The sequence below is a fragment of the Pipistrellus hanaki genome (assembly GCF_964339955.1).
Source record: "Pipistrellus hanaki genome assembly, chromosome: 1".
NCBI classification, from domain to species: domain Eukaryota; kingdom Metazoa; phylum Chordata; class Mammalia; order Chiroptera; family Vespertilionidae; genus Pipistrellus; species Pipistrellus hanaki.
Genome location: NC_140503.1, coordinates 20,758,714 through 20,829,582, shown reverse-complemented (window position 1 = coordinate 20,829,582; position 70,869 = coordinate 20,758,714). Strand labels below are relative to the sequence as shown.

General features: G+C 49.3%; 1 protein-coding gene across 2 annotated transcripts; it reads left to right on the top strand.

Annotated features, from left to right (window-relative positions):
• Positions 1-23,514: 23,514 nt before the first annotated feature.
• JDP2 (Jun dimerization protein 2) lies at positions 23,515-68,282 on the top strand. 2 transcript variants are annotated; one of them, XM_084893621.1, is made up of 5 exons: positions 23,515-24,840; positions 34,419-34,639; positions 50,374-50,484; positions 58,313-58,417; positions 67,116-68,282. In XM_084893621.1, the coding sequence occupies exons 1-5, from the start codon at positions 24,489-24,491 to the stop codon at positions 67,299-67,301; spliced, it is 975 nt and encodes a 324-aa protein (XP_084749747.1). In that variant the 5' UTR covers positions 23,515-24,488; the 3' UTR covers positions 67,302-68,282. The 2 variants fall into 2 exon arrangements, with proteins under 2 accessions (XP_084749747.1, XP_084749748.1); XM_084893622.1 differs by lacking the exon at positions 50,374-50,484 and having other exon boundaries at positions 23,538-24,840.
• The last annotated feature ends 2,587 nt before the right edge of the window (positions 68,283-70,869 follow it).

Here is a 70,869-nt window from a genome sequence, read left to right as displayed (position 1 = left end):
GGCTGCTTGGAGCTCGGGCAGTGGACAGACCTGGAGGTGTAGGAACATGCAGGTGAGTGGGAACAGGGTGCCAGGCCCCGACCTGGGACCACCTGTCCCTGTGCTGCCACATTCTGGCCCGAGGAGTCTGAGACTCTCAAGTCACGTGTGGCCTTTCAGACTGTTATGAAGGTACATTTGTGAGGGCAGGAGGCTAAGACATGTTTTATTTTTAGCAACTTGTTGGCTTGACTAATAGCTTTTAAATATTTAGATGCATGGAAGGTGGGTCTTTATTTGACTCCAGCCCTGTTCCTACAAACCTGTGAGAAGACTAAGGTTTGCCTGGCTCCGATGCCTCTGTCTCCAGTGGTGTCTCCAAATCTTTTCTTTGTTAAGTGGGGCTTTTCCAATGCTCTTGTTTCTGAAGATTCTACTGGTAGGGAGAGATTTAGTGGGGTTTTTTGTTTGTTTGTTTTGTTTTTGTTTTAATATTTGATGTCTCATCACAGGGATTTAAGCCATCTGTTGGCTGAAGCTATGGTATTTCGGGAGGATACAAGCAGCCACAATTAAGTAGGAATTTAATTAAATTTAACATAAAGTTAAATTAGAAGTATAGGCAAAGGGCAGTAGCACTTCACTTATCCAGAGGCGAGCTACACAGCAGCCTCGGTTATTTGGAACAAGGTCAGGAACCAGAAAGGAGCAAAAATAAACCCAAACCAAAAACAAATGAGGAAACAAACAACCATCTCAAAACAAAACAAGACTGTTCACAGCCAAGGTCAGTGCCACAGAATTCATCCCTTACACTTGATGTTTACTGATAGGCAAGTGCCACCTTAGGACCTTTCCTCAGAGCCAATTAACTATTTATTTATTTATTTATTTATTTATTTATTTATTTATTTGCTGGTGCAAAAGGAAAGAGGTTTATTCAGGTGCTGCATGACCTGGGAGAATGGTGGACTGAAAACTGTGGGCATCACCAAAAGTTAAGAAAAATTTAAAAGTGGGAAGTATCTAGTGTTGGTGAACCTGTGGAGCAATGGGGATTTCCCCACTGCTGCTGGGAGAATAATCACACAGGCAGCACCTTGTACAGCTGAGCATGTGCAGAATCCTGGACCCAGCAGTTCTGTTTCTAAGGATATGTAGAGAGAGCCCTTCCTTGCACATGGTCATGGGAGACAGGGGCCTGAAAACTCATGGCAGCACTGTTTGTGATAATATTTAAATTTCTCAAACGTCCATCAGACAGTAGAACGAATAAATGCATGATGGTATGCTGGAATTGGTTCCCGGTTTCTCATGGTGAAGAAGAAGACTTTAAATTAGCATATTGGGAGAATTGGCATCCATATTGGATTGCCACGTGTTTCCCTTCCTCCCACATCCTGCTTGCTTTGGGAGATTTCAGTAACAGATCTGGCCGCATATCTTTTCATGTTCAGTAGATAAAGACAGATCTTAAATGTTTCCCTTTTTCGAATTCCGAAGTAATTACTAGCACTTAAGCTTATCTTTGCTAAAATTTGCATTTCCCAGCAAGTTCTTCTATAATTTTTTTTTTCTTCTATAATTTTTAAATAAAACTTTAAGTAATCTCATTGCAGGAGAGCAGGTAGCTCTGCCCTCTCCTGCCACCTTTGAATTTCTCTGTACTAAAGGCAATTTCAGCAGCTGGGTTTCATTTCTTATTACAGATTTTAGATTCCAAATATAAATTAAGATTTTAATTTGAACAAGAAACCATATTAAAGATGACCACAGTACTCTTTTTCCAGCCTGATTTTAAAAAGTACCTTTTGATATACTAATTTCTTTATAATTTTGCCTTTTGACCAAATTTTCCCCCATAATAATCTGATGTAAACACAAAGAATCACTCACACACTTGCGGATCCAAGGGGTTCTGAAGCTGACATGGGCTCTACGCACAGTGAACTTGACCATCCGCTCAGGTGAATCCTTCTTTCTCCAGAAGCATTCCACTGATGGTGCTATAAGGGTTCAGGTCCAGTCTCTGTTTGGGCACCATAATTGTTGGTGTCCTCGTTAAGGGGTCATAATGCCAGGGTTCTTTTCCTAGCCTTACAAAGGGTTCAGTATTCTGGAGAAAGGGGCTCCGCATAGATTATTAAGAAGGAGTCCAAGGACGAAAGATATTTTTGAAAAGCACTGGGGATCAGAGGAGCTTCAGCTAAAGGAAACTGAAGACTCCCTCCTTGACTAAGACCTGTGCTTTTATTCTAACACAATTTTTCCCAAGGCAAGGTGGAAATATACGCTTCAAAGGGTAAGGTATCAAAGGGTAGAGTACAGAAGCATTATCAGTTTGGGGAATAGCCTACAGCTGTTCAGGTGTTTGATCAACAGGAGGCAATAAAATGCCCTGAGCTGTCTGGCAGTTAACAATCCTATTCAGGTTTGGGGGAAGTGCTGTTTAGCTGTTTCCAACAGGTAAACTACACGTGAGGCTCACCCTTGTTGAGCCTCCCAACCTTTTGATGGAACTCTTGTAATTATTACATGCTAGAATTGGTTCCCAGCAATGGTATATAGTCTACGATGGATATTATACAGCAGAGAACAGAACAAACTATTGCCACACAATGGCAGCATGGATGAACCTAAAAACCACAATATTCGCCAAAACCGGTAGAGCATCGGTCTGCGGACTGAAAGGTCCCAGGTTCAATTCCGGTCAAGGGCATGTACCTGGGTTGCGGGCACATCCCCAGTAGGGGGTGTGCAAGAGGCAGCTGGTCGATGTTTCTCTCTCATCGACATTTCTAGCTCTCTCTCTCTCTCCCTTCCTCTCTGTAAAAAATCAATAAAAAAAACAAAACAAAAACACAATATTCAACAAAAGGAACTAGTCACAACAAAACACATAGTAGGATTCAATGTATTTAAAGTCCAGGAACAGGAAAAACTGCTTATATTGTTTGGAGCTACAGTCAAATATAGTAAAACAATTAAGAAAAGCAAAGACAGGATTACCATATAAATTGGTGCATAGGTTACCTCTGGCAGGAAAGAGGGATTCTTATGGTACCATCGTAATATTTTTTCTCCTTATCTGGGTGATGGTTCTGTTGGTATTTACTTGATTTATAGCCTTTAAGCTGTGCATGGATGTTTTATTTATATACGTATTTCACCAACAATATTTTTAAAAGAAGGGAGAAAAAAAGCAAGAGCCAAGTTTGGTCTAATTTACTCTGTTTAAGAAAGCAAGACAGTGTTTAATAACATTAATTTGAAACATTTCCACCAATAGCCATGAAAAGAAAAACAGTTTTGGGCACGTGGAGGGCTCACTTTCAGTGATCCGGAAAGTTTTCATTTGTATGTGACAGTTGCTCAGCTCTTTCCCAGCTACTACGGCAATGACCCGAGTCCAGCCGCTTTACAAATGAATTTCTGAATTGGTTGAGAAAGAGAAGCCTTAGGGGGAGCTCCTTGGAGGCACAGAGCACCTTGGCCAACCTTTTGGCCTCCCTCCCTCTGGCTGCCTTCCCCTGGGCATCCGCTGGAGCCCATTACAAATGCAGAATCTCAGGCCCCACCCCAGACCTACTGAGTCCGACTCTGCACATTAGCAAGGTCCTCAGGGGCTCCCATGGTCCATAGAAGTGTGAGACGTATTGCTCAAGTCCAGACCAGGACCAGGACCAAATACTCAACTCTTTATCGTTTCAGGGAAAAGCTGCCTTTGAACAGGCCCAAGGTGAACCCTCCTTGTACTGAACTTTATGCGGCAGTGAGTCGTGCTCAGAAAAACTCAAATTCACTCATTCATTCATTCATTCAATATTCGGACGACTCACATTCTATGTTTGATATGGTCTAGCTCTTAATATTTATCGAGCTTTTATTACATGCCAGGCACAATGCAAGATTTAGGGCAAAACCAGCCTTGGCTGCTGCCCCATAGAGCACAAGTCTACCAGGAGAGATGGTCATATATTTTTAATTCACACAAATAGATATCAAATCACTACTGTGGTAATAGCGACAAGGTGGAAATCCCTGGTGCATGGACTGTCCTTGAGTTGACATATTTCAGGGTGAGTGTTGGTCAGAGGAGGCATTCCTGAGGAAGTGTGGCTGGAACTACATTTCCAAGGGTGAGGATGAGAATTCCAGGCAGGTGCCAAGCTCTCCTGTAAAGGATTCCATGGAAGGCGGAGACCTCCCTGACTGCAGGGCCCAGCCGGCCAGGTCTAGAGTCTCTCCTCTCCCCAATGACCTTGCCAGCAGGGCAGCTGAGCTTGCTCAAAGCAGCTCCCCAGTTTTCTACTCCCCCGATAGCACTGTGTTCAAAAAGGCTGCCCATGCCGAAACTGGTTTGGCTCAGTGGATAGAGCGTTGGCCTTCGGACTCAAGGGTCCCAGGTTTGATTCCGGTCAAGGGCCTGTATCTTGGTTGCGGGCACATCCCCAGTAGGGAGTGTGTAAGAGGCAGCTGATCGATAATTCTCTCTCATCGATGTTTCTGGCTCTCTATCCCTCTCTCTTCCTCTCTGTAAAAAATCAATAAAATATATATATATTTTTTTAAAAAATAAAAAGGCTGCCAGTGCCTTCTCTTTCCCCTGGGAAGGGACTGGCAGACAACTGTTCTGTGGTACTGCTCGTCCAATGTACTCACTTCACATCTCTGTGCTCTGCTTTCGATCTTTCTTGTCTGAATAATGCTGGCCTTGGGGAACTTGTTTCAGTTCCCTGAATGCCTGTGCTGATCTCTTGTTGCTAATCTGTGCATGCTGTTCCCTCTGCCTGGAACACCACATGGGCAGCCTGCTCACCTCCCTCCACTCCGAATACCTGGCTTCTCCTGGTCATTGTCAGCACCTACCCAGGAAGTCTTTGTTAACTCCTCCCCACAAACTCTGCTGTTGCTCCCAATAGACATGCCAAGCACTCATCGCCCCCTAGCATCAATCCTCCCCAACATTCAGCTCAAGGCATCGGAGGTGCTCAATATTCCTTTGTTTCATGTATTCATTCAACGTGAAGCACAGCAGTGGGCCGCACTGTGGTTTGGCTTACTCAGCTGCCGTTTCCTCTTTCTTTCTTCTTTGCCTTCATTCTGGAGGCTGGTTTGGTTTCCTAGCCTCTTGAGTACATAAAAGTGACACAGTCATGCCAAAGAGATGTCTGCTGTGGGAGTTTCTGGGGGATTTTTTCCCCTTTTTTATACAAGGAGACCTCACAGCCCTAACCGTTTGGCTGAGTGGATAGAGCGTCGGCCTGTGGACTGAAAGGTCCCGGGTTCGATTCCAGTCAAGGGCATGTACCTTGGTTGCGGGCACATCCCCAGTAGGGGGTGTGCAGGAGGCAGCTGATCTATGTTTCTGTCTCATCGATGTTTCTAACTCTCTATCCCTCTCCCTTCCTCTCTGTAAAAATAAATAAATAAATAAATAAATAAATAAATAAAATATATATAAACAAACAAACAACAAACAACAACAAGGAGACCTCACAGTTGGTTCTGCTCCTTTCTCTTCTTCTTCCTGCCTGGAATTGAGCTGTGATGCTTGGAGCTGCAGTAGCCACATTTTTGTTTGTTTGTTGTTGTTGTTGTTTTGTTTGTTTTTTTAAGGCCACCAAAAATTTTGGTTGTCTCCCCCCCAAAAAAAATTGGGAGAGAGATAGTAGCCACGTTTTAACCATGAGGGAAAGACCAACAGAATCAAGGAGACAATAGTCCTACCATTGCTGAGCCACAGAACTAGAGTCAATGGCTTCTTATCTCTTATCCTTCTCAGTTGAGGAAATGAAAGCCTGTTTAGTTCATTGATAGATGGTTTTCTATTACTTGTAGTAGATGGCATGCCAGCAGGGGTGTAGGGTGAAGGGGAAAATAGTGGGGAGAGACTACTTGGTTTGCCAAAGAAGGAAGTTAACATTTGTTGAGCACCTATATGTTCCTGGTTGTTGCTTTATATTCATGACATTTAACTCACAATCTATCTAAGTAGAGTTATTTGGTCTTTATACAGACTTTAAGCATTATGACCCCATATTACAGACATGGAAACTGAGGCTTCAGAGGTGCTCAATATTCAAGGTCAAGCAGGAAGGACTCAAACCCAAATCTGGTGGACTTTAAGCCTGAATTATAGTTTTGGGTGTTTCTCACCTGACCCCTCAAATATTTTCCTCCCAGCCCCCCAAACCCCCAAGGAGCCCAAATATTCCCTATTAAGAGATTTATTCTTTGAGACGGAAAGCATTTTGATTTTTAAGAGTCTCCATTAAAATGCAAACGCCTCTGGGAAGTATTAATCTCCTAAACCTTTATCTTATAGCCTAAGAGTAGGGGGTGTAGAGGGTGGGGTTAATGGAGCAGTCCTGTGGGAGGGCCAGAAGGAGGGCCTCAGGGCAGGGAGGAGAGGGGCAGATTGAAAGTGTTTAATTGGCCCACTGCCTCTTTCCCTGGGGCCTTGATCAGTCCAAGGTTAGCTCCCTACCTGATTTCCCAGGGGCCCTAAGGCTGATCATTTCCAGCAGCTACTCTGGGAGGGCAATTATCCTCAGAGCATCTTCATCCACCACTCTCCTCCCAAATACAGACTCTTAAGGCTGCAGTGCTGAGTGGGGAGGCAGAGAGGCAGGGCCACATGCTCTCTCTTAATCACCAGACACAACTTCTGAGGCTTAGAGAGCCCGGTCCTTCCAAGGCGGATCTGACCTGTGGTGTGTGCACATGTGGGGCGGTGGTGGGTGGGGAGAGGGTTCAAGTCCTTGGCCCTGGGTTGTCAGGGCAACCCCTCCTTGAGCCAATCTCACGGTGATCTGGGTGTTTCTGAAGGCAGGCTGATAACTTCCTGGCTGACAGCCTCCATTTAAGCTGAACTCGGAGACCCTCTAGAATTAGGGCCGTTGCATTTCTGGCTTTGACACCTTAGGCTTCCTGCACTCAACCTCAAGAATCAATATTTTTATTTCTGTCTCAGGGCGGAAGTCTCTTTGCTGACCTGCAGGAATGAATCGGCCCCTTGACGCTCTGAGTCGGGGCCTGAAGTCAGGTGACAATGTCCCCTGAATATAGAAGGAGTATTCCATGGGCTGCCCTTCACCGTCTCCCTTCCCCCACTTCGGTCCTGGATCCGCAGTGACTGCTCTCGTTCCTGTATGTTTCCCAGGACGGGGGATGCAGGTTTTGGGACAGGGACTGAGGAGTAGGTCATCAGCATGCCAGCCGTTGTGATAAGCATGTTCCACTCCCCATTTTCCCTCCATGCAGCCACATCAGGCACAGAGGAGGGCTTTGAGAGCCTGGGCGGGTCAGTGGCTTGCCCAGGGTCACGGAGCCGGCTGTGGCAGAACTGGGTTTGAGCCCAGTTATCTGAGTGTGGGGCTGGCACCGCTAGCGCTCTGCCTCTCGGCCTGGGTCCTGTGAGCAGACCGCGGGGAAGCAGGGTACAGAATGAGTTGTAGAAACATAGCTGAAAGATGAAACAGAGGGGCCGGAGTCAGGGATGCCAGAACACAGGCTTTATTGGAGGAGAATACCGCTGCCGGCTGCCTTCCAGAGGGGAGAGAGCAGGAGGGCCGGGGTGCAGGCACCTTTTAAGGGGAGGAAAGAGAAGGGACGGGGCTTAGGCCAATCAGCACACGCTGATTGGTGGTTTCATGTAAGGCAGATGATTAGGGACCCAGGGACTTAGGAATTGGGGGCTTAGGGTATTTGGCAGGTGCTGATTGGTGGTTCAATGTACAGTCCATGTAAGGTGCCTGGTTAGGTGCTCAGGAATGTCCGGCTGCAGGTGGAGTTTACGTCTTCTCCGTCCACCAGTTGGAGGAAGGGAGGATCTATCAGTAGCCAGAGGACATACAGCCAGGAGAGAGGCCCCCGACCCTGCCATGCTGAGTGGCATGCCCTGAGCAAGAAGCACGCTTGTCAGGATTTAATTATCTGGAATAAATATCAGCCTCTCCCTAAAAAGTTCAAATTTGGCTTAGAATAGCAACACAGTGATTTCCGGTCTTTTTGGATTTGCAATTCTCTGTTTTTGGTGGTGGTTGTTTCTTTTGTCTTTGTAAATATCCCTTTTGTAAAAGGATATGTATCTGTGATATGAAATTCAACTAAAACATGTTACCTGAAATCAGTGGAGCAGGTGACCAGATGCGTCCACTGTGAACACACGTCCAGCTGAACACTGGGGTTGTGTGCACTCTTATGTTTGCATGTCGCTGTTCAGCAAAAATCCCCTGAAGTATTAGAAAAGTAAAGGAGTGAGCGCTGTCTGAGCAGTGTGCATGTGAGAACGAGGGTTCGTGGTCCCCGTGTTTGTTTTTTGGTGGAGCTGATGGGCTCTAGTTCGCAACCTCACAGATAGCTCTCGTACCCCTGTGAGCAGCTTTCTCATGGCAGCTTCTGGGGGTCTTGTGTATGTGCCCTTTAGCTTTCAGAGGCTCACCATGTAGGGGTCGCACAAGTGGAGTGTGAAGACCTCAGTGTCTGTGGGCACGCTCACCTGTGAGGGACAGAGGCTGGCCGACAATTCTGTTTTTTTTTTTTTTTTAATTTGCACGCAGCTCCAACACGTGCTAGCTGTGTGACCCTGGGTGAGTCCTTTAATCCTTCTGATCCATGGTTTCCTCATTCACAGGCGGGGAATGTCAATACGGTCCATGTCATAAATTTGCATAAGGAAGGATTACATAGGATAATGTGTGAATGGCTTCTCCCAGGATTTAGTACACAGTAAACACCAATGCAATGTATGGAATCAGAATGTCTGGGGATGGGGCTTAGGCATACAATTTAAAAAATATATATTTTTTATTGGTTTCAGAGAGGAAGGAAAAGGGAGAGAAAGATAGAGACATCCATGATGAGAGAGAATCATTGATTGGCTACCTCCTGCAAATCCCTAAAGGGATCGAGCCCACAACCCCGGCATGTGCCCTTGACCAGAATCAAACCTGGGATCTTTCAGTTCGCAGGCTGATGCTCTATCCACTGAGCCAAACTGGCTAAGGCTAGGCATCCAATTTTTAACAAGCTCCATAGGGGATGTTGACAAGGTTAAGAATTACACCCTGATCTGGCCTCTGCCCCCACTATTGCACCGTAGAATATCTAGAATGTTCTTCTCTCCCTCCCTCACAGATTAGAGAAGTCAGAGGGGTCTTCCTTTGGAAAGGGTGCCTGGAGGCCAGAGGACAGTCATTCCTCCCTCCCTCCCTCTTTCCTTCCCTCCCACACGCATTTGCTAAATGTGTGCCAGGATGGTGTGGGGGAGGGGCAGACAGGTGGCCAGGTGTGACTCCTGTCCCTGGGGAGTTAACTGCTCTCAAAGGAAATTGCCCCATGGAATGCACTCGGTGAAGGAGTGCTGAACTCTTAAAGAACACTGTATTGTAAAACTGAGCAATAAGAAAAGGAACAACCCTATTAAAAAATAGGCAAAAGAGCTGAACAGACACCTCACCAAAGAGGATATGCAGATGACGAATAAGCATAGGAAAAGGTGCCCCATATCCTATGTCATCAGGAAATTGCAAATTAAAGCCACAATGAGATCCCACTATACACCTATTAGAAGGGCCCGAATCCAGAACACTGGTGGCAGCAAATGCTGAGGAGGACACCGGGAACAGGAACTCACTCACTGCTGGTGGGAATTGCAAGTAGTATAGTTGACCTTGGCCAAAAAGGGGTCTCTGAGCCACTTTGGAAGACAGTGGGCTGGTTTCTTACAAGGTAAACATAGTCTTACCATACGACACAGCAATTGTGCTCCCTGGCATTTACCCAAATGAGTCGAAAACTTATGACCACGCAAGAGCCTGCATGAGAATGTTTGTAGCAGCTTTATTCCAAAAACTTGGACGTACCCGAGACATCCTTCAGTAGGTGAATGGGTAAATAAACTGTGGTACATCCAGACAACGGGATATTATTCAATGTTACATACCATATGATTTCAACCCTATGATATTCTTGAAAAGGCAAAATTATGGAGGGAGTAAAAAGAACAGTGGTTACCAGGGATGAGGAGGGGAGAGTCTGTGGAGCACAGAGAAGTTGTAGGGCAGTGAAACTATTCTGTTCTGTGCGATACTACAATGGGGATACATGCTCTTATACATTTGTCCAAACCCATAGGATGTACAACACAAGAAGTAAACCCTAAGAAAACTGGACTCTGCATGATAATGATGTATTAATGTAGATTCATCAGCTGTCACAATATGTTCCACCTTGGTGGGGATGTTGATAGTAGAGAAAGCTGTGTGTGGGGGGTGGGGATATATAGGAAATCTTTGTACCTTCTCCTCAATTTTGCTGTGAATCTAAAACTGTTTTGTTTTTTAAAATTAAGTTTATTAAAAAAAAACCACACAAAACAAGCCAAAACCGGTTTGGCTCAGTGGATAGAGCATCGGCCTGCAGACTGAAAGGTCCCAGGTTCGATTCCAGTCAAGGGCATGTACCTTGGTTGCAGGCACATACCCAGAAGGGGATGTGCAAGAGGCAGCTGATGGATGTTTCTCTCATCATTGATGTTTCTAACTCTCTATCCCTCTGTCTTTCTCTCTGTGAAAACTCAATAAAATATATATTTAAATAAAATAAAATAAAATAAAATAAAATAAAAAACAACACACAGCCAAAACCGGTTTGGCTCGGTAGATAGAGCGTCTGTCTGCGGACTGAGGGGTCCCAGGTTTGATTCCGGTCAAGGGCATGTACATTGGTTGCGGGCACATCCCTGGTGGGGGTTGTGTAGGAGGCAGCTGGTCAAGGTTTCTCTCTCATCGATGTTTCTAGCTCTCTATCCCTCTCCATTCCTCTCTGTGGAAAATAAAAAAATATATTAAAAAAAACACACAAAAAAACAACACACAAATAAAATGCCTCAGTTTCCTCATCTATAAAATGCGGATAATAATAATGCCTGCTTCATGGGGTTTTGTGAGGATTAAGTTAATTAATAAATACAAAGCATTTAGCACAGTGCTTGGCATATAGTAAGCACTCAATCAGTATTAGCTATTCAAAGAGTAAACCTTTTAAAAATTGATTGGCTGTCACTACCCTTTGGCCACAGCGATCCCTTGCACTCGGATAGACAATCAGATGCCTGATGGGATGACTTCCTTTCTCTCTGCGTTGGGGTAGATCTTTGCAGAGCCAGAGCTTTCAAGCCCACACACGTTCCAAGGCCTAGAGGAAGTGCCTCTTAAGGGACCATGCCAATGGATCAGGCAGGGAAAACAGAGCTCAATCCATGTCTCATTTTCCTGAGTGACTTGGCAGATCCGCCAGTCCCCATTCTTTCCTTCACCAGCATTGTTTGTTTCCGATGTCACTCTGGCGAAGAAAGCTCTGTGCTGGATTAAACTAAGGTTGGTGCTCAAGGGTAAGGTGATCTAAACATCTTTTGATCCTAGCAACCAGCCTTGAACATCATGGCCTCTGAGAGATTAGTTGAGAACCACTGATAAACTTCGACACTTTTTTTTTTTGTACTTAAATGCATTTAATACTTATTGGAGTTCTTCCAAATAGATCTAATGGCATAGTTGTGTTTGGAATGTATACATATACATATTAATTCAAGTAGTTTACATTGCAATTTAGGATTTTTTTTTTTAAAAAGATACATACTTTTTTAGGTCCTAAGACTCTAATAAAAGACCCTTTTATTAGGACTTAGTTTTGGTGTTATACATTCTGCTGTATATATTGTTTTCAGATGAAGAATTATTAACATAGCCCTAACTGGTTTGGCTCAATGGATAGAGCATTGGCATTTGGAATGAAGGGGTCCCGGGTTCGATTTTGGTCAAGGGCATGTACCTTGGTTGCCAGCTCCATCCCCAGAAGGGGGCATGTGGGAGGCAGCAGATTGATGTTTCTCTCTCACTGATGTTTCTAACTCTATCCCTCTCCCTTCTTCTCTGTGAAATCAATAAAAAATATTTTTAAAAAAGAATTATTATTTTTTTTTAAAATATATTTTATTGATTTTGTACAGAGAGGAAGGGAGAGAGATAGAGAGTTAGAAACATCAATGAGAGAGAGTCATCGATCAGCTGCCTCTTGCACACCCCCCACTGGGGATCTGCCCGCAACCAAGGTACATGCCCTTGACCGGAATCGAACCCGGGTCCCTTGAGTCCCCAAGCCGACGCTCTATCCACTGAGCCAAACCGGTCCTGGCATAAAAAAGAATTATTAACATAAGAACAAGTACTACAGTGGACCTTGGCCAAAAAAGGGTCACTGAGCCACAGCCTGTAAAGACCAAGGAGTGAGTGCCTCCAATAGGCAATGGCAGACACTTTCCCTTCCCTACAAGATCTATGTGTGTCGCCCCACTTTCATTGCTAATGACAACTGTGAGAGAGAGGACGTCCTATAGTGTGGGAGGTGAAAGTCCGCTCAGGCTTGCATGAACATTAAGTTACCTCACCTGACCCGCCGCAGCCTTGTTACATCAATCTGAGGCTCTCAGAGGCCAAAGTCCCCCTCAAGGCTTTTCAGTTGGTAAGAGGCATAACTTGGACTCAGCTCTTTCGCTTCAAAGCCATATTCAATCCTTTACATTTTAACACTTTCTCCTGTGGCGGTGACCTGGCTGCTGGAGTAAGTTATCTATCACTGCTTGCACATCTCACAGTCCACCTCCTCTTTCCCTGCAGACAGAGTCTTAATTCATTTAGTTCAGGTACCTCTGTGGATTCTAAGCAACTAATCTAATCACAATCCTCTGAGCACCCTGGCCAGGGATTGGCTTGGAGATGGACACGTGACTACGTCTGGCCAATGACATGCCAGGGGAGATCTAAGGAAGAGGTTTCTTTGACCTTAAAAAGTGAAAATGGGCTGAGACTGATTTGGCTCAGTAGATAGAGCATCAGCCTGTGGGCTGAAAGGTTCTGGTCAAGTTGGTTGCAGGCACATCCCCGGTAGGGGGTGTGCAGGAGGCAGCTGATCGATGTTTCTCTCTCATCAATGTTTCTACTCTCTCTCTCTCTCTGTAAAAAAATCAATTATATATATTTTAAAGTGAATATGGAAGAAACTGTCTTCACTAGGGCAGAGCTCAGGTCCTGGAATAGCTTTTCATTCAACATCATTTTACCACATTGTTGATGAGATGCCACAGGAACTTACTTACCTCTTGTTTACATTGATCGGTGTATGGTAAAATTGGTTTTGTTAGTCATGATTTCCCTTAAAGTTGCAGAACCTCCCCACGTTAAGTGAGGACTTAACTGTATTTCTATCAGACTCATTTTATTTTGATTCTTACTTTATTGCTCCTGGTCCTCTTTTAAAGAGCACCTGGCTAGCGGCCTTTGACTCTGGGCCTGTGAGCTTTGGCTCATCTTTGAGGCACCGAGGCTGGGTCTGCAGTTTGATGGCATTTGGCTGCCCTTCCACACAGCAGGGAGCATTGCTCATGGAGAGGGAGCAGCTGCCCCACTGGTTATGCCCGAGTGGCTGACCCAATGGTAATGTTTGTGGACTCAGGCCCCGCAGTTGCTCTCGGAGAAGGATGAAAGCCAAGCCCCAGACCGCATGCTCCATTACTAGCAGTGAGCTTTCTTCATGAGACCATGGTTACCAAGTCCTCTTTGAGAGACCCAATCCCTAATGAGAAACCTCTAAGAACCAGAAAGTAAGTTTCACACATGGATATTGACCCCTAAATTCTTAGGACCCTGGCCAGCTCCCCAAAAGGATTCAGTAAATCTTAATGGGAAGGGTAATGATTACAGAACATTTCTACATTCAGAGTGAATCTTATATTGCTTTGCTGTACTCTTTTGTCAACTCAGTGAAGAAGGTAAGAAAGGGATAGTCATGTGACACTGGATGAGGTGCATCATATGTGGTGTCATTTAGTCCTCATCATGACCTATGCAGTAGGAATTCCTATTTTCATTAAAAACATTTTTTCCCCATTGATTTCAGAGAGGAAGGGAGAGAGAGAGAGAGAGAGAGAGAGAGAGAGAGAGAGAGAGAGAGAGAGAGAGAGAGAGAGAAGCATCAATGATGAGAGAGAGTCATTGATCAGATGCCTCCTGCATGCCCCACACCAGGGATTGAGCCTACAATCCAGGCATGTGCCCTGATTGGGAATCTATAACTATGACCTCCAAACCATGATCTCCTGGTTCATAGGTCAATGCTCAACCGCTGAGCCACACCAGCCGGGCCCTATCTTCACTTTTCTAAGAGTGTAATGTATCTCAGAGAAGAGACTAAGTTGTGGGGCTGGGATTTGAATCTAGCCCCTGTGCCCACATCACATGATATTTCTGGGTCTCAATTTCCTTAGGTGGAAAATAAAAGGGTTGCAAAATGGACTCTCTGAGGTCAATTGTAGTTCAAACGCAATGACTCTATGAATAATATCCTCTGCCATTAAAAGATGGGATTGAAGCATGGAAATGATCATGGTCTGGGGCCACAGAAGAGATGAGAGGTAGGTGAGCCCTGCTCAAAGCCAGGCCTCTGGGCTCCCTTCTCATTGCCCGAGCAGTGGACAGTTGGAATGGCTCCCGCATTAGGGAACTGAGATCAACATGTTGCACAGCCAGTTGGCTTCAGCGCCCTTGTCTAGTTAGCTCCGGGCAGTCTTCAGTGCTGCCAGTACCTTGTCTCTTTTTAAAAGTTCCAGCCTCTCCTCCCAGGCAAGCAGCAGCCTGAGACGCTGACCCAGGCTGGGTTCCAGGAGCCACGGCTGGACACCTTGTCGGGGGCAAATCCAAACTCTAGCGCCAAACAGCTCCCTCCCCACGCCCTTACTCATGCTAAGCGTGGCTCTCAGTGCTTTTCAGGCAGTAACTGCTTGTATATCTGTGTATTTACATGGTTAGAATATCCCTCTGGGTTGGGTAGTATCATACCCTCTCCATTTTAATGACGGTGAAATGGAGCCTAGAGAGGTTAAGTAACTTGCCCAAGGCCACACAGCTAGTATGCATCAGAAACAGGATGTAAACAGGGAACATCTGGTTCCAGAGTCCACACTCTTTATTGCTAGGCTCAATTGCCCGGCTTGATGTGTTCACCTTAGAAGACCAGACAACTAGATGGAAGCTGTGTATAGGATGACGGATGACCACCTGAGACCCCCCCACATGGAGAACAGGTCTGGGAGAGTTAGGGCTGGACAGTGGAGTCTGAGGAGACCCCCTGCCACACTGGAACTTGGCCTGATGGACGGAAGGAGCATGTAAGTCTCAGAAAAGCTTTATGAAGGACACCTGCCCCTGTGCCCGTGAGTAGGTCAGGTCTTGGACGCCAGGCTGACTTGAATACGGTTCCTGACAAGTTGACAAAGGTTGGTTCTGACGGTTTCCCTCCCTGCCTCATAACACCCTTTCCTTCTCCATTGCACCCTTGTAATTGTTTAGTCACCAAAGCTCCGGGCCAGCCTGGTCAGGATTGTATCGCCGCGGCCCTGCACATATAGTTAAGCAAATATTTGTTGAATGAACGTATGAGTGAAAGTCCGGCCCTGAGGTCTAAAGTAGACTTTCCGCCAGAGCTCTTGGGGAGGGCTCTTGGAGGGGAGGGCCCACAAATAACAAGTTGGCATTTGAGGAAGTATTTGAAAGGAAGGGCAGGCATTAAAAAGGAGGAAGGAGAGGATTAGGGAGGTGTATTTAAGAGATAGAGAAACACTGGTGGGGAGGCAAGGGGAGGGGAAATGTGGGCATAAAACCTGAAAGGGAGCCTGTGCGACGGGCCAGACTTCCAAAGAAGCCCTTGTTCGAGCCGGGCAGGGCACGGCCTTCCTAGAGTTCCCGAGGCTCCCCAAGATGCCTTCTAATTGTAAGCATTTTATTCTCATTGCCCAAGGACAGCAGGTTCTGAGAGTAGGAAACTTCCCTGGCCCCTGGCGGGAGTGTCTGTGGGCTGGGCCCGGGGCTCCCCTAGCCCAGGTACTGAACTGGGACTGTGGGACCCTCTGGAAGGCACGGAGGAGCCAACCTAAGGCAGAGTGCTTACAAAAGCAGGTGTCAAAACCTGGCCCAGACTGCCCGGGCCTGGAAGAGCTTCCCTTAGAAGTGAACATTCCAGCCCTCCCCCACCCACCCAGGCTACACAACAGCCCAGTCATAGGGCCCCCTGGCTGCTTCCCACACCTCTCTCTACCACACCACCAAGATTGCTGAGTGCAAAAGGAAACGGCCACCTCCCGCAGAAAACCTGAGGGACTTTTCCCCTCCCTTCAATAAACATTGGCTGAAATAACTTTTTTATTGGCGGTTGTTTTAAAACACGTCGCCTAAAGAGAGCCCTGAGAATTAATCCCATCATAACTTTTGTTCGGCTCGATCTGTGTCATCAATGTGGGATTCAATTTCCTCATCTATAAAACACGGCCCCTCTCTGATGTTAGCATTCCACCGGCGTGCGCTGCACAATGGGTGCCTGAGCATTGCCTTCTGCTCAGCATCTGTTCAACCAATATTCTTTACGTGCCAAGAGCCCAGACTGTTTTTGACATTATTGGAGATTAAAAATAAAAATAAAAAAATTCCTGGCCCCTGACCATCGTTTATTTAAGTACCCGTTGAGAGCCAACCATAAGCTCAGTACCTGGTAGGTGCGGTAGGAGTTTTGAAAACTTACGACATTGTCCCTCATCTTTCAGGTAATCCCAAGCACCACAGAATGACATATGTGAATAAACAGGACAGTTTAAAATAGCATACAATTCTTGTTAGGTGGGCAGGGAAGTGCTACGTAAGGTGTGAAGAGGAAGAGATCACTGAGGGTTTGACAGATCTAAGAAGGGCCACGTGACAGTAGGGCTTGAGTTGGATGAAATGTAATGTTGATGGTGATGATGAATACAGCCCAATTTATTGAACTCTTTAAAAAAAAATATGTATATATATATATGTTTTATTGAATTTTTACAGAGAGGAAGGGAGAGGGACAGAGAGCTAGAAATATTGATGAGAGAGAAACATTGACCAGCTGCCTCCTGCACACCCCCCACCGAGGACGTGCCCGCAACCAATGTACATGCCTCTGACTAGAATCGAACTTGGGACCGTTGAGTCTGCAGGCCAACGCTCTATCCACTGAGCCAAACCTTACCATGTGGTAGGTATTCATATGGTGCTTTATAAGTATCACATTTAATTATAACTTTTTATTTATTGATTTGAGGGGGGGAAAGAGAGTGAAAGAGAGAGAGAAAGAGAAAGAGAAAGAGAGAGAGAACATTGATTTGTTGCTCCACTTATTTATGCATTCATTGGTTGATTCTTGTGTATGCCCTTACTTGTGATGGATCCCACAACCGTGGCATATGGAGATGATGCTCTAACCAAATGAGTTACCCGGTTACCTGGCCAGGGCCTCTAAGTTTCCCATTCAATCCTCACATCAACTCTCTAATGTAGGCACTATTAATATTATTCCCATTTAACAGAAGAGGAAACTGAGGTCCAAATGTTTTATCTAAGTATCTGACCATTCCATCATAACACCTTCTGGGAGTGAAGGGACAGGGATTAAGAAGAAAGGAAAGAGTGGAAAGGATCTTTAATCCCTCCAGAATCAACATTGTGGAGGTGCTAGATGGAATCATCTTTGTAGCACAATTTCTATGTTTTCAGGTTAAGTTCCCTCTTTTAATATAGTCAGGCCTCTTGCATATACACCCCTAAGGTTACAATGTACCTTCCAGATCAGAATAAATAAACATCTTTGTAGCATAATGTCTACATTTTCAGATTAATTCCTTCTTTTTTTAATTTTTTTAATCCTCATCCCAGGATATTTGTCCATTGATTTTTAGAGAGAGTGGAAGGGAGAGAGACAGAGAGAAACATCGATGTATGAGAGACACATTGATTGGTTGCCTCTTACATGCACTCCAACCAGGGCTGGGAAACCTGCAACCACGGTACCTGCCTTGATTGGCATTGAACCTGGGACCATTCACTCCATGGACCGATGCTCTATCCACTGAGCCAACCTGGCTAGGGCTAAATTTCCTCTTTTGATAATAATCTCAAGCCTCTCAAATATACATCCCTAAAGTTACACTGTACCTTCTAGATCTGAATAAATGCAATGAACTCATCTCAGATCTTACTTCCCTGTTATATTTGACCATATTGACAACTTATTTTGGCTTCCATGGCGGTGGGCAAGCTCACTCCCTTGTTCAGGGCAATCGGATTTGAGGAGCCTTGATGTTCTCCAAGTCCATGTCTGTGCCTACCTTTCTTCTATCTTGTCTTCTCTGATTTCTCCAGCTTACTCATTGTCAGCATCTCCTAAGACTGAGTCCTGCCGGGACCGGTTTGGCTCAGTGGATAGAGCGTCGGCCTGCGGACTGAGAGGTCCCGGGTTCGATTCCGGGCAAGGGCATGTACCTTGGTTGCGGGCACATCCCCAGTAGGGGGTGTGCAAGCGGCAGCTGATCGATGATTCTCTCTCATAGATGTTTCTAACTTTCTATCCCTCTCTCTTCATCTCTGTGAAAAATCAATAAAATATATTAAAAAAAAAAAAAAAAAAAGACTGAGTCCTAAACCAGCTTCTGATCACTCATTCATTAACTCAACATTTATTTGTTAATTATGAAATATTTGAAATTTAACACACCTAAGAATCATCTTCGATCTGAAGGAGTTTGGCGATTCTATCTGCACTCCTGGTGTCAGCTTCAGGGAGCACCTGCGTGTGGATGGCTTACCCAGTGACACCCCCAACGTGGGGCTTTCCTCTCCTCCCCAGGTGTTTTTAGGACTAATTTTGACACATAATATTCTGGAAGCAGAATGCATTAGGCTTTCCCTTGATCACTCAAGTCCTCCTTTCCCCATTTTTATGAATATCATCCGTCTTCCCGGGCCTCTTGTCTGTCACCCTTTATGGGCAGGGATAATAACTTTTTTGCTTTGCCTTCTCAAATGAGGGGCGGGGGGCACGCACATGGTCCGTGACTCATAGAAAACATTTAAACAAGGCTGTCTGACTAAATTATTCAAACAACTGAACCTTGAGCTTCGAGAAGGCAGCTCACTGCAGTCCTGTATTTAGTTTCAGATGGTTGAGTGGCACTTGATGGATGAGGCAAGAATAGCAAGCAGATAAAATTCTACGGTGTCAGTTCAGCAGTCCTGTACAAGATTGACTTCGGGCCATTTCATTCATGTGTTCTTTGACCTTCTTTTGGTGGCAAGTGTCAGAAAACGTAACCCATCTTAGCGGAGAGAGAAAGGGGATGTATTGACTCCATCACTGTGAAGTCCAAAGGCCAATTCAACATGTGCATTAGGTCCAGAAACTCAGATGATTATCTCATGGCTGATTCTCTCTTTACGTGTCTTAGATCTCTATTCCTCTGTGTATTAGTTACATTCTCAGTCAGATGACAGGAAAAAGGGCGGTGGACAGACACAAACTATATTCTAGAAAAGGTGTTTTAAAATATATTTTATTGATTTTGTACAGAGAGGAAGGGAGAGAGATAGAGAGTTAGAAACATCGATGAAAGAGAGAGAGTCATCGATCAGCTGCCTCTTGCACACCCCCTACTGGGGATATGCCCGCAACCAAGGTACATGCCCGGGACCCTTCAGTCCCCAAGCCAACGCTCTACCCATTGAGCCAAACCGGTCTTGGCTAGAAAAGGTGTTTTAAAGGTAGATTGCTACCCAGCCTGTGTGGCTCAGTGTTTGAGCATAGACCAGGAGGTCACGGTTCGATTCCTGGTCAGGCCATATGCCCAGGTTGCAGGCTTAATCCCTAGTGTGGGGTGTGGAGGAGGCAGCTAATCAATGATACTCTCTCATCATTGATGTTTCTATCTCTCCCTCACTCTCTCTGAAATAAATTAAAAAATATATTTTTTAAAAAGGAAGATTGCTCCCCTCTTTCTTAATATTCACATATCAAATCTTAAGGAAGACTGTGATTGGCTCTGTTTGGGTCATGAGTCAATCCTTGAACCAATCACTGTAGCTTTGGAAATGGACTAACTACTCTAATTGGCCAGTTTAGGCCATACACCCACACTTGGTTGGGGATGATGGGACACCAGGATTGGCACCTCTCCAGAGCCACAGGGAGAAGGTGAGTAATGGTTCTTCAAAGAAAGAAATACTAAAAGATCCCACAAAAAACAAAACCCAAAATAAAAACAAAAATAAACAAACAGCAATAACAACAACAACAACAACAAAAACCCAAAAAGAAATACTGAGAAGAACATACATCTACCACACTCCTCCTTTCCTTGGCCCAGCATTTTGACCAGAGAGTGGACTATCTCTTCACCTTCCCAAGACTTACTGTGTTAGGAGATTAAAGATACTGGGCTTTCCTCAGCGATGGCTGCATTTCTATGGGTGCTGACTTACTACTAAACCTTTAGACATGTTGCCTGTTGTTTAATAAAATTCTCATTGGTGGTTATTGAAAGAGATGTCCTCTCATTCCCAACTTACATATTTTCTTCTCAAATAGTTCAGCCATATATATGTTAAGCTTTAAACTAGACGCCCCCATCCCTCATCCCCCCAATCACTACCATGCCACTTCTCTTCTCATGTAGCCTGGCTTTGATTTTTTTCCAAGAGGCTCATTTACCCTGATCTCTCCTGGTAGGTGTTTGATCGAGCAAGGGAAGAGCAGGAGGAAAAAAACCATTGTAAGCAGGTCTGTGCCATTTGCAGGAATTGTAACAGCTAGCCTCAACGTTTTGTTGGCTCTTATGATACCATCTGCCTTTCACCTATGAATTCTCTAAAGTATTATTATTTTAAAGTTAGCAAATCAAAGCAAATGTTTTAACTCAGTGGAAGACTGATAACGACATTGACTTTATCTGTATCAGAGGCTGTAAAATCAGATGCCTCTAAGGGCTAGGCAGGCCATGGAAATGTCCTGGCAGGCCTGGTGGAGACTGGGTCAAACTGGAGGTCAATTTCCATCTCAAGAGAGCAGATTCCAGTGGGCTGTAGCTCATTGTTGCCATCAGCTAGTATGTGCTGTGTCAGATATTAATTGTTCACGAATACATGGTTCCCTTCTCCTGCATGGAACACCAGAGGACTGTCTTTGCCTCTTTGAAATGAAGGATAGCCATGTGACTTGCTTTGGCCAATGAAATGTAAGCTAAAGTGACATGTATCACTCCTGGAGGCAACATTTAACTGCTGGTGCCTGGCCCTCTGTACTTCTCCCTGTTTCTCCTCCATTGTGACCATGGCTACATAGGGTGGTATGGAGGTGTAATACTGAGCCATCACCTGCAGGGCAGCCATCCTGGACATCAATCACTTTGATCCAAGGTTGTCTCATGTTAAGCCCCTGAGTTTTGAGGACACTTGCAACTTCAGCATAACCTATCCTAACTTGACTATGGCATGTTGCCTGACTGATTGTTTTCAAGAGAAATTAGAAATTTAGATTTCTGTGAGAAATCTTTGAAAAAAAAAAAAATATATATATATATATATGAATTTCAGGTTGAACTGCCAATGCCAAATTCAGCCTGCCAACTACTAGTCTGCAGTTTTGGGTCTGCCCAGTTTGAGTAGAGAAGGGATCAATTAATGAATGATTTTTCTCTGTGCAGCAATCCTACCTAGACTGCTACAGTTTTTATAGTCGATGTCACATACTAGCTCTTAGTTACTCCTTGTCTTGCTCTTCATTAGTGTTCAGGCCATTCTTTCTAACGAGGCAAGAGGTGGGGACCAGTGAGGGATCATGTCTTAAACTTATGTACCTCACAGGCACATAAAAGCGCTCTAAAAAATTAGTATAAAGACTGGTTAATTACTCAGAACTATCATTTCCTCCTTTGATAATGGAGGAACACACCTCTAGGGAATTAATTATTTTATCTTGCCGGTGCATATTTTCCTGTTTGCAAAGAGCTTGGGATTCATCAATGTCTATTAAGCTTCAAAATGTAATTGTCGCCGTAGCTGCTTTGGCTCAGTAGGTAGAATGTTGGCCTGCGGGAAGGGTCCCGTTTTTGATTCTGGTCAAGGGTATGTACCTGGGTTGCAGGCTCCTCCCCAGCCCAGGCCCTGGTTGGGGTGCTTGCAGGAGGCAACCAATAGATGTGTCTCTCTAACATTAATGTTTCTGTCTTTCCCTCTCTCTCTTCTACTCTCTCTAAATATCAATGGAAAAATATCTTTGGGTGAGGATAAAAAAAAATAATAATAAAGGTTCAACTTTAAAAAAATGTAATTGTCTAAATAAGTCAGAAATGCAAAGTCCAATGTATTAACCAGGTCTTCTCTAGTTGCAAGTAATAGGAGAGCTAAATTCACATTGCCTTAGGTAAGATCTAGTTTACTGGTTCCTAGAACTAAACCCTCCAGAGGTGCGGAGAGTGCAGGCACAGGTTCAGGAGCTCAGACAATGCTATCTGTACTGGAGCCCTCTTTCCCTCATTGCCTGGCTCTCCTCTTCTTTGCATGAGCGTCAGCCTCAGTGGACTCCCTCCATGTGGTAGCTTCTGGCAATTTCAGGTCTAGTTTCTGGCTGCTTCTCTTCCTGGCAGATCCACAAAATTCCTAGTCTCCCTGGACTAATTTGGGATACTTGGCAATCTCTGACCAGACCACTGGCCAGGGCTGGGTGTATTAATCAGGGCTTTTCTAGTTGCAAAGGGATAGGAAACCTAAGTTCAAACAGCCCGAGGCTGGGTCACTTGTCTATCCCTACGAGCCAGTGGTAGAGGAGCTCCATCCAAGCAAAGCAGGGAGACGCAGGCCAATGTCTCCATAAATGGGCCCACTTATGGCCTCGCCCTCCAGCCACTTCCAGGGGCAATGGCCATGGAGAGGGGCCGGGTGGGGGCAATGTGGTAGAAGCTATGTTTATATAGCGTTTATATTCCTTAACTGGAATCAAAACTGAAAACCATCCGCATCAAATAATGGAGGAGACGGGATGGATAAAACAGGGAAATGGAGGGGGCTAGTGACCCCCAAGTCACCCCTTGGTGCCATCCCTGTAGCATATTTAATTTGTGGGGGAAGCAAGGCCTAGGCGGACTACCAGTGGCCCAGCTACATGCAAAACAATCCCTGGAAAGGACTTGCTCTAACCACATAGACTAATTATTAGTCCCCACACATAGATCAGGTCAAAGATGCATAAGGGAACACTGTCCCTATTCAGTGTTTTCTTCCATATAAATGTCCATTCCTCCGTCTCATGGGGGAAACATCATGAGGCAGTTTCATAGGACCCAGCTTCCATCTTCGTGCTGCAGCAGAGGGGTAGTTGGCCTTTCAGATGCTGAGAGCCATGTTCGTCCACAAAGCTATCACATGACTACTCATTTTGCATGGTAGATTCTTTCAGGGCCTTTCTTTCTTTCTTTCTTTCTTTCTTTTTTTTTTTTTTTTTTTTTTAAAGAAGTTTATTTTTAAAAATATTTTTTATTGACTTTTTTTACAAAGAGGAAGGGAGAGGGATAGAGAGTTAGAAACATCGATGACCAGCCTGCAACAAAATACATGCCGCTGACAGGAATCAAACCGGAGACCCTTTAGTCCACAGCCCAACGCTCTATCCACTGAGTCAAACTGGTCAGGGCCCTTACTTTTTCTTACTTACTAACTTCAATGCTTTGAGTGAAGGTGAAAACGGCCAGGCAATGTCATGGGGATGTGATCTGCCTTCCCAGTCCTCTTCCCCCCCTGAAGGATTTCCCTGCACGGGGGAGAGAAGGAAAAGAACGCCTTGCTGTACTTGCATTGCAGAGACATGCTCACTTGGTTTTGCTTACTGCTCCCATCTGTCTCAAGCACTGTTGTTTCTTTCACTCTGAACATCTGCGCTCCAAGAAGGCATGAACTTTTTCTTTCACTTCCTTTCTTCTTCGGGTGATGACCTGACCTCACTCTTTTGAGAAGGAGGCCGGCAATCACTGTGTATAAACAGTCACCCCTATCTGGCTTCCACAGAAAGGTGGGGGCTGGCGGAGCCCCCAGGGCGTCTGGAGGTAGGAGATGCCAACCATGGTGCCAAGGTCTCAGGTGCCACACGTGTGCTTGAGGTCTCCGGGCTTTATACCCTGGAGGGCATCATGGGACACACATGTCCTCTGGAGTCTCCCTGAACCGTCTACCACTCTGGGAAGATGCAAGGTGGGCGTCGAGTTGGCCATGGAAGTTGTCATGGGGAAGAAGGCCGTCTGCAGAGGGAGGAGGGCTGGGTGTGCTCTCTGCCCCTGAGAGGAAAGGAGAAGCTGATGGAGCGGGACAAAAAGCCCAGGTCAAGCAGCGCTGGCCACCCAGAAAGAGAAAGCAGCGGAGGGCAGGCCTCCTGCAGCCAACTACCGCGGGCTTAGGGCACGTATGGTGGCCAGGTGGGCTGGTGGGTGGGGTCGAGGCGCCCACATGCCTTCATCTCCTGCTCATCCTGCTCCCTGGGAAGAGAAAGCCGGCTTGCGAGATCACTTCCTCCCTCAGTCGCGAAGCGTCCGAGGATGAGAATGTGCTGAAGAAATGCTCTCTCTCGGGCTGGCCAAGAGCGCTGAGGATCCAGGAAGATGGTTCACCCGGACTGCGAACGCTTCAGGGGGCTTTCGGCTGGTCCTGCTGCCGCCGCCGCCTCCTTTCTCCGTCTTGGGTCCCGGGTGGCCCCCGGCGCTGCGCGCGGGGCGGGCGTGGGGGATGCTCTTACATAACCGCCCGCCGCGTCCCGCTTCCTCGCGCGCTCCGGAGCCGCGGGGAGGGAGCGCCCGGGACGGCGATGGAGCCGCAGCCGGTGCCGCGGGGCCGAGGCCGCCCCGGCGGGGAGAGCGGCCCGAGCAGCCGCGGGAGGAGGGCGCGCGAGGCGGCGGCGGGGGAGGTGAAGGTCAGTGGGTGTGAAGCGCCGGATCCACACCCCCTCCTCCCTCCCCTGTCCCCTCCTTCCCTTCCTCTCCGTCCCCCTCTGACGTCTGGAGCTGGCAGCTCGGCGGGTTCCGCATTCCCGACCCCTCCCCGCCGCCCCGGGGCCGCTATATAGCCGGGGCTGATGCAACCCGTCCCGCCGCCCGCCACAGCCCGCGGGAGGGACGCTCGGCGGCCGCGACGGGAGGCGCTGGCGGCGGCGGACGCTGCAGCGGCGGCGGCGGCGGGGCTGGCGCCGCGGCGGCTCCCGGGCCGGGACGGGCCTGGGCACCGGGCGGAGCTCGGCGGCCGGGCGGCAGCGGCGCTGAGCGGGCACGGCGCCTGCAGCCGGGCCCCGGCCCCGGGGACGCCGCCTCCGCCCGCGGCTTCTGCACGGTGGGTGCGCGCGCGAGCGCGGGGGGCGCCCGGGCCGGCGGGGCGGGCGGGTGGGGCGCGCCGGGCACCTGGGACGCCCGCCCCCGCGCGGGCGGAGCGCGCCGAGCTCCGGAACCCGGCGCCCCGCGCGCGGGGAGGCTCCCGCAGCCCCGGCGGAGGTCGCTGCAGCCCGGGAAGCCGTTCCCGAGAAGCCGCCTGGAAGCCGTGGGCGTCCCCTTTGGTTCCCGCCCCGGGACGGGAGGCTCAGTCCGCTCCCAGGCAGCCGGGCTCTCTCTCCGCCTCCCTCCAGCGCCCTTCTCCCCCGTGCGTTTGCCCACAGGCGCTCGCCTCGGGCGGCCGGCGGGGAAGGCGGGTGAGTGGGGAGAACACTGCCTGAGGGAGACGGGCCTGGGGGTGCAGATGGGAGGGGGAAAGGCCAGGGACTTGCAGGGTTCTTGGGGGGTGTGCGGGGGAAGGATGACAGGGACCGGCTGGCAAGTGTGCCGCCCCCACCCCCTGGGAGGGTGGAAGCGTGCCTCCCTGAGGACTGGAGAAGGCCCGGGCCTCTCTCCATCCAATGAGGAGTGCTTCTCTGGGGGCATTGCTCCCGGGTCCTGGGATGGGAGGAGGCTTAGGGGGCGGCCCGGGTCCCTTCTGCGCTCCCTGGGAGGGCTCCTCAGCCAGGTTACATAAGGAGGTAAGCCCGCTCCCTCTCCCCCTTCTCTCCTGACCAGCCCGGTGTAGAAGGCTCTCTGAGCTCCTCCCCTCTAAAGGAGGCTGAGGGATTGGGTCTGAAGGCCAGGACCCCAGACCCTAGGAGGCCCGGGAACGGGGAGGTCTTGGTTCTTGTGCTGGGATGGATGGGCCATGCATGCGGCTGGAAATGCAAAGGCTGGTGGAAGGAAATTAACTCACCCTTTGGGCCAGCTCCACTTGCAAGGTTGCCTGATCCTGGCCCGGTGTGCAGTCCTCCCTGCTGGCATCGAGGGCATTGGGCATGGGGCTGCGTCCTGACCACATGAGCTTAATGCAGATGAACCCAGGCCTGTCACTCAAAAAAGGGCGTGCAGACCCAGGGTGCGTGCAGCCAAGTGGGTGGGCTCTCCTCAGGTTTGGGAGCATCAGAGATAGAAGCTTTGAGCCACGACTGGTGCCTGCTTGGTCCTGTAAGGCCTTGCTACGAATTGTGTTCACATATCATCTCCCCAGTCTCCCGTTCCTAAAGGTTTTTTTTTTTTTTTAAACAGACCTCCCCTTGCTTTCATCTTTCCAGCAAATCTGGCTGCAGCTTGGATGGCTGCCTGATCTTCCTCTGCAGGTTTCTAGGGGAGAGTTTAGCCCGGTATCAGGTGTGAGAGTGGCTCTGATTAATCCGAGGACCTGGGAAGAGAAGCAAGGTCTATTCTCGTGCCTCTGGCTGGCTAAGGTTTTGCCTTGTTTAAAACCGGGAGGACGGATTTCTCAAAGGCTCTTCTGTTCCCCTTCTACGTTGGCTTTGGTTCAGAGCTGCAGGCAGCTCCAGAATCTTCCTGAAGAGCCGGGTGCCGTGAGCTTTGAAAGGCTGCTGGAAGGCATGGGCGTGGAGGCCTCTGACTTTTCTCCTGCGTTGTTTGCAGCCGCGTCTAAGGAGCCTTGGGGATAAGTGGTAACGGTGTTCCCTAGGGAAGGCTTTGGACAAGGATCTCCTTACTCGCTCACTCACTCACTCACTCGCTCGCTCGCTCACTGCCTAGCTTTTTGCAGCCACCAGCGTCTGTCTCCCCCACCTGTTTGCAATCTGTGTGGGCATCTTTTCCAACCTGCAGAACCCTTGGCAGAAGGAGAAGGGCCAGGCTCTCCAGGCCTTGTTTGTCGTGTGGGTCGGCCTGTGTTGCAACGGGCTGTCTCTCTCTCACCAGTGTTTCTGTTTCCAGCTCTGCTCTGGAAGAGAGGGGTCAGTGCAGGCTCAGGTTGGCCGGCTCTGTATTCATTCAGCCCCAGCTCAGCTTGAGCAATCGGAGCCAGGGCTGAGGGCAAGCAACATTCTTCTCTGCTTTTTTCTGCTGCAGGATGCAGTTTGCTTTTTTTCCATGCGAATGAATTATGCTTGAAACCAAAATGGGAGGAAGAGAAAAATAGAGTGAGTGTGTATGAATATGTGTGTGTGTGCGCGCGCACGTGCATACCTATATAGGCAGGGGGAGAGCAGCAGACACATTATTTTTCCATTTTCCTTTAATTAAGGCTCTGTGGAGGTGTGTTTGAAAACAGAGGGTCTCCTATGCCTTTGAGGAGGGTGAGAACACTGTTTTGGCTGCGTCCCGGGCCATATGCAGCGTATGGTGGCCAATGAAACGGGGCCTGGCTCTCTCTGTTGCTTGTCTTGGCAGTCGGTTCCGTGGCTTGTGTTACCAGCTCTGGAACTTACGGGCTGCCAAGCTCCGTGTGCCTGTGTGTGTATGTGTGTGTGTACTTTGGTGCGTGCGTGTGGTTTGGCCTCTCGGAGCTCAGAGGAGACAAATGCTGTAGCGACCCAGGTTGGAATTTCAGCCTGTGTTTCTTTACGCTCACTGCTGGCTGTGGGAGGCCCGGCCAGAGCCCACCGCCTGTTTTCTTGCGGCAGCCCTTGGGATTCTGGTTGAGGAGCTTCGTTTCCAAAGCTTCAGCAGGGCCAGTGGCATTTTTAAAAAAAGGGCCAACGGATTTATCGCACACTCTGCGTGTATGACTGTGCAGTGTTATCATGCTGGGAGCTCCTGCAGCCAAGGAACCGAGATGGGGTGAAGAGGGAAGAGAGAATAGAGGCTTGCCAGGTGGCAGTTCTTTCCCAGCTTCCTCTTGCAGCTTGGGATAAGGATTCCTGGCGGAAGTAACTTCCTATGTGTGTGTTGAACAGGGGAAACAGTGCCCACAGACAGGGCCTTGTGGGAAGCATTTCTCTGGTCTCCTGGGAAGAACCTTTCCTGGGGAGAGGTTCCAGTTTCTCCTATAGCTGGGATGCCTTCACAGGGGTCATGCATGCCCGTGTGCCCATGTCTGGCAGCGGCTTCTGACCGCTCTCCCCCATCTTTTTCTTCTTAGGCAGATCTGAGGGGCGACCCCCTCTAAGCGGTACAGGATAGAGTAGGCAGAAGGACACAGAAGATGCTAGCTAGCCCTCTGCTTCTGGAGGCAGGGGTGGAGACCCAGCCAGCTGCTGGTGCCAGCCAGCCACGCAGCTGTGTTCTGGAATGGAGGATGGAGGAGACCTTGGAGAAACTGGGGCAAAGGTCAAGTGCTGGGCCTGGTTTCTGCACCTTTGTATACACAGCTGTGACCTGCCCCCTTGGTTTCTACTCTGCAGTAACCGACTGGATACAGGATGGTCCTGGCCCCGTGGGGTTTAGAGCTGGAAAGTGGGGGAGCAGAGCATCCTCTGGGGGAGTCCTCTTCATGGCTGTAGGAAAAGGAGGCCAGTGTTAGGTGGGAACCCTACAGTGACCTTGCGGGATCGTCTAGCACTTGTGTCCTTCAGGAAGGAAGGCTCTGTGGCTCCACTGACTTCATACTGGGGCGGGCACTGTTCCAGGTGCTTTCCAAGTTTTCACCACTGGAATCCTTACAGGGCACCTACCACTATTGTTCCCACTTTACAACTGAGGAAAGTGAGTCCCAGAGAGGTTAGGGAACTTGCCCAAGTCACACAGCGAGTAAGGGGCAGAGCTAGTTTGCACATGTAGCTGACCTGACTCCAAAGCTCCCCCCCATCACCCGCCTCCCTCTCCTGCCTGAAGAGCTGGGACAGCCACCTGGGGAGGGCCTTTTCCAGCTCGTCCTTGTTCTCAGGGGCTTTCTCCACCCATTTGCTCCTGGCCTTCTGGATCTCCAGGCGAGAGATCACCTCAGATAATCCCTTATCTTCAAGAACAAGTTTACTGTTTAATTCTCCAAGATTCATGATAGTTATTACTTTGTTCTGTGATCCCTGGCCTGGCACACCTTTCTCTGCCCGCCCTCTCCCACCAATACACACTGTCCTCCTGGGAATTTTCCCAGACTCCAGCTCCTAAGACTGCCTACCTGCTATTGGTGATTCCCAGGCACTGGCTATTGGCTCTTTCCCTCTCTCTCTCTCTCTCTCTCTCTCTCTCTTTTTTTTTTTTTTTTTTAATATATATATATATATATATATATATATATATACATACTAGAGGTCCAGTGCATGAAATTTGTGCACTCAGTGGGGAGGAGGTCCCTCAGCCTAGCCTGCACCCTCTCACAGTCCAGGAGCCTCAGGCCCGCTCCCCATTAGTCAGATATCCTTAGTGCTGTAGAGGAGGAGGGAGAGGCTCCTGCCACTGCCACTACACTCACCAGCCATGAGCCTGGCTTCTGGCTGAGCAGAACTCCCCCTGTGGGAGTGCACTAGCCACCAGAGGGCAGCTCTGCATTGAATGTCTACTCCCTAATGGTCAGTCCACATCACAGCAACCAGTCTTTCTGCCATTCGGTTGATTTGCATATTAGCCTTTTATTATATAGTTTTTATTTTTTTAGAGGAGGAGAGATAGGAACATTGATGAGAAATATTATCAACACTGAGAAACATTATCGCCTCCTGCATACCCCCTACTTGGGATGGAGCCCACTAACAGGCATGTGCCCTGACCTGGAATCAAATTGGTGACCTCCTGTTTCATAGGTTGACGCTCAAATCACTAAGCCACACCAGCCAAGCTGGGTACTCGCTCCTCCAACTCCACTAGTGCTCCTGGGACCTGATCCTGTGACATAACTCCCTGCTCCTTGCCTGTCCTCACTCATCTCCACTATTTCGAACGTTGCACTCATTGCACACATTCCTGGCTCCTTATGCCAGCCTAGCTAGCTGTTTGCCTGGAGGGGAGCTGACCTCAAAGAGGCCCAGGAATTTGTAAACCTCCCTTACACTTTTGTTTCTATGGACAGATCCTAACTTTCATGATGCAGATCCTAACTTTCTCTTAACCTGTCTTATTATTATTATTTTTTTTTAACCCATCTTTGCCATTCTAGATGGAGAGGCCAATTATTGGCACTTTCTAGTAAAAATTGATCCATCAAAGCAAGACTGTTATTTGTAGATACTCCTGTTAAAAAACATGATATTTCATAGATTTATGTACAGTGAAAAGAGAAGAAAAGGGGAAAAACTCAACTTACATGTATCTTTTTCCTGTCAGCTAAAAAATGATGTTTCATCTTAATATCTCCCAATAGGGTCCACTTTCTGGACTTGAAATGTTTCCTGGGCTTGCTTCCTTCCTTCCTTCCTTCCTTCCTTCCTTCCTTCCTTCCTTTCTTCCTTCCTTTCTTTCTTTCTTTCTTCCATATATATTTTATTGAGTTTTTACAGTGAGGAAGAGAGAGGGATACAGAGTTAGAAACATTGATGAGAGAGAAACATTGATCATCCGCCTCCTGCACACCTACTAGGGATGTGCCTGCAATCAAGTCACATGCCCCCAACTGGAATCGAACCTGGGACCTTTCAGTCCGCAGGCCAAAGCTCTATTCACTGAGCCAAACCGGTTTCACCTTTCCTGGCTTTTCCACTTGTCCAAGGCAGCACCCCTATCTGTGTGCCTCCCCTTCCTGAGGAAGTCAGAATGGAGAGAGACCAATACCAGGAATTCAGGTTCTTTCCTCATGGACCCACTCAGACCCCCCGGTTCTCCGAAGCTGGCTTTTAGAGACCTGCATCAAACCCCTCGTGTCCTGGGGCTCAGCAGCAGCATTCGCTGTGACCTCCTGCACGCTCTCTGTCCTCTTCACGCCTCGCTGTCAGTCCCATCTTGATCTGTCCATTGCCCAGTTCTTCCTTGGCTAGTTTCCAAGCTGTTCCTGGTCAGTGTCCCAAACTGCCAAAGTCTTTTTGGATCCTAAGCCTGTCTTTTGAGGCAAAAGCTTCATTTGCCAGTTTTGGTCTTCTGCCAATGTATAGCACTTGCTCTGTATTTATGCGTCCCAGTTACTAATGGAAACACGGAGGGTGTTTATCTGCCTTTTGGACCGCCTGGGCCCTCAAGGGGGGGAAAAAAACTCCGGGTTCTTCCCCTAAAGCTTTTAGTGCCTAGTTCCCCTTTTCCTGCTAAATTGTTTCCGTATGGAACAAGCAGTTGGGAGATGATTTCACCTCTTGTCATCTTTCCTATGTCTTCCTTGAAGTGGATAAATTCCTCCTGGCTGTTATTGGTTCCCTGCCACTGTCTGTCTCTCTCTCTCTCTCTCTCTCTCTCTCGCCCCTCCTCCCCTCCTCATAGATCTCTACATCACATCAAATTGTTTTATTTTTCCTATCACCAAAGTTGCCTTGCAGCCTTGGATCCTCAGCCAGCTCTTCCCAGTTAATGAGGGTCCAATTATGAGAGGCAGCCGCCCCACCTCCTCCATCCTCTGCCGTTAGGGTGACTTCTCGCTGGTGAATGTCAGCTGTTGCGGTTGTCTCCTAGGAAAGGCATGTGCTAAGGACTTTGTGGTTTGTATCTGAGCAGTTCGGGGTGCCCTGGTGGGGGGGAAGGAAAGAGAGGGGCATTTGTTTTTATTATTATTTTTGCTTCTGCAGAGGAAAGCCTGGAGCCTGGGCCCCTGAGCGAGGCTTGTCATTGGGCTGGGTTCACAGCGAAGCAGGAATGGCAGGAATTTATGAGGCCGCTGCTCCCAGAGAGCGGTTGCCCCGCTCGGAGGGGGGATTTCACAGTAGCAGATATTTTGGGCTCATTTGTTAGTGTCTCATTTATACCATCTGCATGAAAATAAACAGAAGCTGCAGGCAGGGCCTATCATTCCGGGAACAGTGGGGCCTGGCTTCCATCTCCCAGAGATGGCGTAGGCAGGGGAACACACAGGAGCCTCTGGGCTGTTTTTCCCGGGTCTACCATGGGAACCAACCATCTGGAGGTTGGTGACGAGCACCCAGACTTCCAGAGGTAGATCCCGACCCTGCTCACTGAATTTTGTTCCACCGCGAGTTTATCATTTGTTCCTTCCTTCCTTCACGTATTTACAATCCAGTAAGTAGTTGTGGATGACTCTTTTTGTGCCAGAAATGATGCTACACACCGGGGTCATGTGGGTCAACCAGCCATGACTGCCGCTTTCCCCCTGAAATCACCCTTCTACTTGCTCAGTGGCCACGTGGCATATTTTGCCACGCAGGAAAAACGTGGTCCTTCCCTTTGAGGGAGGTTCGGGGGGCCTCTGGCCAAGGAGGGGATTTTGCTCTGTATTTTTGCTGGCGTGTGGGACCCCCAGCCCCTCTTTGGGGTTTGTATTCAACTGAAGCACCAGGCACAGAGCATATTCCAGCTTCACATCTCCGGTCTGTTTAGAGTAGCTCAATTAAGCATCTTTTTGGGGGTCATTGACTCCTCGGGGCATCCGTTCAGGTTCTAGAAAAGGGATTTTGTAGGGTTTTCTCCTCTTCTGAGAAGGAAATGGGAGTTTCCTTTGTCAGTTTGGCTCAGGTAGCCGAACACCAACTCCTTCTGCCTGCCAGGCATCCCTTTGCCACTCAGGAATGAGTCCTTACACTGGCCATTTTCTTGTTTTCCCTGGAGGAAGCCTGGGAGCCGGGCAGCTCATCCACCATGCCCTGGAGCAGCCTCCTGCAGGGGCACCCTGTGGGCCTCACCTTGAACTTCCGATTTGCAGGCCCAGCTCCAGGGAGTAGAGGGGAGACTCTTCCTGATCCTGGACTCAAGTCCTGCTCAGGTTTAGGGAGGGTCACAGCACATTGACCAATCGCATGTGAGACGTCTCAGGGGCCACTTTTCTGTCTGGGCTCCCACCCAAACTGCCACGGGCTTATTCAGGGAACTTCCCAAACCTGGACCTTAATGGGAGGCAAAGTAGAGGGTCCTCTGTTCAGGAGAATGATCCTCTGGGCTAGTGTCTGAACAACTGCATTGGAAGGTCATCCCTTCTGCATGAACTCTCTTGGAACCCAGGAGCGGGGAAAGGGCAGGACCTAAAATCTAGGGCCCGGGAGCTCAGCTCTGGCTCTTTCCCGTGCTGGCTGTGTGACCGTGGCAAGTCATTCGCCCTCTCTAACCTTTACCTTCACCTCGTGCGCAAAATGAGGATGTGGTTTAGATAAGCACGGGGCCTCCTCCAGCTCTCAGACTGTAAGTTGATGAGAATGAGTCTCAGATCCTTTTCTGAGATGGCCTGGGGGACACTGGGTGCTCAGGCTGGGGAGAACGGACGTGCCTTCTTGCTCATCGTCCGATGGGTGGACGGCTAAGTGGACGAATGAATGAATGAATGGTAGGAGCCCTGGAAGGGACCGGATACGTCTGGCTTTATTGGAAGACGAGCTTTCTGCACTGCCAGCTGTGCCTTGTAGTAACCACTTCTTACCCACGAGCTTCTCCCGGAAAAGAGGGGAGAAATAGTTCTCTCGATGCTGACCTGTCTAATTTCTGTCTGCCTTTCATGCCTGAATCTGTCTTCCCTTGCAAACCCTTTGGGTCTGGCCCAGCCAGAATACGTGTTTGCTTTGAGAAGCAGGAGATTCGGGAGGACTTTGCTGGTCCTGGGCTCCGCTGGGGAAAGCACAGGCTAATTAATTGCCTCTCCTTTGCCTCAATCTCCTCCTCACAGACTCCAGAGGCACACACACTCACCTTTCACTTCGATTTGCTTCATTTCATATTCAGGGTGTCTTAACAAGTGTGCAGAACGGGATGTGTGATTTGAGGGGAGGCACCATGCCAGGCCCAAAATAGCTCCCTCTTAAACAGGTGCAGAGATGCTTGAGATTCCACTGTTATAAACCATCCTCTTGGGAGGCAGTAGGTTGTGGTTTAAATCCCAGCTCTTCCAGTTTCAACTGCGTGCAGTCTTGAGTGAGTTATCTTCCTAAGCTCCGGCTTTTTCCTTTGTGTCATGGACACTGACCCAGTCCTATGGGACTGTAGGATTAAGCAGTGCCAAGCACATGGCGAATGCTGCATCAGTAAGCCGATGGTTGGATTAAGCATTACCTTCAGTGCCAAGGAGAACTTTGATGTGGATTAAGATTCCCTCTGTAATAAAATAAGGGCAGAGAGAGACACTGGGAAAGGAAGGGGTGAAGGGGACATTAGTGAAAGAAAGGATGAAGTCCTGGCAAGACATGGGGCCGTAAGCCCCTCCTAGCACTTCTTCCTGCTGACAGCACGTGTCTTCTCCTCCCGCCTACTCCAGGCTGGCCTGCCACTCCTGCTATGATGCCTGGGCAGATCCCGGACCCTTCCGTGACTGCGGGCTCTCTGCCAGGGCTCGGCCCCCTGACCGGACTCCCCAGCTCAGCCCTGACTGCAGAGGAGCTGAAATACGCTGACATCCGCAACATCGGGGCCATGATCGCCCCCTTGCACTTCCTGGAGGTGAAACTGGGCAAGAGGCCTCAACCTGTGAAAAGCGAGGTGAGTGAGCCTGTCCTCCCAGGCAGTGTCCAGGAGTGGGACGCCCGGGTTAGAGACCCAGGACTCGCCCTACAGCCGCTGGGCGACCTCAGCGGTGCTGTTCATCATGGGGTCTGAGGACCAGTAGCATCCATGCAACCCGGTGGCCTGTAAAAATGCAGAATGTCAGGCTCCACCCCAGACCTTCGGAAACAGTCTGCGTTTTAATGAGTTCCCCTGGGGAGTTCACGGACATGGTAAAGTGTGAGAGGTCCCGGGCGGGGACAGGATGCTGAACCTCTCTGATTCTTTGAGGGGCAAGGGTAGAGTGATTAATAATAATGAATAATAACATATTGGGCCCAGCTGGAGCGACTCAGTTGTTTGAACGTTGTCCCGTGCACCAAAAGGTTGCTGGTTCAATTCCTGCTCAGGTTTGATTTGCAGGTTTGATCCCCAGTTGGGGAGAGTACAGAAGGCAACTTAGCGATGTTTCTCCCAGTGACCAACCTCCCTCCCTCCTTCCTTCCTTCCCTCCCTCCCTCCCTCTAATCATGTCCTCTGGTGAGGATTAAAAAATAATGAAATAAAAAATGCAATGTCTAAAAAATAATAATAATATATTGGCAGTCTCGCTGGGGTGTTGGGAGGACCAAGGGATATCGTGGAACTGTGCACATGCTTTGGAAAGTATACAAGAGAACACTAATACTGGGTTATCTTTCAAATCATCGTTAGTCATGTCATTGCTCTAACACCCTTGGCCCCGGGCTGCAGCTGAAGGTGGGAACTTGGAGGAAGGATGGTGTGGCCTTTCTTCTCAAGGAGCTGCCAGAGCTGGGCTCGGCCTCAGCCACTCACATCGTCTGCCTCAGATGTTTGCAGGGGGCCCACCCAGGGAGCTCTCCCTCCTCGGGTCCCTTGCAGCTGTCGCTCATGAGCCTCGCTAGCAGAAGAGCTGCTTTTCCCTGGGGACTGGTGAGAAGCAGAAGTGCCCAGTGTAGGGTGAGCATTGGTGCTGGGAACGTCCCCAGCCCGCTTTCCCAGGGCTTGTGATTTGGCCAAAGGCTTGACGGAATAGCTGCCACCTGGAAGGGAGAAGGAGCCAGTGGTGGGAGGGGAGAGGAGGCTGGGGACAGGTGTGGGGGACAGGACATGGGAAGCAGCTGCTCAGCCGTTCTGATGAGGAGCATTCACAGGCAAAGGTGCCCTGGAGGGGGCTCATGCTTTAGGTTGAAGCTCGGAGGACTGGACATTCCAAAGAGGAGGCACTCTTGCGAAGAAAGAGGTTGTGGAGAAAGGGGTCTCGATCCTGGCAGAGGGGAGTTGGGAGTGTTATGCAGCTACTGCTCGGCCGTCGCTCTCCCCAGGAATACCATGAAAACTGAGAGAAGGGCTGCTGGGGATGATGAACTGGCCATGGGCATCCTGGATCCGGCTCTCCGATGTGTTTTGTTTGGCCCGCACAATGTTTTAAAAGACACTTGAACCAACACTTCACTTAAAAAGTTGGACTTTAATCTTTGATTAAAAACTGGGAAGATCTGCTCACAGGTGCCCATGGTAATGGCTACACGGAATGCCGAGACCCCCTCTCTTCTTTCCTCTTCCCCGTTTGCCACAGGCCCCCACACCTCCCTATTATTCTTCATTTTTATTTTTTAAATAGATTTTTATTGATTTCAGAGAGAAAGGGAGAAGGAGAGAGAGACAGAAACACCAATGATGAGAGAGAATCATCGATTGGCTGCCTTCTGTACGCCCCCCACTGGAGATTGAGCCCACAACCCCAAGCATGTGCCATTGACTGGAATTGAACCTGGGACACCCCCTGCCCCCCCCCAAGTCTGCAGGCTGATGCTCTATCCACTGAGCAAAACCAGCCAGGGCTATTCATTTTTCTTCCACTGTTGGTTTTGCTTTTGTTACCACCAGCTGCTTTCATTTACTTAACTGCCTGGCCCCTATTGTAGACATTTGCACTTGAGGCACCTGGATTAGGTGCATTATAGATGCCCACTAATGATTTCAAGATGAGAGTTGATGGTAATGACATTCTTGTGAATGAACATTGTGGATCAATGTGCTGTCGATAAATGAACATTGTAGATCAACATGCTGTCGATGGCACTTCTTGGCTCCTTCTCCCTTCCAGGTGGGCAGCTATGCTGTTGGGTGGGGACTTCAGGCCTTTGGCCAAATCGGAAGCCCTGGGAAAGTGGGCTGGGGCGTTCCCAGCACTAATGCTCACCAGTCCTGGGGACTTCTGTTTTCTTTTCCGAGGGCCCTTGCCTTTGGTTCCTTGCTATTCACCTTCCCAGGCTCATATCTCGAACGCACCAGGCTCAGGGGTCATTCCACAGTGTAATCACCCTTTAAACCAGTGCCCGAGGTGCATCACCGGGCTGCTGCGGCTTCAGTGTTTATGAAAGCCTTCGCCAGGGGCTGGACCCCTGAAGCTTTGCCTGGGAAGTGGAGTGACCACCTCTTCCCTCTACAAAAGGTGCTGGAGAAGCCTTCTTTTTTGGTGGTGGTGGTGGTGGTGGTGGGGGCGGCCTTTATTTGGGTTGAGTATTTTTACATTTTGCAGCCTCCCCCACATTGGTGGCATATGCCCCGTACCTGGCAGTGACGTGCTGTCTTCACAGGCGCCCACAAACTCACAAACTTGCACCATCCGGGCCGTGAAGATAACCAGCCCCTGCTGGGGCGTATTTGCATGCCTCTCCCTCCTGTCACCCTGCAGCATTGCGGGGGGCGGGGGGGGGGGCGGGGGGGGGCGCGGATGAAGTAGACTGTGCTGGCGGGGAAGTAAGGACAGCTCCGCCCTGGGAACTCACCTCCAAATGCTTTCTGGGTTCGACTCAAGGGGGTGGGTGGTTTGGGGTGTGGGTGCTCACTCTTAGAGCAACTACAACAGAAAGCGGTGGGGAGAGACCTTGTCACTGCAGAACCTCATGTCCCAAATACTTCGTTGCATATGGCAAACGGCCTGTGGTGGATTTTCACACAGACATTTTAGTAAAGTTCCTTGGATTATAAAATATTGACTATCTACTAGGACGTGTGCTGTTTAACATCATGTGTGATCTCGTTTATTCCTTTCCTGATCCATCCTGGTGACTGGGTTTTCCCCAGGTTAGAGAAGAGGAATAGGAGGTCCAAGGAGGAGGGAAGGGGTCAAGTCACTCAGGAAAGTGGCAAAACTGGCATCTGGGGTGATGGCGAGGCTGCTGCTGCAATAGCCACGTCTCGGATGCACTGGGCCAAGCAGCAGGCACGGTGCTGGACACTCTTAGTGCAACGTCTCATTGAACTTGGAAGTAATCACTGTTACCGTTATTACTGTCATGCCCACATGATGGATGAGGTTAAACGGCCTGGAGAGGGCCAAGGTCATGCAGCTGGAAAGCGAACTTCAGAGCCAAAGCTTTACTCACCTTATGCTGCCGCTGCCTCTTTTATCAGGTTGAGGAAGGGGGTGGGGTGGAATGAACCCGGCCAGGAACATTGGATCACTGATGACCTGGCCCAGTTAGTGCTGAGTCTGGCAGTTCTGTGGCCGCATTGTCTCCCAGGCTTGGAGAGCGAGTGGGCTGAGCGGCCGTGCAGGCAGCCCGGCCAGAGCAGCCTCTGGGACTGTCCGCCTCGCGGAGACCAGTAGTCTCTTGGGCCGTGTGCAAATCCATGAAGCGATTTGGTAAAAGAAAACTGGACGCATTAAGTTAAACGATAGGTGTTTTGTGCTGATGTTGTTATTAGGTGGTTGACACGTAATGCCAAGCTGTTTTGGAGCCAGATGCTTGCCTGCGGTCCATTTGTCCAACAGATATTTGCTAGGCACACCTACTATGTGCCAGGCACTGCCAGACACTGGGAACTGAACTGTAAGCCGAGTAGACAAGCTCCCCCCACCCTTTCTCCTGAAACTGTGTGGTGTAGTGGGGGCATCCAGAAATAAAAGGTTATGGAGTAGGTCAATGTTGTGAAGAAAAATTAAGCACACCAAGTGGGTGGTGAGTGGCCAGAGAGTTGGTTTGGATGGCTGGTTTGGGTCTGAGGATGCTATATTTTGGGACTTTTAGAGTGAGCACATGCTTCTTTCTTGCCTTTTTTAAAAAAGCTGGATTGATTGGGGTGACATTGGCTATTTATATAGGTTGCAGGTGTATAGTTCTATAACATATCGTCTGTATATTGTATTGTATGTTCACCCCGAGTCAAGTCCCCTTCCATCACCAATTTCCCCCTCTTTACCCTCTTCTTCTTCTTCTTTTTTAAAAAAATATATTTTATTGATTTTGTACAGAGAGGAAGGGAGAGAGATAGAGAGCCAGAAACATCGATGAGAGAGAGTCATTGATCAGTTGCCTCTTGCACACCCCCTACTGGGGATATGCCCGCAACCAAGGTACATGCCCTTGACCGGAATCGAACCCGGGACCCTTCAGTCCCCAAGCCGACGCTCTATCCATTGAGCCAAACCGGTCCCAGCTCTTTACCCTCTTCTACCTCCTGCCACCCACCTCTTCCTCTTTTTTCTTGCCTTTTGGTTCTTCTTTCCTTTCCAGTATTTCTTCTCAAGGCAGTTTTGCTCTCTGGCTTTCTCTAGACTCTAGAGAAAAGAGCTTTTCCTTCTACACATTTTATTCTGTAACCCATTCCAGCTGGACTCCTTAACCAGTCCCCATCGGCCTGAAGATTGTGGTCCTTCCTGGGTCATCTGTGAGGGGCTGCTGTGGCTGCAGGGGCCAAGCCCTGCCTCCGAGCTTGGAATGCATTTCCAGTGTGGCTGGTGGGGGCAGGGGCAGATGGGAAGGCCACAAGTTCCACCCTTCCACACACATGTACACACCAGGCACTTACCTAACCACCTGCTAGATGGGACCCCTCCCTCTGGGCCACTGCAGGGCTCTAGAGGGATCTCGAGTTAAAGGAAGTAGGACTGGATGACTTTGTAGGAAAGAGGCTGCAAACTGTCATTCCATGGGCAGGAGTCAGCCTACAGATGAATCTTGTTGGCCCTCACAGTATTTTTTTTTTTTTTTAATTGAATGAGTTGCTATATTTAAAAGCCAGGAAATGTGAACTTTCTGGCTTCTTTAAAAAAAAACCCAGACTATCTGGCCACTCTAGGCACACACCCTTATATGCAATGAAAGCTACCGCTGGGTGGTAGATGCTCACTGTATCAGCATGCAGTCTTCAGTTGACCAAAGACCCCACTGCTCCCTGTTGCCTTATACCCAGCTCATTTCACACCGTGTCACCAGCCCGCTTTTGAGTTTGAGTCCTGTTTGTAGGTCCCAAGGGTCGGGACTAGATCTTACATTTCTTTTTATTTCTGTGTGCTCTGCCTTGCATAGACTGTAGTTTTATATGTAGGCTTGTTGTTTTGAACATGAATTAGCTGTGTCAGTTTGGCAAGCCGCTTCAATGTCCTCTGCCTTGATTTCTATATCTCTCCATTCTTACCTCCAAGCATTGTCCATCTGCTTTTCTGTTTCTGAACTTTAGCGACTTTAGGCAGAAAAAAAGGAACACAGTGAAAATCCAACCAACTACTCCCAAACTTGGCTGATCACCAAAACCTCTTGGGGAACTTCTTATAAACAAAAATTTCAGACCCCGCACAGGCCCATGGACTCAGAGTGTCTGAGGGCAGTCCCAGGAATCGGTATGTTTAGGAAGCTCAGGGATGACCTTGTTCGTTCTACGTCTCTTCAGGCTCTTCTGATCCTTGTCAGGGCACATTCCGAGGGCCTCACCTTCAGGATTCTGTGCGTTCCATTGCAGTCTGCCCTTCCAGCGAGTATTCCCCAGGTCCTCGTTCTCCAGGTCCCCAGAGTCCGAAAGGAGACACAGCTGTCTGTGGATTTCGCACTGGTCATTTTCCAACTTCTCCAGAGTCTCTGAGGACATTTAGAAAGTTTTCACCGCCGAAACCGGTTTGGCTCAGTGGATAGAGCATCGGCCTGTGGACTGGAGGGACCTGGGGTTGATTTCCGTCAACCTTGTTGTACCTTGGTTGTGGGCACATCCCTAGTGGGGAGTGTGCAGGAGGCTACTGATTGATGTTTCTCTCTCATCGATGTTTCTAGCTCTCTATCCCTCTCCCTTCTCTCTGTAAAAAATCAATAATATATAAATTTTTATATATAAATATAAAGTTTTCACCTTTGCAGGAAATGTGAATTTGAATCTGTGGACCGCAGAGTGGCCCTGGAAGGTGTGCTCACTCGCAGCCACAGGTGGTTCTCCAGAGTTCATGCCACCAAAAAGACCAAAATGTTCAGCATGTTTGGCCTGAGCATAAAACGTTGCCCCCAACCAGCTGACGTGCTGGGTAAATGTTGGCGTGAGCATGCCGGTGTTTTTAGTGATTTAACACATAAAGGCAGCCCACTGAGATTTTTCAGCAAGCCTTGCATAATTGGTTTTTAATTTGCGGCTCTCCGGAATGGCGCTGGCCTGCTTCCCCCTGACTCAGACGCTTTTTCTGTCTCCTGCCTGTTTGGCAGCGAGAGCCAATCTGTCCCTCTCTTGGAACAGAATCTCCTGACTCGTCTTTGAAATCCCGAATTTCCACTTTAATTCCGTCACTTTGTTAGCACATTTTAAAAAAGCTGTTAGCGTTTCCCCTCCCTTTGATAGTTTAATTTGAAGGAGAATGAGTGATAGTTCAGAGCAGCTATGACTGTTGGACACTGCCCCCTGTGGAATGGCCTCTGATTTGAGTCCATGCCCTGAGCACTTAGAGGGGTTCTGAAGCTCTGATTTAGCATCAGAGGTTGGCCATCCCTGCTGTCATCCTCGAATGGGGTCACCTTGGAGAGCTGACGGCTGGACATGCATGTTATTAGCAGAAATCAAACACTTCTGGGATATTTGGAGAGTCCTGTACTGCTTTCTTAGATTCTCTGTTTTAAAGATGGGAATAATATTAGTCCCCACCTCTCAGTGTTGCTGTGATGATTAAATGAACGCATGTGGCTAAAGAGTTTCACAGAATGCCTGGCACTTACTGAGATGCGCAAGAAGTGTGGACGTGATTATGATTTACTTTTCGAATGTGTCAATTATGCAAATTAGTTTTATAATTTATTCAAACACTGTTCCTTGGGCTCTCATTTCCTTGAGGGAACTTTGCCCTTGGAGGTGTGTGGAGGGGCCCAGGTGCCATGGGAGCAGGACACCATCCTGGCTTCTCCCCAGAGGGACCGCTTCCGGGGCCTGGGAAGAGCTCTGGGCTGGGGTCCAGCTTCTGGGTTCATAGTCTGGCTCCTTCACTCACTCTCTGTGTGACCTTGGACAAGTCAGCTGGTCTTTCTGAGCATCTGTTTTTTCATCTGTGTGTAAGGATGACTGACAATAGCTCAGTGCATCTGACACTTACTGTGTGAAGACTGAATCCATTTGCAGAGGATGGCACAACAAATTTTGACTGCATCGGCCTTTCCAGTGTGTTGTGTCTGCAACCTGGGTGTCAGGAAAGTGAGCAGACCTTCCTGTTTCTGGTTGTTTATGCAAATTAGATGCAGGTTGTTTATGCAGATTAGTTGTCGTTTCCATAACAAACTGTAAATGAGAAGGCTCTTCAGCCCTCTGGTTTCCCCTCAGCTGCCTCGTGTATCCTCTTATCTTATTTCCTATGTTTTAAGGTCATTGCTGGATTTCCAGAACCATCAATTTTTGAAAAAACAATATATATATATATTTTATATAAAAACAATATATATATATTGTTTTTTATATATATATAAAAGGGAGGGGAAGAGAGAGATAGAAACATCATTGATGAGAGAGAATCATTGATTGGTTGCCTCCTGTTTGCCCCACACTGGAGATTGAGCCCATAACCCAGGCATGTGTCCTAACTCGGAACCGAACCATGATCTCCTGGTTCATAGGTCGATGCTCAACCTCTGAGCCACACCAGCTGGGCAAGAACCATCAATTAAAAATATATATATATATATATTTTATTGATTTTGTACAGAGAGGAAGGGAGAGAAATAGTTAGAAACATCGATGAGAGAGAGTCATCGATCAGCTGCCTCCTGCACACCCCCCACTGGGGATATGCCCACAACCAAGGTACATGCCCTTGACCAGAATCGACCCAGGACCTTTCAGTCCCCAAGCCGACGCTCTATCCATTGAGCCAAACCGGTTTTGGCAGAACCATCAATTTTTTAACAGCACTACCAAGTGGTCTTTCCTGTCAGTGCTGGTCATCTTACTTGGTGTCTCCAGATCCATTGTCAACAAGGACTTAGGGTTGGGAAACTGAGTCTTCTCACAGGTGACCTTCTCTGGCTGAACAACTCAAGTCAGCTGAGTCTCTTTCCCCTCTTCTGTGTCCAAAAGACACAAGCATCCCTGGCTGGGTGGTTCAGTTGGTTGGAGCGTGTCCTGTGCACCAAAAGATTGGGGTTCGATTTCTAATTAGGACACATGGCTAGGTTGTGTGTTTGATCCCTGGTCAGATTGCAAGGCAACAGATCAATGTTTCTCTCTCACATCAATGTTTCTCTCCCTTTTTAAAAAAAAAAAAAATCAATGAAAACATATCCTCTGGTGAGGATTAACAACCACAACAACAGAAAACACACAAAAAAACAAAGGTCACAGATGATCTGGCCTGAGGCTAGAGCTCAGTGATTGGGCAGATTAGAGCAGGCTGCTGAGGTGCTGGAGCAAGGTCACAGGCCTTCTCTGGGTTTAGCGACCCCTTGAGGCTGCTCACATCCTGCCCCATGCTGGTGTTCATTGTGCTCTGTTCAGCGGCTGGGTCCCTGCACTAAGAACAGAGGATGTGCATGTACTGGGTGGCAAGCTCCTCTGGGGGATCTGCCTCCACAGCTCTTCCCCTTCCTCCCCTCCCAACCACCACCAAGAACAAACCTTGGCTCTTTGGAAGCAGTGCAGCAACGCAGGGCTGCTGTAGCTCTGGAAAGGTTACTGGCCGTTTGAGCTTCCATTTCCTCCATTATAAAAGTCCGGGATGTGGGGGAGGGGAGCCAGACTTTTACTTGACAACATATACAAAAAGTAACTCAAAATGGATCAAAGACCTAATCTAAGAGCTAAAACTGCAAAACTCTTAGAAGGAAACAGTCATAAATCTTTGACCTTGGATTAGATATGACACAAAAAACACAAGCAACAAAATAAAAGATAGATACGTTGGACATCATCAAAATGGAAAACTTTGTGCTTTAAAGGACACAGCGCAAAAAGAGAGTCTACAGAATACAAGAACATTTTTTCCACATTATAGTTCTGATAAGAAACTTGTATCTAGACTATGTAAAGAACTATTTTAAAAAATATATATATTTTATTGATTTTGTACAGAGAGGAAGGGAGAGAGATAGAGAGATAGAGAGTTAGAAACATCGATCAGCTGCCTCTTGCACACCCCCTACTGGGGATATGCCCGCAACCAAGGTACATGCCCTTGACTGGAATCGAACCCGGGACCCTTCAATCCCCAAGCCGACGCTCTATCCATTGAGCCAAACCGGTCTCGGCTGTAAAGAACTATTGCAACTCAGCAAAAAGAAAGACAAGTAGGCCAATTAGAAAATTGGCAAAGTGTCTGAAAGCACATTTATCCCAAGATATGTGAATGGCTAAGAAGCATAGGAAGAGATGCTCAGTATCATTAGCCATCAAAGCAAATCAAAACCATGGTGATATTCCACTTCACACCCACGAGGGTGGCTGAAATAAGAAAGGACAGATATCACAAGTGTTGGTGAGGATGGGAGAAGCGGTAACCCTCAGACTACTGGCAGGAATGTCGAATGGTGCAACCACTTTGGGTCTGGCAGCTCTCCAAAAGGCTAACTAACCATAGACCCATGCCATATGACAGCAGTTACACTCCCAGGTATACAGCCAATAGAAAGGAGAACACGCTCACACAAAAACTCGTACGTGAATGTTCACAGCCGTGTTATTCATAATCTCTCCAAAATGGAAACAACCCACATGCCCAATGAATGACGACTGCATAGATAAAACACGGTATGTCCATACAGTGGGATATTGGACCATACAAAGGAATAAAGCACTGATACAAGCTACAACATGCTTGAACCTTGAAGACATTATGTTAAGTGAAAGAAGCCAGTCACAGAGGACCACATGTTGCAGGAGTCCATTGATGTGAGATGTCCAGGATAGGCAAACCCACAGAGACAGAAAGGAAAACCAGTTCCCTGGTGCCTAGGGCTGGTGGAGATGGGATAAGTTGTGTGTGGGTGCAGCTAAGGAGTGTGGGGTGTTTTTTGGAGGGGATGAAAATATTCTAAAAATAATTGCGGTGATAGTCACCACTTTGTGAAGGTACTAAAAGTTGTTGAATTTTATACTTTAAGTGGACAAATTGTGTAGTATGTGCTATCTCAATAAAGCTATTTTATTTTTAAAATATTTTTATTGATTTCAGAGAGGGAGAGATAGAAACATCAGTGATGAGAGAGAATCATTGACCGACTGCCTCCTGCATACCCCACTCTAGGGATCAAGCCCACAACCTAGGCATGAGCCCTGACTGGGAATCGATCCATGACTTTCTGGTTATAGGTCAACACTCAACCACTGAGTCACACCTACTGGGCAAAACTATTTTAGAAACAGGGAAGAACGCCATCTACCTCACAGAGGTGTGGGGAGGATTAAAAGGGATAATGTATGTACATCGCCCAGCGTCTATGGTGCTCCAGAATTCGTATGTTGTTATTAAAACCCCCTTTCCGGCCAACAGCAGTGGAAAAGTCAGACTCTGGTTAGGGGCATTTTCTCCTCTTTCTTTTTATTGCCAGTGGCCATCTAGAAGCAATGAGAGCAATTTGACAGGATTTTGTATGGAACTCAGGAGGAAATATGGAGTAATCCTGGCTACTCATTAGAGTCCCCTGGAGAGCCGTTAAATATTGACACGGAGCCCAGAGATTCTGATTCAGTTGGTCAGGGTGGGGCCGGCAGGTGGCTCCAGCCATTGGTGGAAAGCCCTGGTACAGTATAAACTGGCCCAGGTCTTTGAAGGAATGAGAATATCTGCGTTCAGGAGAGAAGGCTCATTTGAGCAATGCACTTTATGGTTTACAAACTACTTTTATAGAAATGACCTGTGGAAACCCCTTTCACATCCCAAAGTGGTTCAGGGTTTCAGTTCAGGGTTTGGGTTTTGGAGAAGGCCGCACACAAAGGAAAGAGACTAGAAAAGTATTAATTTGAAAATACTGGGGGCCAGGCGGGAGCTCACCTCTAGTGGGAGGACTGCCACCTTGCTTTTTGGCCTGCCATCCCTTTTATTCAGGTTTGGGATACACTCATTGCCCTTAGGCAGGTAATTCCAATAACAGGCAGATAATTTTATCAGTAAGGATTTACATGGGAATTTGGTGGGGAAGTTGCCTCTGTTACCATTGTCTTAATTAGATAGAAGTGGTTGGCTCTGACCTTTCAGCCTTCCACATCTTCCTATTAGTGAGACAGTGATGGGTTTCCAGCAATGACCTCCATTGATCTGTTCAATAGCTGTATGGGGTAGGTGTTATTAGTATTATTAGTTGTTAGGGAATCAAGGCTCAGAGAGATGAAGTAAGTTGCTAGGATCTCATTTTTAGAGCATAATTTATTCATTTATTTTGCTTTTTTAAGAAAGCAAAATCCACACACATGTACATACCTATTAGTTATCAAACCTAACACCTTGGAGAGCACCGCCAAGGTGACCTCTGGTGCCAGCATAATCTATTTTGCATAGACTTATGAATAAAGCTCTTCTTGCTACTTTCCTGTAACTGATGAGTATCCTGAGAGTGCAGGGCCAGGTGATAAGACATTATTTACATATACAGTCGAGCGCTGCTTAAGGATTGTCAGGGATAGGTTCTGAGAAATGCATTGTTAGGCCATCTCATCATTGTGCGAACATCATCGAGTGCACGTACACAAACCTGGATGGTACAGCCTACTACACACCTGAGCTATGTGGGATAGCCCATTGTTTCTAGGCTACAAGCCTGCACAGCATGTTTTTGTAGAAAACAACACAAGGGTAGGTCAAACTCAAAAGAAAATGAGGCAGACAAAACACAAAGTAAACATGAGATGTGTGAGGCTGCTTGATGGCATACGCTTTTATAGCAAACTTTGTAAGTAGAAAACATACACACTAAAATAATGATAAAAAAGTATAGTAAATACATTCACTAGTAACATAGTCATTTATTACCATCATCAAATGCTGTGTACTATGCATAATTGTATGTGCTATATTTTTATACAACTGGAAGTATAATAGGTTTGTTTACACCAGCCTCACCACAGACACCTGAGGAATGCTTTGTGCTATAGTGTTATGACGGCTATGACATCAGTAGGCAATAGGAATATTTCAACTCCCCTATAATCTTATTGGGCCTCCGTCATGATGCGATTCATCAATGACCAAAACGTTATGCAACACATGACTGTATGTGTGTGTACATATACCCACATACACACACACATTGTTTGTAACTACTGATCTGCATGTGCAAGGAAAACATAAGGCAAATAATTTGGATTCTGAGGCTGTCAGAAATCTGTAACCATCCCCTGTAACCTCTGAGTTCAAGTCGTCAACCATAACTCATTGTACTGAAGGACGATAAGTATAAAATACAACTCTGAGTCCCTCAACTACGGCCTTTATCTATTTAACATATTATGGTATCATTTCAACAAGAGCCTTCTGCTGAAACCAGTCTGAAATCCACTGGTTTACATCAGCACTACTCAGAGCGGGGTCCGCAGGCCAGTGGCGCCAGCCTCTGGGCGCGTATCAGAAGTGCAGATTCTTGGGGTTTGAAGCCGACTCTCCAGCCCGTGTGCCCAGAAACCTGGGATATAACAAGTCGTCCAGGCGACCCTGTCTTTAGATGACCTGAATGCCCAGCTCCGACTGTGAATGATGTCTCTGAGAATGGCTTCAAGGATCCAGCCCCACATTTTTCTCCAAACCTGTCTCAAGCTTCCTGGAGGGACCCTCACACCATCAGATACTCATTAACATGTGTGGTACCCAGATCTTTGTAAGGCAAACGCTGAAGCATTTCCAGAGCAGTTAATTTCCAGGTTAGAGATCCTCCCTGCTGCCAGCATTCACACCCTAAGGGACTTCCTAATTAATTAAGCTGCCGCGTTCATCAGTAGGCCAGCTTCTTTTTTGTTAAAGAAGGGAGAATCAGACAGACTGTTCGGATGCCAAAGGAGCCTCTATTTGCTGGAAGTGCTCAGCAGCTCTGGTCTAAGAACTGGGGGCGGGGAGAGGGAGATTTCTGCTCTGTGCTTCCCCCTCCTCCTCCTCCTCAGTCTGCCCGAGTGCTCTGAAGCCCTGCCCCCACCTCTGAACTTTATGTGTATCGACTTCATTACATACATCATTCATGATGAAATCATTTTTCCATCCTCCAAGCCAGGCATCCCTGGTCGTGAATTCGTTGGGCCACGTCACCTGGGTGGGATTTTTGCTAGTTCAGTCCCCGCAAAGGAGAGGTCGCTGGTTCTGCTCAGCCATTTGTCTGTTATCTGTGCCTCGTGCCTGAAAGAAGTTGGCTGAACTCCGTCTGTTAGCTGCACAGCCTGCATACAGATTAAACGGAACTGCGTTGGCGGAGAATAATTAAGCCAAGGACCTTGGCTTTCACCTTCACGATGAAAGACAAATGACTTCCCGGGCTTTCATAGGATGGCGGGACTTGAAATATTCTCCCACGTTGGCGAACTCGGGACTTTCAGAGCGTCCCTGTTCATAGATATTCTTTGTAACAACCGCATTTTCATCGAATTCTAAGTGATTGTTTTGCAGGAGCTCCTGCTTCTGTTTTTCAGGGGGTTTTATTTTGTGTTGGGTGTGTTTTTGCCCCAGTGCAATCATGGTGTATTACACTGACGGTTTCCACTGTCTTATTAACTCTTTTTGAAAAGAAAACAGATTTTTCTCTCTGAAGCCAGATACAGCCTGCTTTGTACCAGTCTTTGGGAGGTGGGGAGAGCCTTGTCAGAGCCACCATCTCTCTCCTTTTCTCCTCTTTGGAAGCGATTGTCAACTGGACAAGAAAATTGGTTGATTGCCTACTGGGAAACGAAACCTCAACTAAACCATAAGTACAAAATGGGCCCGAAATAGACATATTTCAACAAAGAAGAGCCATCATTCTCCAAATAGCTCTTCTCCAGCAAAAGAACTTCCAGTTAATCACAGTCCCCTTTTCTCTTCAATGTTAGCTTTTCTGCCCGCGCCAGGGAGATTTTCCCTTGTCTCCTGGCCTCTACCTCACTTTTGTAGTAACAGTGTTTGCTCTGTCCTTAACGGGACCATCCGCAAGTGGGTGTCACCCTGCCAGCGGCTTTGTGGGGCTTTGTTCCGAACACAATGCCGTCTTTTCTCAGCAGTGGAGACCAGCGAGCTGTCCGCCAGTGCTTTCTGAGAGAGAGGCCTCTCCCTGTTCTGTTCCTGTAAACCAGCCCTGAGCCCCAGCGGCCTGTTCTCTCATGGGTTCTCTGAACCCTGGAGAAGGTTTTCACTGAGGGGGGTGGGCTGGGAGGGCCAAGGTCAATGCTGCATCTTGCTGAGATGTGAGCAGATGGGGAAGCCTTTCGGATGGATCCCCCTGTGGGCTCTGATGCCCAGTGACAGCAGAGTCAGACTTTCTGTTCATAAAGAAGGCGCTCCCTGCCTCTGCAGAAAGCAGTGTACTCTGGTTGGTACTGTCACTGCCTGACCTAGGGATCTGGGCAGACTCACTCCCTTTCTCTGAACTCGAGTCCCTGGGTGCAGTAGGCACCAGGATTTCTTGGTCTTCTCAGTCCCAGAACCTCCGGATAGAGCTTAGCAGACAGCCCTGCTGCTCCCCACCGCTTCCTGCAGAGGCCAATGCACTGAGCAGTTGCTTATCCACCTGCGCCCCCAGCCAGGGGAGCTGAGTGAATCATCTTGGCAGGTGGAGCCCTCGCCGCTGCCAGCTCTTGTTCGGAGCCTTCACCTGGTGGTTGGCTCGGCTGGTTTGAGGCTTTGAGTGAGCATGGCATCCAGTGTGTGGGGTATTTGTAGGTGACTGTGTGATTAGAGCCTGGCACCAGGGGCAGTTGAAGTGGAAAGGGCACCGGATTCAGAGGCAGGAGTCCTGGGTGTTGCCCAGGTCACCAATTCTGTGGATCAGGCTTCCCTTTAGCAAAAGTTTATTGAGCATTACTGATGGCCACACGCTTAGCAAGGTTCTAGGCACACAAAAAAGTAGCAGAGACAGACTGTGCCCTCATGGAGCTCCCAGTTTAGTGGGGGAGGTAGGAATTGAGTCTAGAACACAGCACAGTAGAGGCCAGATAAGCTCAGAATTCTATGGGAGCCCAGAGGAGAGGGTCACCTCCCTGGCCCTGGAGGGGGTGAGCATCAAGGAAGGCTTCCTGTAGGTGGTGATGCTTGAGCTGAATATACTCAAGGGGACAGCAGGGGCACTGGCATGAAGCTAGGGGCGTGTAGGGTAAAAAGAGGCTTAGCACTGCAGGAACATGGAGTGTAGGGGAGCCATAGACAGGAGGTGAGACCATAGCAGGAGGGACAAGTCATGAGGAACCTTGCTTGACTCATTAAGGAGCTTGGGCTTGAAGATAATGGCCATTCTCTCCCCCCTACCCCCCCACCCCCGCCCCCGCTCCCGAAGGCCAATCACTGGATCGGATTTGCATTTTAGATGCCCTTGATGGAGGATGGTCCTGCAAGGCCAGAAGGTGACCCAGGAAGTGGTCCAGGAGAGAGAGGAGGCCTGGAAAGTAGTAATGGGGATGGAGACTCCAGTGAATGGGTGAGCAGTGGTACCAGTGGGCTGGGGAATAGAGACAAAGTCACCAGTTGAAGATACAGACTTTGAGGGGCTGAGGGATATTCAAGTCGAATGTCCAACTGCCAGTTGGATGTATGGGTCTGAAACTAAAATTGGTTGGCATTGTGTAGGTGGCGATTGAAACCACATGGAAATGGTGATCCTTAGGTGGTGCACGGGGGAAGCAGCAGGCCAAGGAGAGAGGACTTTGGAAAAGGTCGCTTGCCAAAGGTCATAAATTAGCAGCCCACAGGCAAGAGACAGACAGGAGAGGTCAGAGAAGTAGAAAAATTCCAGGGAGCGGGAGTGATGCGCAGTCAGGAAGCCCAGGCGGTCGGACCAGCACTGTCCTTTGGAACTTGGTCAAGAGGACTCAGGTCCTGTCCTCAAGTGTGAGCCTCGAAACAATCCTCTCCCTTTCCTGGACCTCAGTTTCCTCATCTGTAAAATCTAGAGATTGGCCTAGGGGCTTGCCAAGAGCCCCTTTCTGGCTCTGAAGAGACTATTTCTGAAACCTCTTAAAGGGTGGTGGTGGTGGTGGGGTGTTGATAAGCCAACACTGCCCCTGAAGAGCGAATGAATGAAAACCCAGGGATGTCAGAGCTGGGTCAGAAATTTCAGTCCAGCCCACCCATTGGAAGGTAGCATGGTGGAATCCCTGTCTTTTCCCAGCTGGGTGACCTGGGGATGGAGAGTAAAATGAGATCCCTGTTACCCATCTTGTAGAGGTGCTCGGAGGTTAGTGAGAAGTAGAAGCTATTGTGTTGTTACCCATGAGCCTCAGGGCAGGGGAGATGAGCAGACTGGCCAAGGTCCTGAGGAATAGAGCACCACGGTGGCCAGAACCAGGTGTCTGATGACCAATCCCTGTGGGGTCGCTTGCCAAAGGTCATAAATTAGCAGCCCACAGATGTGTTTTGTTTGGCTCACTTGGTGTCCTTTTCAAAATGGAATTCGTTGCCAACATTACAAACTGGGAGTTAACTTAAAAATCCACATTTTCAGCTAGTCTTGAAAACTTGAGAGGCTTGACAACACGGAGCCTGCACTGCCCTGGGGCTAGTGGAGAGGCCATGGCCCCATCTAGCCCTACTCCCTCCCTCATGGTTACTTACTTGGCCCTTGGAGGTGACTTGAGTTTGCAGTGGCAGCCTTAGGCTGGCCATTTGTCTTGACTCTTCCCTTAAGGCCTGTCTTGTGTTCACAGAAACTGTCCAATATTTCACAGCTGAAGTCAAGACCTTGGCATTAGGAGCAGAGGGGCCTGGCTAGAGGAGATGGGAGACAACAGCTCAGCTCCAGGGGTGACGCTGGTTAGGAGGGCCTGTCCCCTGTGGGTTGCAGGGGGTCAGCAGGGGTATTGGACAAGGACCCTGGGGTTTCCTCGTTCCTCCTACACGGGTGGGAGGAGGCAGAGGGATCCGTGGGCCCAGGCTGGCTGGCATGCCCAGAGAGATCTTGTCCCAGGACTGCCCTACTTTTTTGTTGGTAGAGGGGGGGTTCAGGGGAGCGGGGAGGGACTGCCCAGAGCAGCCTGTTTATATGGGGGAATGTCTGGTATGTTTGGTATTTGGGTGTTTACTTCCCAGGGTGCTCGTGGGTCCCTGGTGTTGAAATCTGTCTCCTTCACGCAGGGGGAGGGACCCAGCGGGCCTGGCCAGGGCTGGATTTAGAAGCCTCAGAGCTGTTACTCCAGGTCTGCTCGACAGCCCTCATGCCCTGACGCACCGCCACCCGCTTCCCCTGGCTCAGGTGTTCTTTTATGCCAGATTCTGCCCATGGGAGCTGGAGGCTGGGTGGACCCCAGGCAGCACACTCCCTGCCTCCCTGTCTCACCTGGGAAGGCAGGCGGGGAAGCTGGCGTTCACTGAACCCTCCTGTCCCAGGCTCCAGGCCTCATTGCACACCTGCGCAGCAGCGCTTGGTGCCTTCCTCATGCAGGTGAGGAATGGAGGCTCAGAGAGGCTGAGAGACTTGCCCAGGGGCACACAGCCAGTCCGAAGCAGCGCTGCTGGGGATCCAGGCCTCTTAGACCCTAAAGCCCATGCTGCCAACCCTGACGCTGTGAGCCTGGCTCTCTGCGCATGCTGCTTCCAGTCCGAGAGAAGCCTTCCAGACCTTCGCTGCTCTGATTAGTGTTGGGGTTTTGATCCGCCCCCTCCCCCCCCCCCCCCCCCCCCCCCCCGCCTCTGCTATTTCTGCTTGTCACCAGCTTTATTGCTCTTTTCTCTATTGCTTTGTCCGTATGACAGTTACTGTACGTTCAGCGCCTCAGGTTAAAAAGTATCATTGCTTTTTCTCATCTCATCTATTTGTGGGTCCCACAAGATACATTTTGGGGAAGGCTTATGAAATGTCAGAATTCACAATCACATCTGCACAACTGGTGCCACTGTATGACAGTCACATGGCCTGCAGATGGGCCTGGGAAACAGGCCCGCCCCTCTCTGGACCCTTCCCCCCACTTCCCCACCCCCCCTCCATCCAGGAGGGTGAGACAGGAGTGGAGCGGTGAGGCCCCTCCTTGAAACCACTTCGCTTTAATGCTGCACATTCACTGTTAATTGTACAGCATATAGTTTTTATTTGAAAAGACCCAAATAGGGCCGGGACCGGTTTGGCTCAATGGATAGAGCGTCGGCTTGGGGACTGAAGGGTCCCGGGTTCGATTCCGGTCAAGGGCATGTACCTTGGTTGCGGGCATATCCCCAGTAGGGGGTGTGCAAAAGGCAGCTGATCGATGACTCTCTCTCATCGATGTTTCTGACTCTCTATCTCTCTCCCTTCCTCTCTGTACAAAATCAATAAAATATATTTAAAAAAAAAAAAAAGAAAAAGAAAAAAAGAAAAGACCCAAATAGGGAAAAACACAAAATGGTCATCGCTCTCAGATGGAGCTGAAAGGCAGGTGTGTGTGTGTGTGTGTGTGTGTGTGTGTGTGTTACCATGTGTGGGGGCTCACACAGACCACCTGCCCTTCGAGGAGCAGGAGGCCTCAGCCCGGGGGCCCAAAGGCTGTCACCTCCCAGGCAGCCTTGATTTCTGTAGTTTCCTCATCTGCGAAGGTGGGGAGGAGACTGTCCTGGGTGAGGTACTGAGGCCATTTAGCCCACTGGACTCCGCACCCAGGTACTTGATTTCTACGGAGGTGCCCTCCGCTCCTGTTCAGAGGCCCTTCTGCACCCAGGCTGCCGCTTTCCAGCTATTCCAGAAGCTGGCTCCTGGGTAGCAGTGGTTCTCCCCTAGCTCACTGGGGACCACCTTCTACTCCTCTATTTTCACCTGGCATCACATGACTTCACAAGGGGTGCCCTGGTGTCCCGGCATCTTTCAGGGGCGAGAGGCAGGCACCTTCTCAGACTCCCTCCTGGCAGCGTTTTCCGGGGAGAGTCGGGGTTGTGCATCACGGACCCCACAGACAGGAAGCTCAGGCCTCTCCAGGGGTGGAATTGGAGGACCAGGAGAGTTTCTTTGTGTGTGCTTCTGTCTGTCCACACAGTCTATCTGTGCCACTGGCCTCTGTCTGTGTCTCTGTGTGTCTCAGGGGCTTTGTTTTTCTCTCTGTCTCTCTTTGTCTCTGTTCTCTGTGTTTCTTTGCTCTCTATCTCTGTCTTCATCTTTCCCAGTCTGTAGCTTGAGTGAGGCAAGGAACATGCCTAGGGCATGGCATTTAAGGAGGCACTCACTCTTGGCTTCTGACGCTGTCCTTGCATGAGCCCCAGGGTTGAGTGCTTCCTTGAATGTGCTTCCCTGGCACCTTGCTTGCCTCATCCTGGTCTGTTTTTCTCTCTCATCCCTCCTTCTCTTTGCCTCTCTGAATCCCTCTTAGAGCTGAGTGTGTGTGTGTGTGTGTGTGTGTGTGTGTGTGTGTGTGTGTGTGTATGTCTTGTCACATGTTCTCTAGTCTCTGCTCATCTCCAGCAGCTTGATCTTTCTGCCCCTCTGGGCACATGGCTGAGGTTGCTTGCTCTCCAGTCCAACAGTTCAATTTTAAATTTCCTGGAGGCAAATGCAGTCCAGCTTGGGTCAGCCACTCGTCCCTTGTCCAGTCAGCTGTGGCCAGGGGCTGGGGCCCCCCAGCCCTCAGCAGGAGGCCCTCTTGGCATGGATCCCCAAGTCCCACACAGCTTTGCCTCAGGTTTGCCTGGGACTTTGGGAAAAGGAGCCAGAACTAAGTTTGAGAACAGAAAAAATATGCTTCCCTCCATCCCCTAACCCCTGTCTCTTGGTTCTTGAAATGTATTGAATGTCAAGTTGCCTCCTCCTCAGGCAGCCTGGTTCTTCCGCAGAAGAAACTGTCTATCTCCCGTTCTGGGGTTCCAGTTTTAGATGCCTGAACTGTGTGATGAGAACAGTCTGCTGTCTCTCACCCACTCACGTCCCAAATGCTTTAATCCAGGGAGCGGCAGGAGGAGGGGCGGCAGCCTTGACGCTGGGGATGAAAGAAGGCTTGAGGAGGGCTAGGGGTTGGGGGGGTCTTCAAACGGTTCCAGTGGGGATGTGCAGACCACATAGGCCCAGGGAAAGGAGCTAGAGTTAGCCCGTGGGGATGGAGGAGGCTGAGGGACCCTGCCCAGTCCCATATTTCTGGTGGGGCCTCAGCAGCTGTTTTCTCCATGTCCTCTGGTGGCTCTTAAATAGCAGCAGGAGGATTTGGGTGAGATGCAGCAGTGTCAGTGGGGAAGGTGTGGGGATGGAGTGTTAGGGTCATTTCTTGTTTCACTGGGAGATGTCCGCCAAGGTGGGGCATGGGTGCAGAGAGGCCTGGGGGTGACCTTAGAAGCTCGTGCCAAGTGGCTGTGGACCTGGAGGCTTTGGCTTCGGGGCACAGCCTGGATGCCTTGAGGACCTGCTCAGGGTTAGTGCATTCCTGCCACAGCCACCAGGGCCCTGTACCCTGATCTAGGCTCTGCCTTCAGCCAATGTGCTCCTGAGAAGACAGGACCCAATCCTCAAGCTTTGCTGACCACCTGCGGACAGAGAGGCTATTGCAGCAGAACACTGGGGAGAAGGTTATGCAGATACCAAAACAGGCCGTAAATTACTTTTTATATGATAGAACCCAAGCCTGTGTCATTTTCCTCCATAATCCTTGGTTTATTCATTCATTCGACGAACGTTTGCTGAGCTCCTACTAAGTGCCAGATTCTGTGCCAGGTGCTGGGGATGGCAAGGCCCCCAGCAGGGAAGTCAGGTACCTACGTAAACAGAGAATTATGGGGGACAGGACAGACTCTACAGCGGGGTACTCAGTGCTGTTGCAGCACAGCCAGAGCAGTTAATTCTCTCCGGAATCAAAGGAGCCTTCCTGGAGGAGGCGACATTTGCTCTTGAAGGTTGAGTAAGAGTTTTCCAAATGGGAAAAGAAGGCCATCTCAGGAGGGCCTGGCTAGCTTGGACAAAGATGAGAGATTTTGGGTAGAGGATGATGGCAGGAGGGGGTCCCTGTGGCTGGAGGAGTGGGTACGGCAGTCCTCTGTCTGGGCATCAGCCCAGCCCAGTAGATTTTTTTTTTTTTTTAAATATTTTATTGATTTTGTACAGAGAGGAAGGGAGAGAGATAGAGAGTTAGAAACATCGATGAGAGTCATCGATCAGCTGCCTCTTGCACACCCCCTACTGGGGATATGCCCGCAACCACGTTACATGCCCTTGACCAGAATCGAACCCGGGACCCTTCAGTCCCCAAGCCGACACTCTATCCATTGAGCCAAACTGGTCTTGGCCCAGTAGATTTCTTAAACTTCCAGCATTCGGCCTTCTTCGAGCCTGCTGCTAGAGCGGCTTCTGTTTGTTCCCAACTTGTTGTAGGTTGAGGCCCTGCACTGGGGTGGGCTAGGAAGCTGGGTCTTGGAGGACAGAGGTGGTGTCTCCTAGGGAACGGCCGCTCTGCCAGAGCCCAGGGTGCTCTGGGGGAGGGGCTCGAGGCCCAGAGCCGAGCAGCGCTCAGGTTGCACACATCACCTTAGCAGTTTGTGGGCAAACCCTCTTGGCCGAGGGGAGATTGCACCGCCTGCCACTTCCTCCAGTTCCTTCCCTCTCCCTGTCGTCACGGTTACCTCTGCTTTGTTGGGGGTGAGGTTGAGGTTGGGCGGAATCGATTTTGTCCAGGTTTCTATTTTCCCAGATGCGGGTCAGCCAGAGGAGCTGTCACTTCTGGTTCCGTTTCAAAGGAGGCCGAGGGGCTGGGAGGTGCGTGGGTGCGGCCGTGTTGACAGGGCACCTCTCCAGCCAGCCTCCCGGGCGGAGTGGGAGTGGGGCAGCGAGGAGCTCAGAGGTGGTGGGGAAAGAGAAGGGGCTGCCCTGCCAGGGGCTGTCATAATGGCTTTGGGTGCTGGTCTCTGGCCCAGGCCCTGGGTCCTGACCTCCCAGAGCATCCTGGGAGTGCATGGAGAGAGGCTGTTTATTTTCCTGGCCCAAAGCCCTTTCGGCTGAGACCTTGTTCCAGGCCTCAGGCTGCCAGAATCACCCCCACAGGCTTGAGAAGTGAGAGAGTTGGCAAGCCCAGAGCAATCCATGACCTCTCCAATGGCCTCTCACCCCAGGCTGTCCCCACCCCGGCTGGTCGTGTGTGACCTCCAGGTTCCCCTGCAGGTGACGGACCCTGAGAGGCATCACATCAAAGTGATCCTGATGGGCCGAGCCAGTGGGAGAGGAAGGTTGAAGTCAAGAAATGTGAATTGCAATACCGACCCTCAGTATCTCCATCTGTCCAATGGAACAGTAATAGTACTTTGATCATCAAACTTGAAAAAATTTTTTAAAAATATATTTTATTGATTTTTTTACAGAGAGGAAGGGAGAGGGATAGAGAGTTAGAAACATTGATAAGAGAGAAACATCGATCAGCTGCCTCCTACACACCCCCTACTGGGGATGTGCCCGAATCGAACCTGGGACCTTTCGGGCCGCAGGCTGACGCTTTTATCCACTGAGCCAAACCGGTTTTGGCTGATCATCAAACTTTTTGAGGATCATTGACATATATTTAAAGCATTTAGCAAAGAAGGCAGCAAGCAGCAGCTCTCATCGTCACTAATGACACAGAGCTGCCACTTGAACCGAAAGCCAGTGTCGGTGGGCAGAGTTTCCTCCTTCCCATGTCACGGGCCCTCTTTCAGGCATGGTGCATTTCCTCACGTGTCCTGGGGAGAAGTAAGTCCAGAGGCCCAGGAGGCCCTCTGCCTGTGTCCCGTGCAGGGCACCGTAGGGAGCCTTGGGACCCTGGGATGCAGGTGGGTGTCCTGGGGAGAACATGCAGGTAAGAGAGTCAGAGCCAGGCGAGGAGGCTGGGAGACTATTGAGTTGACAAAGCGATTAACCCAAGTGTTTGGAAGGACCAAGAGGGAGGAAGAAGGTACCTCAGGGAGGCGGGGGAAGAATGCAAAAGCTGCGCCCACACCCAAGCTGGTTGTGAAGGAAATGCCTGAGAACTGCTGGCCTGGAAAACAGTGCCCAGAGGGCTTGGGCTGGGCAGGAGAGCAGACCGTCACCTTTGGGTGCCACCTCTATGTGAGGAGATTCCCAGGTCCGGGCCTCCTGAACTCTGGCAGAACCCTGGCGGCCCTGCCCTCCTGGCACCCTGACTCCCCCCAGGGGTGCTCACCTGTGCCTAGAGGGTCCGTGGGCTGGCTGGGCAGTGTTCCCATGTCGCCAGCTGAGAGGCCAGGGAGCTGGCAGACAGGGACGGCTCCCTCACTGCTGAGATGTGAGTTAGGAGGGGGATTGCCCATCCGTCTGTCTGTGCGTCAGGAGGGAAGCTCTGCTCCAGGCCTGTCTGTGTCTAACCAGTGGCTCTCGGCCCTCACAGCTAGACGAGGAAGAGGAGCGGAGGAAAAGGCGCCGGGAAAAGAACAAAGTGGCGGCAGCCCGCTGCCGGAACAAGAAGAAGGAGCGGACGGAGTTTCTGCAGCGGGTGAGCAGGGCACTGGCCGGGCAGGGTGGGGGCTGTGCGGATCAAAGATGTCATCAACGCTGCGGGAATCGATGTGTACCTGCTCTTCCCTGCCCTCGTCTGATGTCCCATCCTGAATCAAGATGGCCCAGGGCAGCCTGCAGCAGGCCCAGCCCACCCAGATCCCGGGGGGTGGAGAGGGGGGTGGGGGGGGGGGAAGGAGAGGAGGGCAGAGAAGGTGGGAGCAGCCAAGCTCCCACCCCTGAGGTTAGACCCTTGGTGCTGATGGACCCCGTTGGCTCAGGACTGGTACTACCCGTTTTGGCACCCTGGTGGCTACCAAAGTTGTCTAGGGTGGGTGCTGGTGAAGGAGGTGATAGTGCCAAGCATGTGGACAGTGGACACAGCACCTGGGCAGAGCAAAGCTCCTCCCTTAGCTGCAGGAGGCTCTTCCAGCTCTGCCCCCAGCTGGCTGGCTTCTGCTCCTGTCCCCGGGGACCAGAGATCAGCTCTGATGCAAAGGCTGGAGGAGGGCTGCCTTTCCTCTTGACCCTCAGAGCAGGCCCCTGCCCTTTCATTGGAATGCACCAAGCAGGAGGTTGTTCTTTCTCCGCTGAGTCGCATCTAAGAGGCCTCTTCTCATTCTCCAAAATGGCAGATGGCAGGGAAAGAACATGACCAGGAAGACCAGGCCAGTGATCTCCAGCTTCCCCACCCCCAATCCCTTCTTCACTTCTAAATAAGAAGGGTAACAATATTATAATAATAACAGCATGGGGCAGGCTCTATTCTATAGTGTGCAACAATGAACAGTAGTTGCTGATTTTTGTAAAGTTGGGCACTGTGTTAACTGCTGTGTGTCTATTGTCTCATTTTATTGGTATAATCACTATGAAATACATGCCTTCATGCTTCTCTTTCTGCAGATGGGGAAACTAAGGCATGACAAGGTTTAAAAGCTTGCCCAGGTCCCTCAGCAACTAAGTGGTAGAAATGAGATTCGAGCCTAATGCTAACTTCAAAGTATTTGTTCTTAACACTCTGCTATACTGGCTCTAATACATTCATTCATTTGTACATTCAGTTAGTTGTTTGTATATTCTTTTACTCGTCCACTGATTTGTTGACAAGCATTTTAAAAAATATATATATCTTTATTGATTTCAGAGAGGAAGGGATTGGGGAAGGGAGATAGAAACATCAGTGATAAAGACAATCATTGATTTGCTGCCTCCTTCCCACTTCCCACTGGGGATTGAGCCCTCAACCCAGGTATCTGTCCTGACTGAGAATTGAACTATGACTTCCTGGTTCACAGGTCGATGCTCAACCACTGAGCCATGCTGGCTGGAGGACAAGTATTTTAAAGAATATACCAGGTGCCCAGCACTGTGCTGTGTACATTGGGGGATACATATGTAGGAGCAGATGTACTCCTTCCTGTGGGAGCTGGAGAGAGAAGGCCAGGTTGGCCTTGTTTTTCTCTGGCAGTGAGGGATCTATGGCGGCTCTCTTCACATGCTTCCAGCAAGCAGAGAGCAAACCTGAGGTCATGGATGTAATCAGCATGGAGCCGTGTGTACGCCTCTGGGCTGTGAGCACTTGGCCAGATTAGACTTCTAGATCTCGGAGCTGGATGTTTTCAAGAAGTTTCTAAGACTTTAGAATGGATGGAGTCACATGGGCCTTTAGAATGGATGGAGTGTCGCATACTCAGTGCCAGCCCAGAGCTGGGTGAGACACAGAGACAGGCTCAGAGAAGCCTCAGGTCCCGGCCTTCCAGGGCTTGTCAGCCAGTAAGCAGGCAAGCTATGCCAGTGAATGTAAACCGATAACACACTAGTGCAGCAAACAGTCAGCGCCAAGTGAATGCTGCCAGCTGCTCTTCACACTCCAGGATGTACTGCCTGCCCGGCATTACACGTGTCTCATTTGTCTTACAACATTCCAGTGAGCTAAAGATTGATTATCCCCATTTTAGACATTGACCTGCAGCTCAGAGAGGTCAAGTTATTTGCCCAAGGTCACACTGCTAGCAAGCGGTGGAGCTGGGCCTCATTTATTCATTTGCTGACCCATCTGTCCATCCAGGAAGTGCTTAGTGAGTGCCCGCCGCACAGAGGACGAGCAGGCGGTATCTGCATTGGGGCGGCGGCGGGAAATGAGGAATGGTAACGTGTGCGATCCTTGCGTTGGGCAAGCCCGGCAGGCTGTGAGAACATACAGAGGGGCCCTCTCCTGGCCTAGGCTGAGGAAAGACTGCTGATTGAGACACAAAAGAGGAGGAGGAGCTAGCTGAGGGGAAGGACAGGCATGGAGGTGGATACCAGGAATAGCACAAGCAAACGCCAGAGGCAAGAGGTGTTTGAGACTGTGGTGAAGGGATTGAAAAGAAAGGCTGGGGTTTCCAGCACAGTGGGAGGAAGGAGAGGCAGGCCGGCCCCAGAACCTTGGTGTGTCAGGTGCTCCTCTATGCTGGGTGGTCTGGGGCAATCCCAGTGTGTGCCCCTTGTTCTGGCCCCATTATTTTTTAAAAAATAGACTTTAATTGATTTAAAAATATACTTTAATTGATAATATTTAAAAATATACTTTAGCCGAAACCGCTTTGGCTCAATGGATAGAGCGTTGGTCTGGGGACTGAAAGGTCCCCCAGGTTTGATTCCGGTCAAGGGCACATACCTTGGTTGCGGGCACATCTCAGTGGGGGGTGTGCAGGAGGCAGCTGGTCGATGTTTCTCTCTCATCGACGTTTCTAACTCTCTATCCCTCTCAATTCCTCTCTGCGTAAAATCAATAAAAATATATATTTAAAAAATATATATATATACTTTTATTGATAAAAACAATAATTATGAGAGAGAATCACTGATCGGCTGCCTCCTGCAGGCCCCACATGGGGATCGAGCCTGCAACCCGGGCGTGTGCCCTGACTGGGACTCGAACCATCATCTCCTGGTTCATAGGTCGATGCTCAACCATTGAGCCACGCTGGCTGTGCTTGGTCTCATTATTAATTACACCTTCTCTCACACACAAATGTCCCCATTAGGAGATGAATTATATGATCCTAGAGAACTGTGGGAGGGTTTCAGAAGGGGAAAGATCCCTCTGGCTGCAGCATGGGCACGGATTGGGGCAGCCGAGAATAGAGTGGGAAGATCCCTATGTGGCTATGGTATTGTCCGGGTGAGAGAAGGAGGCAGCTGTGAGCATGTGGAGAACTGTATGGCCTTTGGGTCTAGGAGGGAGGCTTGCACAGGTCTGGCAGGGCCTAAGCCAGTCCTTCCCCTCTGTCTCCCCCTCCCCCTCCTTCTCTCGTCCCCTCCTGGCCTTGGAAACAGAGGCTGGGTGTGAGGTTTAGGCATGGTACAGATGGCTATGCTCACAGTCAGTGTCCAGACCTGGGGAATTCTCTTAGAATTTACTTTTTAGTGGGTAAAGTATTTACAAGGCCAAGACGTGCAAAGGGATGTTGTATGTGTGTGCGTATGCACACACGTGTATGTATATACGTATATACCGGTACATGCTCACCTACACATGCATATAAAAAACAACTCTCCTATCCTTGATCCCTGGACACCCAGATTCACCCTAGGAGATTTCTGTAACATCTCAGAGTTCACTCTTTTGGACCTGCCGAGGCGAGGCAGGAGGCAGGAGCAGGCCTTTGAATGGGTCATATTTTCACCTTCAGCCCGAGGGTGACCTCAGGACCTTCTCTATCTGCCATGAGGAGTGGTAGGCCCCCTAGGCTTCTCCGTTCTGCAGTGCCAGCCTCTGAACCGCTGTGCAAGCACTGGTTCCCTGTGTGCTGATGGCATTAGCACCACCTCATACTCGGTGGCACATTGCACTCTTCATTGCCACTCTCCCTGACGGCCACAGTGACTCTGGAATGGACAAGGCAGCCCATTTCCCCGAGGAGGACTCTGACACTTGGAGGCATGAGAGTTTGCTCAAGGCCACACACTGGCCGAGTCAGGACTAGAACCCAGGGCTTCCTCTCCTGCCCAGAACTCTATCCCGATTGCCTCGGCTCAGGGAAACTGGAAATGTTCACAGCGGCAGAGCTAGCAAGTGGCAGAGTCAGGATTTTAACCCAGACAGGTCTTTTGGGTTCAGAAGATTGCCCCAGACATCTTCCCAACTTTTAGGGGAACTTTAATAAAAAATAGAGTCAGAGAATCTTAATGCTTAAATCCCCCCTGGGCTAGTCATTATATTTTCCGGGACAGAAACGTGGCCGAGAGAAGGGGAGTGACTTGGCCGAGGTCACCCAGCCAGGATGCCCAGCCCCTCACCTTGTTTTTTTCTGTTGCCTTTGCTGACCAAAGTGGAGGAGACCAAAACTTCATGTTCTAATTCTGTTCTAAAACAACAAGTGGCCTCATTTTCTCTAGGGCAGTACCTATTCACCAGAAGGCAAAAGGCTAAACAGGAATGCAAGCTGAGTTGTTCACTTCGTAACGAACATGTGATGATCCTAGCCCATGGTCCTAATTACCGTGTTTCCCCGAAAATAAGACATCCTCCGAAAATAAGACCTACTTACAGGTTTCCTTCTGAGTGAAATATAAGGCATCCCCCGAAAATAAGGCCCCCCCCAGGCTAAACATGAGAGATTTGGTCCCCTGATTCTGAAAGAAATGGAGTCACAAGAAATTCACCAGGATATTCAGGAATTGGATTGTTATGATGATGTTCCAGAAGATGATGACATGATTGTCATTGAATAAATGAGTAAATTCTTGATACTGTAGGATTCACAGTTTGTCTGGTTTGTGTTGACAACCACCATACTACCGGACCGTAGACAGGTAATAAATTTCCTTTATTTTCATTTAACAATAAATGTGTACCGTATTCTTCTTCATGGAAAAATAAGACATCCCCTGAAAATAAGACCTAGGGCATCACATAGGAGCAAAAATTAATATAAGACACTGTCTTATTTTCGGGGAAACAGGGTAATTAGGAAAACAGATATTGCCATTGCGCTTATAAAGCCACAAACCACATCCACCGTCATGGTTAAGAAGAGATTATTCTAAACTCCACTTGTACACACTAAATAAATATGTAGCACCAGCCAATAAAACAGGAAATAAAACCAAAAAGCAGTCCGGGACATTCTGAACAGCCAGATGGCATTTCGTGATGTACCCTAACATTCGAGCCAACAAAATGCCTCGGTGTCCCTGGGATGAACGCGTGTGTGAAGCGAGGCGCCACACACCTGCTTGGTCTTTCCATGGGAGGCAGATGTTCAAGCATAAGGCTGGGGTGACATGCATTCGTTTTAAGGAGGTGGATCTGTGCACAGTGCTGGACGCTGCATGTTGGACACTGAACCTTATGTGTCCATTTTTAAATTTTTATTTTATTTTTTGTTGATTTCAGAGGGGAAGGAAGAAGGAGAGATACAAACATCAATAGTGAGAGAGAATAATGGACTAGTTGCCTCCTGCACGCCCCCTACTGGGGATCAAGCCTACAACTGGGCCATGTGCCCTGACCGGGAATTGAACCGTGACCTCTTGGTTCATATGCTCAGCAGCTGAGCCACATCACCTGGGTTACGTAACTTCCACTCACTGTACCTACAGCCTATTCCCTTCTCTGTCCTTCCCCACCACTCTCCAGAACAGCCCCCGCCACCCCCCAGGCTCACAGGCAGCTCCCATCCCTGTCTCTCCACGACCTGCCAAGCTTTCCAGGAAATCCTCCTCTTCTCCTTCTTCTCTTGCTTCCTATTCTCTTGCTCACAGCTTAAAGTAAAATTCCTTAAGCCTCCCTAACCCTTGGGTTTACAAAGTGCCTTTCCCACTGAGTCCGGGATTATCACCATTTTTTCAATGAGAAGACCAGGGCTCGGAGAAGTTAAGAAACTTGCGGTGGACTCTTATTTGAAATCCTAAAGCTTTTTTTTCAGGCTGGCTCTACACCACCTTCCCAGCTTTCTACGAACCCCACTCCGTCCTAGAATGACCTATGGTCATGATGGTCGCTTTTATCTCCTAAATACATCGTAAGCTTTTCCATGTCTGTGTCCTTGTTTACTCAGGCCTCCCTTCCTGAAATCCCTCACTCCCACCAACCTTCTCTACTCAACCAGAGAGTCCCCCGATTCTTCCGACCCAGTGTCAGACCTGGCCAGTTAGTCCCCTCGGAAGGTCTTCCAGACGCACAGCCTGGCTGACAGGCACGTAGCAGGCTCTGCCCTGCTGTATAGATTTTTCTTCCAGTCAGAGTGGAAGCCATATGGGAGCCATATTGGGGGCTCATGGGTGGGTGGGGCAGAGGCTCAGAATGATCCAGAGTCAGAGCCTGGGCTGGGGAGAGCCAGATGGTCAGCGGGTTTGTGAGAACTTCCCAAGGTCAGCAGCTCCTCAGACTCAGGGAGCCTGGCGGGTCAGGTCCTCATGGTTTCATGTGGGGTCGCTCCTGGCCCTCAGAGGTGGACTTCTCTCAGGATTCCGAGAACAGTGGCCCACACCAGCATCCCCGTGGTGCCTCATCCTGTTGAACTAAAAACCACCATAGCTGAGTATTTTTGTTTTGTTTTGTTTTAATATATTTTATTGATTTTTCACAGAGAGGAAGAGAGAGGGATAGAGAGTTAGAAACATCGATGAGAGAGAATCATCGATCAGCTGCCTCTTGTACACTCCCTACTGGGGATGTGCCTGCAACCAAGGTACAAGACCTTGACCGGAATCCGAACCTGGGACCTTTCAGTCTGCAGGCCGATGCTCTATCCACTGAGCCAAACCGGTTTCGGCCACCATAGCTGAGTTTTAATATTTTCGCCCTGAGCGTTTTTCCCCCTTTCTGTGAAGCTGTTCTCCCTCAGCATCTAGTCATGAGGACTGCACGTCTCAGCAGTCCCGAGGTCCCTGGACGCTGATGCGGCCCCCTCAGAGATGGGCACAAGGCACAGCTTAGTCAGACGTGCTGGTGTGGGGAAGACAGCGCCCAGGGTGTGTGTGTGTGTGTGTGTGTGGGGGGGGGCCCCCCCAGGTGGAGGGCAGTCATAGGCCCGAGCCAGGGCCACACGGCCTGTTGTCACACACACAGTTGCAACCGCAGCTTGTTCTCTGTCTCACACAGGTTGCTCAACCTCAGCACTGTTGACACTTGGGACAGGACAGTTCTTTCTGTGGGGCCACCCTGGGCACCGCAGGGCAGGCGTTTGGGAGCGCCCTTGGCTCCCAGCACAGGGTGCCAGGAGCAGCCCCCTCGCCAGTTGTGACAACCGAAAACATGGTCAGATGTCTCCTGGGAGGCAGAATTGCTCCTGGTTGAGAACCGCTGGCCTAAAACGTTGCCGACCAGAGTTGAATAAATTCCAGCTCTCAAACTGGTTATACGCTTCTAGACTCGGTCCAAGGAAAATCATTCAGGAGCTTTTCTGTCTTATTGTGTTGCTCCCCGAGGCTTTACTTGGTATGCCCCTTTCCATCCCCACGATAAACATATAAATCCCCCAGTCAAACCAACATTCTTTCCTTCCCGGAGCCTCTCCAACTGAACTGGAAGGTCATTGGGACTCTCTCCTGAGGGCTAGTGGAGACCTCAGTTTGAGAAGAATGACTGTTATTGCCTCCCGATGGGCAAAGCGTCTCGCTAACAGGGGCTAGGAAGAGGCTGTTCAAATAATTATAGGCTAATAACCAGGAAGCACAGGTTGTCGAAGGAATTACACGGCCACACTTGTTCTTTCCAAAGGCCAGAATTCCCGCAGCATGCATTTGTCACCCCTCAAAGCACTTGGCCACCCAGGGGCCACCTCTGGGCCCTCTGCCCACCTGTTCTAGGCCCACTCAGCCTCCAGTCTTCCCCCACCTTTTGCTTCTTGTGCAAAAGCCCCGAAGCGGGAGAGTGTTCAGCATGTTTGAGTGACAGTAAGGAAGCCACTGTGTTTGGAGAGGATTGATGAGGGAAGAGGTGGGACATGAATGAGCCAGGCTGGCCCAGGTATAGCCTGCCGGGGTTCATCTCCCCAGGGACACAGGGCAGTGTCATGGTGTGATGGACACTGCGTGCAGAAAGTCAGTTTTCCCAGCGGCTCAGGAGCAGGTTCTGTGCTTCCTCCAGTGGGAACCTGGCAGACAGAAAGCAGGGAATGTTGCCATAGCCAGTTTTGCTCCACTGATAGAGTGTCAGCCTGCAGACAAGGGTCCCAGGTTCAATTCCAGTCAAGGTCATGTACCTTGGTTGCGGGCACATACTCAGTAGGGAGGTGTGCAGGAGGCAGCTGACCGATGTTTCTAACTCTCCCTATACCTTCCTCTCTATAAAAAAACCAAAAACCCACAATAAAAATATATTAAAAGAAGAAGAAGAAGAAGGAGAAAGCAGGGAAATGTTGCCAGCTGGGCTCAGTGAATAGAGCATTGTCCTGTGGACCAAAGGGTCCAGGGTTCGATTCTGGTCAAGGGCACGTACCTTGGTTGCAGGCTCCTTCCCAGCCTAGGCCCTGGTTGGGGCACGTGTAGGATGGAACCAATTGATGTGTTTCTCTCACATCAGTGTTTCTATTTTTCCCCTCTCTCTTCTGCTCTCCCTAAAAGTCAATGGGAAAATATCCTCGGGTGAGGATTAGAGAAAGCAGGGAAATGCTAGCCGCACTCCTACTCAACGGCAGAGCCGGTCCCCAGAGCCGGTCCCCAGCCGTGAAAGCTGACAGCCATGTCTCTGTGTTCGCCCACAGGAATCTGAGCGGCTGGAGCTCATGAACGCGGAGCTGAAAACCCAGATCGAGGAGCTGAAGCAGGAGCGGCAGCAGCTCATCCTGATGCTCAACCGGCATCGCCCCACCTGCATCGTCAGGACCGACAGCGTTAAGACCCCCGACTCAGAAGGCAACCCACTGCTGGAGCAGCTGGAGAAGAAGTGACCATGGGCTGGGAGGAGGACGAGGAGGAGGAGGAGGAGACGGGGAAAGGGAGGAGGAGGAGGGTCCCAGGGCTCTTCCTTGCTGCATGAAAAACTCTTCAATGAGGCTCAGCACAGCCAGCATCGGCCCTGCTTTTTTGTGAAACTCCGATCAGCCACGGCAGGGGAGGAAACACAGGCTGATGAAACCCAGGACCAAGCGCTGAGACCAAAGTAGTCCTGAGGGGGACCTGCTCTGCCCGGGGCCAGCCTTGCAGGAGGCAGGACAGAGGCTCTGGGCCGGAAAGACGCCCAACCAGGCAGCTGCGGGCACTTCTCTGGCCTCTCCTCCAGGGCATGCACCCAAAGGACCTCCGAGCAGCCAGGAAAAGCCATGAGTTCAACCAAAATTCGGCTGAGGATGGAACTCAGAGTGAAACTGCAATCTGCCTGCCCCAGCCCTGACCCTGACCCTGACCCTGACCCTGACCCCGATGCAAGGCTGGAGAAGGGCACAGTGCCAGGCCCTGCTGTACCCACCCGCCGTGGTCCAGCGTGGTCCTGCCCGGAGTGGCAGCCGGGGCGCACCTCGCCGGCCCTGCTGGAGCTGCTGCGGCACGAGGCGCGGGCGCCCTTCCAAAGCACATACTCACTGAATGTTTACAGACTGGCTGTCCTGGCAGGGCTCTCAACTGCACATGTTTTTTTTTATACTTTCTTTTGTTTTGTTTTTTTAAATATTTTTTACAAAAAAAAAAAAAGATTTTATACAAGCAATATATAAATGGATTTCTATAATCACTTGATGTGATACAGTATAAATATGCTATGGTTTGTTTGTTACGAACAGATATTCAGCAGTTATGGCCGTTGCGTGTAACTCCTAAGTACTGTAGTCTGGGTTTTGGGGGTGGCAGGGGCGGGGGTGGGGTGCATTTCCATCCTGGTAAAACCCTTCATAGTACTCAGTCCTGTATCGCTCAGTAAACATTACTCTTACTTACCCAGCTGCCTCCTGTGGTGTCTGCCTAGGAGGGGATGGGGTGCAGGGCATGCTCACTGGGCCTCCCGGCGTGTGGTGTACCAGAATGTTTGGACTATCTGCTGCGGGCTCCTTGTTTTTCACAGCAGCCCTCCCAGGTAAGTGTTGATGTGCCCATTTTACAGATGAGGAAGTCGAGGCTCAGAGAAGTTAATGAAACCTGCAGTACTTCGTTTTTTCACTCCACGTATGTTCACTGAGTGCCTCCACCTGTGTGCCAGGCACACCCTACAAGTCACAGGGCGGTCACTGGGGAATAAAACAAACCTAGGCCCAGCGTTGGTGGAGCTTGCAGTCCTGAGCTAAATCCTGGGCTTGCTCCATACATAGTCTCAGTTCATCTTCACAACAGTCATGCCAGGGAGCAGCAATGGCCGCCATTCACAGGTGACGAATTAGAGGCCCTGGGAGATGAACTTGCAGCCACCATTTGTTGACTTTTACATGTGACATAATATGGTCTCATTTACTTCTTCCAACTCATGGAAATAGGCATCACTGCTCCATTGTACAAATGACTGAACTGAGAGGGCAAGTGACTTATCCAGGGTCACCCAGCGAGCGAGGGGCAGGGCTGGTGTCTGAACTCTGCCTCCAGGATCCCATGACTCTCCACCTGTCACCAGCTGACTCTGTGGTTATCCTCGGGGTTGGATGTCTCATCTGATTAGAACAGGAAGCCTGTGAGGCCACAGTTTTACAGATGTAGTTTCTGGAAGGCTGGATAGAGTGTCAGGCTATGTCATGTTCGTGGAGTGAACCAGTGACCCAGGGAAATGTGTGCCTGACCTAGAAGAGAGGGTGAGGATCACTCAGCCAGGGCCTCACCTGCGCAGCTCAATACATGACTCCGGAAAGCAAGGATGGCTCAGAGTGGTAGGCAATAATTGCCATCACCTCAGCACACAACAGTTCATGAGGCACTTCATGCATTATCTCATTTCCAATCACAGCCCTACAAGTAGGTGTGATAGGTGTTTTTAGCTCCATTGTATAGTTGTGCAAACAGGCTTACAAAAATGAAAGTTCATCCACCTGAAAAGAGGCAGAACTAGGAGCTGAACCCTACTCTTCCTACTTTCTTTTTTTTTTTTTTTTAAATATATATATTTTATTGATTTTTTTTACAGAGAGGGAGAGAGACAGAGAGATAGAAACATCGATGAGAGAAAAACAGATCAGCTGCCTCCTGCACACCCTCTACTGTGGATGTGCCCGCAACCAAGGTACATTCCCCTGACCGGAATCGAACTCAGGACCTCTCAGTCCACAGTCGATGCTGTATCCACTGAGCCAAACCAGCTTTGGCTACTCTCCTATTTTCTATGGTGAATTAGCTCTTCTCCATCACTGAGGCTAGATAACTAGTGATTGATGAGGTTTCACATAGCAATAACTGCGTTGCTTCCCAAATCATGAGCGAGGCATTCTGTGATGGATGGGAAATAAGAAAAGGTAATTATATCTTCGGTTTCTTACTCAAGTTCTCTCCACCCAACTCGTTTGGGGTGGATTCCCTGAGCCCTGCCTTGGAAGCAGGGCCTGGTCAGCTCCCTGTCAGCTGTGGCGGCCACGGTAAATCCTCAGGCGGATAAGTCCTTTGACATTTTTCAAGCTGTGAGAAAAACAAAGATGTACATTTACAAGGGTCCCTCAAATGACATGGTAGAAGTTCCTGCAGCCTGCCCCTGTCCTATGCTTGATGCTGCGAGCCAGTACCTCCAGACTAGGCCCCCCTTAGCCTCTGCAGATGGGCTGCCTGCCAGAATCAGTGCTGTGAGGCCTGCTCTTGGTGTGTCTTCCTCATCAGGACCTTCACTCCCTCCTGGGGGATAGAAGTCACAATCACAGTCTTCCTCATAAGAGCTAATGTTTGCATGTGTTCTGTGTTCCTGGCACTTAATTTATTATTATTATTATTATTATTATTATTATTATTATTATTATTATAGCTTTTTAGAGGGAGAGAGAAACATCATTGTGAGAGCAAACATCAATGGGTTGCCTCCTTCACTCCCACTATCAGGGATCAAGTCAGCAACCCAGGCATGTGCCCAGACTGGGAATTGAACTGGTGACCTTTCAGTACATGGTTCAATGCCGAACCAACTGAGCCACACTAGCCGGGGCTGTGCCTATCGCTTTAGGTGTGTTACTGCAGCAGGTCCATATGACCTTGCCAGCAGGTAGGTGCCATCATCCCCATGTTATAGATGAGACAGCAGAGGCCCAGAAAAGAAGTCACTTGCCCAAGGTCACAGTCCTATTGGGTGGCAGAGCCCGGATGTTCTTACAGTCTGACTTCAGGTGTACAAACACAAGGGCCCGGCCTCACCCTTTGGGGAAAGCTCTGTGTTTGTGGTGTGACCTCCATTACGGTGAAACTCGTGTGGGGAAACACTGAGAATTCCCAACTCCCAGACACCCATCTCCAAATGGATGTAAGAAGACATACTTTAGCCGAAACCGGTTTGGCTCAGTGGTAGAGCATCAGTCTGCGGACTGAAGGGTCCCAGATTCGATTCCGGTCAAGGACATGTACCTTGGT

What these genes read in the sequence shown, in the direction of transcription:
- JDP2 (XM_084893621.1), top strand. Translation starts at nt 24,489, where the DNA reads ATGCTCTCTCTCGGGCTGGCCAAGAGCGCTGAGGATCCAGGAAGATGG. An exon ending in CTCAACCTGTGAAAAGCGAG is followed by an intron (nt 34,640 to 50,373) that starts GTGAGTGAGCCT and finishes TTTGCATTTTAG; the next exon opens with ATGCCCTTGATGGAGGATGG. An exon ending in GGACGGAGTTTCTGCAGCGG is followed by an intron (nt 58,418 to 67,115) that starts GTGAGCAGGGCA and finishes GTTCGCCCACAG; the next exon opens with GAATCTGAGCGGCTGGAGCT.